This window comes from Falco rusticolus, chromosome 4, assembly GCF_015220075.1.
Source record: "Falco rusticolus isolate bFalRus1 chromosome 4, bFalRus1.pri, whole genome shotgun sequence".
NCBI lineage: Eukaryota > Metazoa > Chordata > Aves > Falconiformes > Falconidae > Falco > Falco rusticolus.
This window is the reverse complement of record NC_051190.1, coordinates 91134432-91186526: the sequence shown is the minus strand read 5'-3', so window position 1 is coordinate 91186526 and position 52095 is coordinate 91134432. Positions and strand designations below refer to the sequence as shown.

Here is a 52095-nt window from a genome sequence, read left to right as displayed (position 1 = left end):
TTTGCCTGTAATTGTCATACCTTTCTTAGAACTCTTGTGATTTGCACTCGTTACTTAAATGTTACTCTTGGGCTTATAGAAAACAACACGCTCAGCCCCAGAAACCAGTTTTTCCTCTTATAACATTAACACAGGGAAATAAAAAGCAAATAAGCAATGCATCGTCACAGAAGTACTTAGTCTTAAAAACAATTATAACATACCTGTGAGCCTCTGTATCTCTTCAATACTGGATAAGGACATAGGAATAGGCTGGTAAAACTTCAACACAAAAAAAGCTGGCAAATCTGTGCTCAGTTCATCAGTCAGTGGCAAAAAAGCAAGTTTGCTGGAAAAAAAGAAGTCAGAATGAAAGCTTGTTACAGAAATTGATGTAACAAGGACTCAGTGCAAGGCAGCTATCAGGTTCCTAGAAGTTTACTACATTACATACTTTTTCTGTCTTGAGAATAGTTTTGCTCTATAAACACAACCATAGCCTTTAATGTTTTAAAATAAGGTTAACGTGAAGGCTGGCAGAAAGGAAAATTGACCCACCAGAAACAGAGGAACAGTGCACAAGTATGTTTGCTATAAATCATTCTATAGTGATTTGTTTTGGAGAGTAACTTCAGACTTTCCCTCCACCCTAGCACCGAAGCAGGGAGACATAAGGTGTCAATATCCTTGGTGGGATGACAAACTGTTTTGTATAGTTAAAGCATAATATCCCTCAATATACGCTTTTGTTTATGCTGAAACTATGCAGGAGCTGCTTGTTGGAATACTAGGAAGTTAAGTAATATTGTTTCAGTGGCTCCTACTGGCTTCGTATCTGAATAAATCCATAGTTCAATGCAATTGACACTTAAATATGAACACAATAACTTTAAAGTCTATTTGGCAAAACTGTAAAAGCTACAGGTTATAGGGGGTGTAGCTGTGGAGCATAAGCCATCGATAAAACAGAGCCTCCTGTTCTAGCAGAGGCTAAATGTATGTTACGCTGAGGTTATTGCCGATGACTTGTAAATCCGTTTCTGTATTGGGAAGCGTCCAGAGTCTCACCCGTCCTCTCTAGCCTGAGTATCTACAAGCAGCGGGGAAAGAGGAAGTTTGTGTAGTGTATCTGTGGCTTCAACAGTTACGACTGTTTTTGTTCCACATACCTGGGAACCTGAGGGAGAAAGAGAACTGCATTATTTTCCTCGTGTCACTATAGATTAATCTTATGCATATAAAAACATGCAAGGGTAAGGTCTTTTAAAGGTCAGGTCCAACTGACAGCCACAATGGCCTGGGGAGCAGGGACAGGCCTGCCCAGACCACACCCAAAACACCAGTGTTGCCCAATGGTGCAGCAGCAATAGCTGCTTTTGGGACGTGCCAGGAAACACATCAAGCAACCATCAGTAATTTTCATGCTGGCTAGGCAGTTACTTTGTTTGATATTGCTTGCATTTCAATTTGGGTCAACAGCCAAGAAATGGGAGTTTCCTGATGTACGTTACAATTGTGCTAAAGTGCATCCGATAAATCGTTCTGCTAATCTAGAATTTTAATGCTGTTTTCTGAGTTTCATTAATTAACTTTGCTTAATGAAACAGGTAGTGCTGAAAAAGTTATCACATTAGTTAGTTCTGTTTTTCTAGCTTTACCGGGATCTAGTTCTGCTTCCAGAACTTGATAGGGAGAAATGTAAAATTCAATGTTCATAGGAGATCCTGAGGAATAATAATAATAAAAAAAAATGTTACTATACATGTCAATAGAGGAAAGGTGTTAGGCATCTTGACACAAAGGGGGAAAAAAACCCAAGAACAGTGTAGGCAGGCAGAAGGGAATTCCTCATAAGAGTACATCTCTAATTACAGTGTATGTTTAAATCACAGCATTTTCTTAGTCAGCATTTAACAGCTAAACCCTCAGTATATAAAGTCATCAGACATCCTTGAAAAGATGAGGTTAAGTTTCTACCTCTTGCACAATAACCTGTTGTTCAGCCTTAAAAATACTAGTTGAACTGCAGCTTTCAGAGACTAGTCTGAAATAGAAGGGAAAGTTGTGATACTTGCATAAGGGACACTAACATCAAGCTGTGCAACAGGATAGCGGCACTATGTATTAGCAAGTATAACACATAAATGGGTAAAGCTCGCTTCTGACAGTGTAGGTGAGCCAAAAATCTTACCAACTGACTGTATTTGCCTTTTACGCAACCTGAGTGTTATCTAAGCTACTACTGCTATCATCTCACGGTTACTCCCAAACTGTGGCTTCCCACATAACCTCAGAATATTGCTGGCTTTGCTTTTAGGCTGCTGCAAAGTCGATGTTGCAGTAGCTGATAAACCACCTTGCATCTGTATTTTTTCCTTCTGTATGTCTGTACGCTGTCTGTGAACACAGACACGGTAAGGCCATACAGCATGTTTTACTTCTAATAGACGATCCTTATTACAAACAAAGAACAATTTAGCAGGGATTTTTTTTTAAATTACAATTCTTTGAATCCATGTAGAAAGAAATGTAAAAAAAAAAACCCAAAACAAAACACCCAAAAACCTCACCTCCAGTTCTTGGCACCAGGTGTCCTACTTTTCCATGAAGTACTTCAGTAATTCTGTTTACATCCTGTGCTCTAATTCAAAACACATCTTGATTAGTGTTTCCTGAGTTGCAGTGCTAGCTAGGCTAATGTAAAGGATAATTTGCACCCTTAATCAAAGGGAGATGATGCTTCTATGGAAGTAGATTGTGTCTCCATTTGTTATGATACCTTCCCATACATTACTCCTAGGACTTGGGCTCCCAGTTTCAACCCTGTATCTGAGCTGTTTCAGGTTGCACTTTGATGTGTGATTTTCCATAAATGAAGGGGGACAAAAATATTGGAGTGGCAGGCTGAGCAAAGAGTGAGGAAATAACCTGGATAAACTAACTCAGCACCAGTCTCTAGCCTGAAATGTGATTGTACAGCTGAATATGTACAGCCATACAATTACATAGCTGTGTATTAAAACTCCGCAGTGCATTAATTTATATCATAGATGGGACAAATAATCTATTTAACTCATAAATGATGTTTACTGAGGTACCAGTGATCAGAAAGGATATTGTATATTTGTTCATGGAGTTACTATGCTTCATAAGGGAACACTGTACAAAAATAAGCCAAGAGTGTGTTTCAAATTACAAAAGGCCATGCTTGCCAAGAGTACTTAATAGGCAAGATATCAGAAAAGGTGCTTCAAAAATCCAGAAGGAGAGCACTGTCCTCAACTCTGATTTTCTAAAAGGAATTAAGATCATTGTACAATTACCTGAGGGTTTAGGAAAATCTGTTCTACATCTGTCTGTAATCCTCCTCTTCGAAAGGAGAAATGTGAAAAGGAAGTTTAGGAGGAAAGCTAGCATCCACTACTCCTGATCTAAAACCTGAGCACAAAACAAGCTACCCAAACAGCAGGACTGTGAAAGGTATGTTTTACTTCTGCCACAGGAAGATCTAGACAGCAACCGCTGTATTTCAGGTGCACTGTTTGCTCCTAAGGGGTGGTCACATGCATACACCCCCAAGCTCTGCAACCAGTTTCCCAGCAAGTCTCACGTATGAAGCACAGGAAGGAGTTCAGCAGATGGTCTTGTTTAGTGTGCCTGGGGTAAGCAAACTGCAAAAACCTTTCCAGTGGGAGAAAACTCATTAGCTTTCCACATCCTGCTCTATAATTAGATCGGTTAACTCATTTTTTAATGAAGTGAAGGGGTGGGGGTGGAGGGAAAGGGAGGAAGAGGTAGGCTTCAAGTTACCTGTCTAGAAGAAACATTGAATAAAGATCTTTTTCAAGGGCCTGCAAAGCAAGGTATCCCTTAGCTTTCATTTCACTAGGAGAGAAAGAAGGCAAATTTATTGGTTTTGTAAGTAAACAAAAACTAGGCTATGGATTTTAGAAATTTTTCAAGTGAAAACAAGTTGCAACCTGTTTCCTGGAATCTGATACAGATTTGACAGGTCTTCTAGAATCTGTCCAAAGGCATCATAGTTCTTCATCCTACCAAAAAGAAACAATTGCAATTGCTATACTAAATGAGATGGATAATGTGTTTTATATCTAGCGTGCCAGAAAAAGCACTCTTGCAGAGTGGCATAGGCCCCCTCCTTATCAGATCTGGCAAGTAGCAGTGCTGCTTTGAAATTTTCTTAGAAGATACCAGGAAATGTGAATCCTTGGCTCTGTTGCAAAAAGCAATGTAATTATAGCTGACACTGGTTAAATATGCACTACTGAAAGCAAGAGACGTGCACGACACACAAACTTGACATCAGCTGCAAAGCACTTTTCCTGATCTTCCAATAAAGCTAGTTGTGTAGTAACACCACCTTAATGCAATGCACTCGTACATTGTTCTTTTCCTCAAAATATCAAGAATTGCATTAATATTGTACTTCACAGCACCCTGTGAGAGAAATCTTAAACACAACCAGTAGATACATCAACCAAAAAAAAAAAAAAAAAAAGAAAGAAACAGGACAAGTGGCTTGCATAAATAAGTTTGTGAAGGAAGAGTTCAGACTGCTCAAAACCCAGAATTCCTGCATATTCTGACTAGCTGTGATAGACTAGAGCTCAGCTTGCACTAACCCACCAGGTATATCCTCACCTGCTTACGTGGATTTTAAGTGGATTTTACAAGCCTTACTAAACTCTCTAGCGCTGCAGTCACACAGAGCTGTGCTTGAGAAGACACACATTCCCTTTCTGTGCAGATGTGGCTGCAACTTGTCTCAGGAGAAAGACCAAATAAGCCTGCCTTGACTTTCACATTGGGCATAATCCTTTCCAAACAGAAACCTAAACAAGTCACTCAGCAGTTGAATGACTTTCCAACTGGACTAGTGGGGAAGCAGGGAAAAGGGAGTGAAGCAGGCACGCAGGTACAGGCACAGACACAGCACCAGCCTATGCATTAGCTGGCTGGTTCATCGTGATTTTATAGTTACTTTGAGACACACACAAGACATTACACGTGTAACAAACTACCTTATGACCAAATAAAATACTACACCAAAAGGTGTAGAAGGGATACTTGCACTTCATGCCAAATCCTAACAGAAACAGGAAGGCAGACAAGCAGTACCCACAGTGCTAATGGCCATTGCTCAGAGCCAAACTGCTGGCGGTTAACAACAGTGGGAGTTAAAAACCCAGGAAAATACAAGTTAAACCTTTAAAGCAGGGGTCCCCAAACTTTTTAACCAGGGGGCCGGCGCGCGGATGAAGTGGCAGGCAGCCATCTGCGGCTGCTTGGTTTCCCCCCCAACACCTGGCAGGGGGGTGTCTGTAAATACCGGAGGCTGGATTGAGGACCCTGGGGGGCCGTGTCCGGCCCGCAGGCCATAGTTTGAGGACCCCTGATTTAAGGCATAGCTGTTTACACCCATAAAGCTAATATAACTTCATTTCTGAGGAAAGAGAGGGCTGGGAAAACTGATGGTGCATTACAGGACCACATAGAAGAGAGATGAAATATGCAATGTCAGTGATTACTCTTTCTCTCTTTGCCTTCCCTTTCAACTGTTCTGCCGAGGTATTTAAATAAGAACCCAATTTCTTAAATATACTCATTATTAGTAAAACCTGAAACCTTGATCATATTGGCTGGAGGACTTCTAAATGGACTTTTAAGATTGTGACCTGTCCTGGAACAGCCAAGTATTCAGACAGAACAAAATGTGGTATTTCAAAACAAAACAAAAAAATATGCATATAGTGCCCTACTGCTACATGAGAAAAATTAAAGTAACAGCTCCTCCTATGCGTTTGCAAAGAAAAACAGGCCATGTGATATCACCTTGCTTCCATTGCTGTGACAGAAGCCTGAAGGACAGGTAGTTAAGATATTTGCATAAGGACAAGTCTTTGATGGAAAAAGGGGAAAAGTAGTATCTGGTTTGGATCTGTAAATCTGCCAGTTCTGAGCTGTCATCATCAGTCCACTTTCAAAATTATGGGTCCAAGTAGTTCTATAATTCTTGTAATCAACACAAATGCCAGTATTCAAAGGCTGTGTTCAACTGGCAGCTACAGCCAATGTATTGGATGTTACTCTTTCCCCTTGCTCCACTGAAGCAGATGCAATTTAGCTGTTTTCAATGGAATTACTTGAGAAAAAACTGATGCCTGGAGTATCTTTTAAAAATTATATTTGCTGCAGTTTTAGCCTTGAATTTACAAATTGCAAGTAGGTAATAACAGTCACAACCACCAGCTTCCCACATAAAATCTCAAAAGGTGTCAGCTCTTCTGTTGTTTTCTGGATTCATATTATTGCTTCCTGATTCTTGCTTTTTCCTTTTTTCTTTTCTGCAGTTCTTACACTGAAACCATTCCAGCCTTGACTTCTCCACCACATTCAGAGAAACACAAGCCTCAGGAATTCCTTTCCATTCAACAAGAGACTGCACATGATTCTTTACCTTAGATGCTGCACCAAGTCATCACAAACCTACAGGAATAAGAGAGGAGTTTCATGTTTCTTACCATCCTTTGTGAAACATCTCTTAAAAACATTTAATTGGTAATGATGAGATTGTTCCCCCTTGCTTTTAAATAACTGGATGCTTAGCTTAAAAAAAAAACCACCACAACACCCCACACACCCCCTCAGCCAGCAAAAACCAGACTAACATTACAATAGTTACAAGATAATATTAATACAATAACTAAAAGAACAAAGGCTCTGTGGAAGAGGATAAAATTAACAGAAACAGTTTGTTGATAAATCCTTTCCAGGGAAAAAATTGCATCTTTGCTAGTTTTTCTTTTATTGGCAGTTACTATGCTAAAAGTCTCTGGATATGGATTTCCATCCTAATAATATTGTCCAGCACTCACTGATCAACAGCCCTGAGCTGGATAAAGAGAACAACTTGAAATCCCTGGGCTGACTCAACTGAAAAAAAGGGACTAAACTAACTCCAAATGAATGTAGCAATTTGGATACTTAATGATAAAAATCCGAGTCTATGTTCCCCGCCCCACCACAACAGCTTGTTGTTGCATCTTTGACCTGAAGGATTGTCTGTAACAGTGAACAACTGAAGAACTTGATATGTGAACTGCAGAGTGATATTTTGCCAATATTTTAATGAGAAAGTTTGCAAGAAAAATATCCCCATTAGTAGAAATGTACATACTCCTAAAGAAGCCAGAAGGAAAAACAGAACTGGTAACAGCTCCAAGACATCCATTGGGAATATACCTTGCAGTATACTTTGGTAGGAAAATATTTTAAGACCATGTTATTTACTTATATTGATAACATGGAAGTACAAGAATACAAATATTTACACAAAGTACTACAAAATTCTTGAAAGGTGAGCATGTCAGCTGAGATTTAGCTTAATATTTAGTGGTACAGTACTTAACATCTGTAATCGAGTTGTAAGTTTAGGGGAGAGTTTCAGACACCTAAAGAGGTAGCTAGTGTCATGCACAGGCTGGCAGGTGTGACAAGACCAAAAGGAAGCCAAAGACTTTCTGACATAGCTGGAGGCCAGGTGGGAGACTACAGGGAGGTGAGAGGCAGAGAAAATTAACTTTACCACAGGTTCTTCTCCAAGGTGAGCCAACTTTACATCCACCACCTTTCCATCCTTCTCCAGCTGAACTTCTATATAAAACATGTTTGATGTTATGTAGCAGGCAGTCCCACTGGGGCTAACATGGGCGCTAAGCCTGAGGAGAGGGGAAAGAAAAAAAAGGAAAAAATAAAAAGGCTTGTATCTCTAAAAATTCTGCCATATGATGAAAGGAAATGAGCGTAGTTTATTTGCTCGTGGGAAGAAATGCCAGGGATGCTTCAAAAATAACTCTTCCTTGGCTCAGCTTCTGAAAACTGTGCAGCCAGGCAATATATTTTTGCTCTGCTCTTTGCATTATCATGTTGGTTTGCTGAAAACTGTTTACCTGAGTTTGTAGCTTTGGGACCTAGGCATGTAACCGCTCTCTTCACCCAACAACCTCCTCCACAAAGGGCTAATCAAAATAGGCAGTTATACCTGTTCCAAGTAATGCACTCCATGAGAACACCAAGCTAAAAAAAAATGTTGCTGACAAGCCATCTAGATGGTATTCCTCACTGGACTTTGGGCCATGCTTGCTCATTTGCATTTATTCATGAATAAACTCACCCTCTTTGCTTCGATAAAGATTCCAATCTGCTCATCACCGAAAACAAAGATTTAGCTGCAAAAAACAGAAATATTATTTAATCAGGCTGCATTGATCAGGAAGTAGAACCAGTATTGTCCTGCCTTTGAGGGTATGATTTAGATAATGAGAAAATAGTATCTCTTGCATGATTTCTGTTATTAATGACAACTGTTACCCTATGATTAATGAATGCTGTGCTGGGTAGAGCTTATTCTCAGTCTTTGAGAATAGATGTAGCCTGAAGGCTTAGCCCAAAGATGAATCACAAGTCTCTTGTGTCATATCCACCTCTGTGTTTGTACATTTGACCCCTCTATGCAGAACATCACCTATAGAGAAGGATGGGTAGTTTTCATAGAATATTAAAAAAAATACAGTTTGAGTTATCTGGCAGCTCATTACCATTTAACGTCGTCTGTATCTTCTCCATGCAAGAGCGCAATGGACCATCCAGAGCACTACTGCCAGGCCGAAGCGGCTTACCCTAGCACATTTGTGAAAACAAGAGACAGAGAAATCCTCCTTAAATTACTAGCCAAAGAGGAATATCAGTGCATGCAAAACACAAAACACCAAAGTCCAGTACAGCAAAACACTATAAACACTATTTCTTTTTGTCAGACATAGAGATGACCTATGATTGCAGCCATCTCTGAAGTGGCAGCAGTGAATGGATTTGTGAAGACCCTATTGTGCAGTAATTGTGTATCAGAGGCCTTTGAAGCAGGGAGCGTCTTTCCATTCCCTTTTCTTTTAAGCTGAATACAAGTTAAGTCAGCTAATTTCACTGTGATACTAGAGATCAACTAAGAAAATACTTAGATTTTTATTTTAGGAGGAATTTGCCTGAGTAAAAAGGAGAGATTACTAAGCACCATGGATATACTTGGTTAGACTCAGGGTGCAAGTTCCATCAGAAGATACTACTTTAAGTAGCAAGCAAACAGTCCCAGCTTCTCTTCTTGCTCTTGTCCAAAAACTTCTCATGCTTCACGCTTCAATCCATAAAGAACGTTCACTGCTGAAAAGTTTTCACTATGTTCAAATTCAGGACATTGTTTTCAGAGTAAGGCTTTAGTTAAGCAGATAAATAAAAAGAAGCATGGAAACAAACAGGATTTTTTTTATACTAAGCTCACAGCAGTGCTAATCTACTTTTTATAAAGATGATTCTTAAATATAATTGGCTACTGGAAAGGTGGGAATCATTAAATGACTTAAGGTATATCACAGCAGGAGGGAGTCTAGATAGGTTTCAGGCCAGTTCCTGAAAAAGTCTTTTCTCCCAGTCCTATGGGCAAGAAATTGTCTTTACACACCATGAATGTGCTAATGATAATCAATGGAAAATAACCTAAATTATTAGACAATCACTGCTAATACCTGAAGGGTTAAAATAATGCAGGAATGCTGGAATATTTTTTTTTTATCCACTGTTGTAAGGAAAATCATGACCCAGGCTATAATATACACCAGGTTTTTTATTTTTGGGTTTTGTTTGTTTGTTTTTTGTAAAGTCAGGCAGCTTTTTAACCCTCTTGGCAACCTGCTCTTACACCACATATCCTCCTCTCACCTAATCTGCTATTCTTACCATGCAAAAATGGACAAGTTTCATAGTTTCAGCCCATGGTTTTTGTTGGTATTTTAAACGCAACTGTTCCATTAAAGCATTTGTAGAAACAGCATCTGAAAAACATGTCAAAATATTCTAAATATAATGGCATGTATTTACATTGGCAACCAGAAATGTTGGAGGAGGAAAAATATAAAATCTTGCTAAGGTTATAGGTGTCATGCTTCATAGGTGTTATGCTTCAAAAGAGGAGGCAGAAAAAATTGTTTTAGTTTAATTTTGCAGACAAATATCTAATTTTTGTAAGACTTCTGACAGAAAAAGGGTGGGGAGAGATTTAGTATAGGCAAGTATTCTCAATATTAAATACGGACATGCAGCCCAGTCTTCAGCTTGTTAAACAACTAGGCTTTCTTGGTAGATGCACAGTCTCGTATGTTTATTCTTAAAAAATACCAAGGCCTTGCTATGGGTTTCAGGCATCAAGATTTCTACACCCACCTAAAGCTCATTAGAGCTCATTTTGATAAGAGAAAATTTTTTACAATGAGGATGGTGAAGCACTAGAACAGGTTGCCCAGAGAGGCGGTAGGTGCCCCATCCCTGGGAAACATTCAAGGCCAGACTGGACGGGGCTCTGAGCAACCTGATCTAGTTGGAGATGTCCCTGCTTATTGCAGGGGGGGTGGGCTAGATGGCCTTTAAAGGTCCTTTTGAAACCAAATTATTCTACGGTTTTGCAGAGGAACAATCTCAGCGCAGAGCTGCAACTCCTTTTTCCTCATTGGGATGGCAAAGAAGGAGAATGGGGTCAGGAGAAGGAACATTTTCAGCCCATCAGCACTCTCCCTATAAATATTCTTTCTGGCCTTATACAGAATCCGAGGCTCAAAGAAATATTCTTGCTGAGATGTGGTGCATCCATAACCACTAACTCCATCAGGAATAAACCTGAGGCGAACTTCCTAATATATCAGCCTGAGACAGGCAGGAAGACTCCAGACTAATGAGTAAGAGGAAACTGAGTCCCTGCAACATGCCACCCGCTCTGCTCTGCCCCTTAACACCAGAAGAGACATTGCAAAGTGCTTCTTTGACCTAGAAGGACCAACAACCACAGAGAATTGTGCCCTCTGACCTAGCGGCACTGCAGCGGGGAGGGAGACAGACTAGGAGAAGGGACCTCTACACCCTTTGCATACACCAAGCAGGGACAGTGAGTGAGGGCTGGCAGGACCTTCCTCCTGCTGGATGAGAAAGCAGAAACCACAGTTCCCTATAAAGCAGGCCATCTCAACCAGCTGGAGAAAGGAGAAGCAGTGGACTCCCAACCAGCTCTTGCAAGCACCCCTGCTGTGGAACATGCCCACACTAATGTTCCCACTCACCCATGCCTCGATGCCTACAGGAGGTCTACAGCCCATCGTGTACCTCCATCTCCATCCACACAAGAAACCAGGGTTCCTATTTGTACCACCTGCACCACGGCACCCACAGGTGCTGTACAGGGCAGGAGGCTTGCTCCCTCACAAAACTGGTCCCCAGGGGCTCAGTTTCAACTTGAGAAGCTTGAGAAGCACAGCAACATCACCTCTCAACACTGCTAATTTTTAGAAGGGGCAAGGCACCCTGTCATGTTTTTCAACATCTAAGTCCTAAGCAGAAGGTATAGTGCCCCTCCTCATCTTTTCAGAAGGTGTAGCAGTTTCAAGAAAAGGATGAATTTAAGTGCAGAAAGGCAGGGAGAGGTATGATAGCAGCAATCGCTCAGCAAAACAGAGAAGCAGTCCATAAGGGAGCTTTTAGTCTAGCTCAGGGGTGGGAGGGAAGGGGGGAGTGGGGGGATAGATACTATAGCTACCTATAACGTTTGCATTGTATTTGTGCATTCTTTTGTAGCCACCTCATGTTGCTAGTCTCCTTATACATAGGAATCAGTGCACAATGTCAGTGTGAGGTTCAGGGTTTAATCCTGAATCTTTGCATAGGCACTAGCTTGAAATTTGGTCACGGGGGAATGCCAGGTCTACAGCGAGAAGAGCATGTCTCCTACACAAACACCGTGTGGCAGTGTTTCAGGGTGTCTTACAGCATACTTTCTGTTTTCAGTTATCATCAGTCACACTGCAGTACCTGAAATAGTCTCATAACACATAAAGCTGATGATCTTGGACTTGTATGTTGATACCTGAGTAGAAAGTAAATAGTCTGGTGGCCTCACTAAGATTACAGAGAAAACAATGTATGGATCTAGGAATCCCAGGAGAAGTATAAGGTATGTGCCAAAAAGTGGTATTTGCTCCAAACAGACAGGTATCAAGCATGTTACTTAGGGAAAGTCAATGTAGCTGAAAGTGTTAAGTATGTTGCATTTCAGTTTTACAAAGGAGGTGAAAGGTGATCAAGTAAATTGTGATATAATTCCACACTTGTGATAGGTCACGCTTCCCTAAGATTATTACTTGGTTTATGCTATTAAATATTCTTTTATTTTTAAAGCTGACATTAGAAGTGACTATAGGTATAAGCATGAGCTTTACCTGTGACTTGGTGCAACCACTTGAAAACATGGTTTCAGCATTTCTAGGGAGGTGTTTTAGTTTAGATTTGCTTGAACAATGTATTGAAATGGTTTCTGCTGGGCAAGAACATGTACTATAGCTCATATAAAGTAAGTTGGTTGCCTTCCAGATCATGTGAACGGATGTGTGCACACATGACATACTACAACTTGGTAGTGTTTAATATTTTTGTGGTAATTTTCATAAATGTTTGCCCTGATCCAGAGCTCATTGGAGCTCTGTGATCTTGATACTGACTCCAGTGGCTTGATCACATCCTGAATAAGCAGAAAAATAAATTGCTTGCTGACCCTCTGGAACAGAACACTTCCAAAATAATGGAGAGAAACATGCTACTGCTTGCTTTGTCTGTACAATAGCTGTTCTGCAAATAAACACAAGACTAAAAGTTTAAGTAGTCACAGTCCAGCATGGCTGATAAGCCTAAAATTCACTTTAATTTTTAAACACAAAATAGCCTTTTCCACTGTGATCAAATGTGTGTATTAGGTAGGTGAATTTGCATCATTTTTCCAGGATAGGGATAGTGTCAGATTTTCATAACAGAACAAATATTCCAATACAAGTAGGAGCCTTCATGCCTATGTTAAATTGTGATTTTGTCTAAGATCATACATGAGAAACAGAAGCTTAAGCATTGTCAGAAAGCTCCATGGATCAAGGTGTTGTTCCGGTATTCAGAACTGTCATCAAATTACCACACTCAAGAGAAGAGTTAAGAGTGATGAATAAATAAAAATGTTCTAATTATAGCATCTCAGGCATATTTGATACACAAATGTTTAAGTGGGCCAGTTCATGAAAAAGAAAAAAAAAAGCAACTGGCCAAGCATTCTCAGCAGTAGAGAAGATAATAGGAATTACCTCATGAATCCTGCCTGCCCACCTGCTCTAGATACCCTCTCTTTGTGTGTTCAGCAGAAACTGCTGCTGAAAGAAACTTCCATGTGTGCAATTACGAAATAAGTTGTCCCTGGAGAAAATCTGCTCTTACTCTCAAATAATTAATTGGAGGTTATCTTATCCCCTTTTAAAGGGTTAAAATTGGTATGCTTCTTTAAGGACCCTTTGAGAAATTCATTATTGTTACTACTTTATTTTTTGTCACAGTTTTCTGCACCTTACTGAATTCCTGACTCTGTAATATGCTTCACAATGCATGCCCTGGGAACATTGTGATTCATATGAAAGTAACACTTCGTGATTCTATAGTTCTTCCATTTCTGATGATTTTTCCATTTCATTGAACGGTAATTTGTTTTTCTGAGAAAGGATCAATGTATTTTCCATTCATATTCTTGCATGAATTCAAGTAAACTATTTGTTTCAGTGAAGATACTCTAGACTTAACACATAACAAGGGAAAACTTCACATACTGTTCATATGTTGTAATGTTAGCAGTTTGGAAAAGATTCCAGGAATTCCATATTCATTGCAACATTGGTGTGGGTTTTTTTGTTTCTGGTTTCTTTTCAGGGGCTGGGGGTTGCTTTTTTTCCTATTAATCTTACATGCAGTTTTGATTTTTCCTTCATCTAAAGAAGGAAAATCAAAATAAATCACCAGCAGTATGACTGGCCTGCTTCCAGCACTTTCTTGGAGTTGCATCTTTCTAAAAGGCCTCAGCTGAACTGTTGATCAGAGAAAACAGCAGCTATGTAACAGCCCACAGTAAGTCTAAATACAAACTGGGGCCTGGGCCATCAGTGAAAACCAGTGGTTCCAGTTAGAACTGCAGGATCTATAAGAGGTGTCACTGTGACTATCTGAATTGATATTTCAGGAGATCAGAGGTCATCTTGTGTTCTTTCACAAAGCACCATGGGATTTTAGAGTGATCAGCCGTGAAAGAGCTATAAAATGGGTATATAACCGAAACATGAAGCAGCATTTATCAAAAATGGTGAGCATTCAAAGAATACCTGGGTCTGTCCTAGGCACTCTTCCATCTAAGGCAGGCTAAACTCAGTGCTGCTTAGATTTTACAAACCATAGCTTAGCCTGATACGGACTTTAGTTTATGGCTTTACAACCCGTAAATACTGTAATATGTTTTGTCATCTTCCCTTCACTCTCTACATCACCTCCACAGTTATGCAGTGCAAATTTTTTTCCCGGAGAGTAACGTCAGAATGCTGGTGTCTGCATTTTATTTCACAACAGCCATACAGACTGAACCAGTTTTACTTTACAACTTACTGAATAGCACTTCTAGCATTGCAGTCTGAGGCACTTAACACTGGCAAGCTTTGACTGTTTTCTACTCCTTCACTGAAAGTTATTAATAACCTTCAAAGCCGAACACTGTATAGACAGACATAAAAAAAATAATAGTTTGTAGGAAATAGCCGTGGATGTAGAAATGCATTGACATTGACATGGCATGTCTTTTCCTTGGAGCATACTCAAGATATAGCTAACATTTGATTTCTGCTTGATATTAGCATTATAATCTCCAAGTAGTTCTTGTCTAAGTCTTTTCCCAAAAGTACTGGGGACCTGCAATCATGATTTAAATAACCTCATGAATGAACACGGGAGGGCTGGCTTCACATGCGCACATTTTCCTTCTACAAGGTTTCACAGGATACTGTAACTGGTGTTCATAACTGAGTATTTGTTGCTTATCCCACATCTATCATCTTTCTAAGACTTCTCTGATCATTCTTATAACTAAAATAAGGTGTTGCACCACCATTCATATTCTTTACTGACATCAGTCAGCTGAAATCAATGAAACTCATCACTTAAGAGCTGCAGCAGCTCTCCTTCAAGGTAGAGATAAAGTGAATGCAGCTGGCATGTTATCTGGCAGAACATGGCAGAATTAGTCATAACCATAATATGTTGAAGGTCCACATTGAAAATGTTGCTGTTAGAAGCTGGGGAAGAATGGGAGTTAAGAGTTAGATGAGGAGCCAAAAATCATGACCATTGAGGAGGTAACTGAGGTAGGGAAGAGGTGAAATACAGAAACAGAGTAATTGTGCGTAAAGGAGCTTTCAACTAGTATGTTTCAAAGCTAACCACACAGGAGGCCAGTTTAATTATCTTGTTTTTCCAGGGTGGGAAAAGTGACTACTGAAGCCGGCCACGGCTGCAGAACTAGAAACCAAACTGCAGTTTACTTGACTCCACTACACCACATCCCCATTGGAAGAAAGGAAAAAACTTTCAGAAAGAGAGAGAGATGGGGAAAGAGACCAGAGAAACTGAAGACAAAAGGCTGTAAACAGACACGTAAAAACCATGATGTAAGCATGAAACCATATCATGTATGAAAAACAGGAGCAATAGAAAAGGATGTGGAAAGCAGAAAAGATATAAAACCGAAAAGATGAGAGAAATAATTACATAGACAACTCTAAGATTAGAAAAACATTTCTACAATATTTCCTTGTGTTACTTTCATGACAGAAAAGTGAAATGACTTTAGGTCTTTTTGAGCTATTTTAAAACAATATTGGTTTGGAGATGATTGTTAGGCTTAAGTGTTCTGATCTAATATATATCATGATATAGGTCATATAACATGCAAACTAAAAAAGAAACAGCATGCTGTGGCACATACTGTTATAAGTAAAATAGTATGTGGGGAAGACATATTTTTCAGGAAAGACAATACCATAAAGGAGCTCAGTGCCAAGAAATGCCAGTTAAAAGTGTTACACCAGTGCCACGTAGACAGGTACTCCATATAAACCACATATTTTACATCACTCTATATCGGTTAAGCAATACTTACGGCTTTTCATATCTTATGTTTTGAAACCAAAATTAATGAAACTATGAAGACTTGTTATAAATACATGCAATAAACACTGTATTATACATTTTAGTGCCTGTATAGTTTTAGACTTTTGGTAATTCCTTAACTGTGTTCCTAATAGTGTTTTTGTCTGTTCTAATATCTCATAAACCAAATGTGCTGTAAGCCTCAAATCTCAGATTTCTAGCTTCCTAGTCACCTACTAGAATGATGCAATTTCTCCTAGCTCTGTTGAATGACAAGATGAATGACTGCAAAATTGTCATTACTCTTGGATTCGCTGTTATTCAAATCTTCACTGCTGCTTTCTCTATAGGCACAAAGCATTTGGGGATGGATTGTCTTTTCAAAATGCTAAGAAAGTTATGAGCTAAGCACCATGACTAGTTCAGATGAAGCACTGTGAATAATACCATTTGGACAGCTAATAGAGCTAATCAAATGCAAATACCTCATTACCCAACAGTTTATTACAGTAATCCCACTATCTTGTTTTTATGGAGTATGTATCTGTTTGCAAGTGTTGGGAGATCCGTGTGACAGGTTTGGAGGCAGTCACAGGTGATGGGAAGCTCCTCTGCCAGCTGACAGATTAAGATGTCTTTACATTGAGCAAGACCAGTAGGAACAACTGCCCACACAACCTCTGTGTGTGTGTGTGTTGATTTGTAGTGTTCAGAACCTGGACTGGATTGCTTAATTTTGAGAATAGTTGATGTTTATCTGTATGCATCACAAAAATATTCCCTGGGTTGTATGTGCTGCAAAAGCATAGAGAAAGAAAGACTATTCCTACCTTGTAGAGCTTAATCTTTAAATATAAAAAGCAGATGAAAGCTGGGTGGGAAGTGAACTGACAGTGGACTGGCCAAGACCAGAGCAGATCAGTGGCACTGTGAAAGCATGTCATGATTTAACCCCAGCCGGCAGCTAAGCACCACACAGCCACTCACTCGCTCCCTCCCGGTGGGATGGGGGAGAGAATCAGAAAGGTAAAAGTGAGAAAATTCGTAGGTTCAGATAAAGACAGTTTAATAGGTAAAGCAAAAGCTGCGCGCACAAGCAAAGCAAAACAAAGAATTCGTTCACCACTTCCCATCAGCAGGCAGGTGTCCAGCCATCCCCAGGAAGGCAGGGCTCCACCACGTGTAATGGCTACTTGGGAAGGCAAACGCTGCAACTCCAAACGTCCCCCCTTCCTTCTTCTTCTCCCAGTTTTATATACTGATCATGACATCATATGGTATGGAATATCCCTTTGGTCAGTTGGGGTCAGCTGTCCCAGCTCTGTCCCCTCCCAACTTCTTGCGCACCTCCAGCCTGCTCACTGGTGAGGTGGTGTGAGAAGCAGAAAAGGCCTTGAGTCTGTGTAAGCACCGCTCAGCAATAACTAAAACATCCCTGCATTATCAACACTGTTTTCAGCACAAATTCAAAACATAGCCTCAGAACAGCTACTGTGAAGAAAATTAACTCTATCCCAGCCAAAACCAGCACAGAGTAGAATTAAGATTACCTGAATCCCAATCCAGTAGGTTGTCCCCTAAAACCTGTAGCTGTACTGCCTACAGCAGGCACCAAATTAATCTGTCGCATCAGATTCTCCTGCTAGTTTTTGGGAACGAACAGGCATGCTCAGAGGGAGATTCAACCCTCCAGTACATATATCACCCTCTCGAGACAGCCATTCTCTCTGTTGCGTAAAGTGGGAGCTATGTACTAAGCCTGCACTTGGGCATGCCAGTTATACACCTCAAGCGCAGTATGACCCTAAAACCTGACTATCCCTTGCAAAAGCACACAGACTTATAAATTTGGGAAGTATGAGTATGTTGATAATTAGCCAACCAGTAGTTTACTATATTCTTCACCCATTGTTACTTATGATTTCTCAGTTTGTACAAACTGGGGGTAGATGAAAGCTTCTAGCTCTTCCCTTTTGTTGGGGGTGTGTGAGCATGGTGATTCTTCCCAGAATACGTGGTGGATTTGAACTGAGTGGTTTCTGTCCTTCAGTCCTGCTACTTAGAAACTCCATTAAATCACAAATACATTTCATGTGTCCTTATGCATTGATAATGAAATGTTGTCTAATAAATTCTATTACAGTTGTGCCACCAGCATAAAAGAGAAGAAATTAGCTGTAATACCAGGTAATGCTGCCTCCCACTATTGATTTCAGTTCAGCAATATTTCACAACACAAAGGCACATACACACACAGATCCAGCAGATGCCAGGCTAGTCGATTCTGGGCTGAAATCAGAGGATGCCCTCAAAAACAGTAAGAGGTGTTTTGTTCCCTTTCTGTTTTGTCCCTTAGAAAAAAAGAGTCTTTCTCAACCTGAAAGATTTATTGAGATCTTGAAGGAAGAATAGATGTTTTATGCCTGATGAGGTGGTTTTCCAAAGAACATGGTTCACTCATTCATGTCAACAGAAATGATAAAATTACAGTGTTAAATTATGCATATTTTAGATATATATTATGTGCTCTAAAATGTATGCTAAAGTAAAGGGAATGAGTATTTTTTGCTCCTGGGAAAGGAAGCTGCACATCAATATTTTTCCAAAAGATTCAGACATGTTTTGTCTGACATATCCACCCTATCTTTAGCTTCTTAAAATAAATGAGACTCTTGTCAGCATCAGTTGATTTCTTAGCTGTGCTACGGTACATAATGCAAATAGTACTAGCACACGATTAATTACATCCCTGCCTAATTACACTGTGTAATGTTTCCCTGTGAATATATTCTGTGCAGAGTTGTACTGGCATGTATGCTGATATATAACAAAGGTCAATAAATTGCAAATGTCTGCTACACTGTCTACGTGGTTTTAGGTGCCCTCTGTAACATTTAAACCCCAGAGAGCACGTCAAACTTGCTGCTACCTTGGGCTGCCCAACCCTAAGCCCTTATGCAGTCAGTGGAGTGGAATAGTTGCAATACCTACTCTTCTCTGACCAGTTGCTGTCTTACACTGAGGAGCCAGATTCACACCCTAAAATGTCACGGGTACTGCATAAATGCTCTTGCTGCAGTCACTTGCTAGCAACTGAATAGGAATTATTGGTGTAATGCATTTTCATGGAAATATTTCTGTTAGTTTGGGGTCAAAGAGCTTTTTTTTTCCCACTCAGTTTAAGCAAGGTACCAGGGGATGTTTCACAAACAGGGGATGAGGGGTATACTATGAACTGGTTTTTATTGTGTTAGGATATGCAGCTTGGGCCACACGACAAAAATTCAAAATAAAATGACATTTGTTGTCTTAAACAAGATAGTTCTAAAGGGAGATCAGAAGGACAAAGGCCGTGTCCAGTAACAAGCAGCATGGTACAAAAGGGGCATTTCCACAGAGTGAAAACAGTTGGTATCAAGGTCCTGGCAATCACACTATATGTATTACAGGGGGGAGGTTATTTGGGACTAGCTCTAGTCTGGTCCCGGACAGGATGCCCAGTAGCAGTGGAAGGGCCTGAGACGAAGTCCTGCAGTGCATCTCGGTCCCACCCTACACAAATCCAGTTTGCCTGTTCCAAGACCACTCTACAATGCAAATCAAAGCAGAGTAAATCGGGAGAATAGAGAGCTCTTTTCAGAGGTATGCTCCTGATCTGTACCATAACTCTAATGACCAAAATAGTGTCTTTGATACTTTTTAGGCATGATCCAAACTGTTATTAAAATCAATATATATGCCGGGTTTACATCAGCAATGGAGCTTCCCTTCCACATTTGAAGGGAAGGGTTATGATTCCTGGCCAAGAAAAGACGAAGGGAACAAGAGAGGAACTGCACGTGTGTTTTGCCAACCACCAGTGACACCGTTTTTGCAAGTAATGATTTTTAAAACTGTGTGTTTCCAGGGCATGACTGAATGCAGGTGTTGAAGACAGGGAATAATCATTCTTGGCTTCCCTGTGCACTAGGAAGTATTGAATGGCTGCAGACCACGGTATTAATGATATCTTGACTATGACTCAGGCACTCTTCTGACAGAAGGGTCCTGGAATACCTATCAAGAAGTAATACAGTACATAGATACTCAAAGGGCTGCAGAAGTTGGGCCAGGATTTCTTGAAGACCACTATATCAATATGTGTACAGGGTCATGCTAAGACTCTTCCCACATTTTCATGGTCTCATGGAAAGGCTAATCATAGCTAGCATGCAAATTTTTCCTGTCATGAAATATCCAAAATGTTTTGTGTCTTATTTTGGCTGTTCTGTTAACTCCGTATTACCAGCTTGACTTCCTCCCCCCCCCACCCCCCCCTTAAAAGAATCCAGCATTTGTTTGTGTAAATGAACATACTTTGGTATTTTAATCAGAACGAACTGCATCTGGATTGCTCCTTTATTGCTATCAGTTTCTCAGACTGTGGAATATGCAAAAATTAGCTCATACTGAAATGTGAGGACAACAAAACTAAATCCTACAGGGAGATGGACTAAACACTGGCTAAATGTCCAAGATGTCAAAAACTGCAGAACACTGAGCACAGACAACAACGAAGATTTTAAAGTGTGCCCACTTTGCAAATAGAGTGCAACAGCTACATGGTGTGAACACTGAGGTCTAAGATATCCAGCTGAGGTGATAACTTGAATTTCCAAACTTAGAAACTCCCTTCAGCCAAGCAATTGTGAGGAGGAGTGGAGGGGTCAGAACAATTTGTGTTGTCCCTGAACAGTTACAGCCTGATAAAACGAAACCACATACTGAGAAGGCAATTTTTATATTATGCTTAGGTTCTATTACATACTTAGGAGTTTAAATTGTGCAGTATTTACACAAAGCTCCCACTGAAGTTTACGATTTCACAGTTAAAAATGCAGTTATTAAGGCATCGTTATTATTATTTGAATTATTGTTATTAACTTGGAAACTCTCCACTTGTATATCCCATTTTGTTTGGCATCTATAAAACCCTTCATGTGTGGAATGGTCCATGACTATAAAAAAACCCCAACAATCTCAGTGCTTCGCTGTTCCCTCCTGCCAGCGATAATTCTTCTTAAACTCAACATATTAAACGTTTCCTCTGCTTGTCCTCATCCCTTGAGGAAAGCTCTCGTTCCGTTTTCACTACTAAAAATAATTGTGTTTATAAATCTAGTGACAGATGTCAGGAATTTATCTCCTTACCATGGCAGAACATGCCTCATCTACTTGCCAGCTCAGGGATTAGCTGGGGGGAAGGAGGAGCGGGCATGAGGCTGCGGGGTTTGTCTCACTGTCTGGCTTAACACAGCCGGCTGAGGGCAGGGCGAGGCAGGCGCTCCCGCCACCACCAGCCTCCCCAGGTAACGCGCCACTGGGCCGAGCCGCGGCACCGAGCTGACAGGCCCGGCCACCGCCGAGCAGCACGGCTGTGCTAGGCGCAGGCCCCGGGCGGCTCTCTGAGGCGGACCCCGCGGAGGACGGGTAGCCCACGGCCGCAACGGCCCCACCCCCAGCCGCCCTGCCCCGCCCCGCCCCGCCCCGCCCCTCCTCGCCCCTCCTCGCCCCTCCTCGCCCCGCCTCTCCTGTGCAGTGCCCCGCCCCACCGGAAGCAGGTGCCTCGGGCCTGCCCCCGGAAGCAGGTTCCGCCCGCGCGCACCGGCCGCCCTGGTGCCCCCGCCCCGCCGCTCCCCGCCCCGCCCCGCCCCGCCCCGCCGCTCCCCGCCCCGCCGCGCCAGCACTGCGCCTGCGCGCTCCGCCGCCTGACTGGCCCCTCCCAGCGCGCGGGGCTCGGGGCGGGGCCCAGCCCGGTGACGCTCCCGCCTCTGCGGCGGCCGCTACCGCCCGCCCCGCCCCGCCCTCCGCCGCGGGCCGCGCGCGCCGCCGGCTCTGCGCGCGGGGGCGGCGCCAAGGGCTCCCCCCGCCGCCCCGCCCTCTCCGCTCGCTCCTCCAGCGAGCAGCGGAGCTCGCCCCGCCGCCGCCGCAGGTGAGTCGGGGCAACGCGTGGGGCACGGGCCGGGCCGCGCCGCCTCGCCGCCGGTGCCGGGGAGGGGGAGAGCGCGGGGGCCCCATCCCGCCCGCCGCCGCCGCGCAGGGACCGTTCTGGTGGCGGGGAGCGAGGGGGGGAGCTGGCGGGCGGCGGCCCCGCGCCCGCCGTTTTCCACCGCCCCGGGGTCGGCGCTGGGGCGCGGGCGCCGCCCCGCAGTCCCCGGTCGGTGGCTCGCGCCGTGCGGCAGCACCCCGGGTGTGAGGAGGCGGCGGGCGCGGCCGCGGGAGGGGCGCGGAGCCTCCCGCGGGGGCCCGGCGGCCGCCGCTCCCTGAAGGTTACGGGCGTCGACCTTGGGGGGGGGCTTCCCCCCCCCGGGCCAGCGGCCGCCCGCCGGGCGCTGAGGTGAGCGGGGCAGGTGTGGGCGTCCGCGGGGCGCGGGGTGACGGCGGCGCCGCCCGCACCTGCGGAGGGCGGAGGGCGGCAGCGCCCTTGCCCCGAACAAAGGGGCCGCGCCCCGGTGAAGGGGCCGGGGCTGCCGGAGCCTCCGTGCGTGTGTGCGCCCTGCGGCCGGGGGTGGGTGCGAGCCGCCCTGCTGGAGCGTGGGAGCCGCCGCTGGCTGCCGTGCGCCGCGCTCCTCCAGCCGTGCACGGTGACCGGCGCCGCCGGTGACTGTCGCTGGTCTGTGCCGGCGACAAAAGGAAGCAGCGCGAGGTCTGCTTGTTAAGTTCCCTAAATAAAACAGCCTTTCGATGTTCACCTGTTAAGTAATTCGGTGTTTGCTTTTGGGTTTCTCTTAAATGGAAGCTCATCACTTCATCCCCTTCCCCATAATTGAGTCTCTTAAAAAAAGGTGTTAATTGGGCCCTATGTATCCCAAGCCTCCCAAACCTGGAGAGGGATTTTCAGGTATGATCTGCGTGCCTGCTTTGTAGCATCGCTGAACTGTCCTGGCAGAAAGACTGCCAAAACGCTTATTTGCAGACCCCAAATGACCGTAACATTTTGTGTCAAGCTTGCGCTTCTGCTCCTCGTTGGAAAGAGACTTTGCATTCTGCAGTGCAAACCATTACACTGCCATGAGTGGAAGCGATATTTGCCGCTGCTGGCATCTCAGTGTCTGGAGACAGGTTATGGAGAGGTCTGCACAACAAGCTTTCAGTTGTTCTTTGTCTCTTCCAAGGAAAGTTAAAAGAGAGGAGCTCCTGGGAAGGGGGCTGCATGGACTGGGAGAAGATAGGGCATTTGATTAGTTATCAGCATAATGTATAGCGATTATAACTGGATTCTTAGTTAAAAATCCTCTTGTTGACAGATTTATTCATCTAGTAGCATGTGCCTCGACATTTAAATCCTGGGAAATTGTAAGCGTTCTTAATGGAATGAAGAACAACTGTGTGATATGTAAATCGCTGATGTAGATTTAAACCCTTCAGTCTATGCTTGTGAGACAGCGTGTCAAACGTTTTTTGTGGAAGCCTCCAAATGGTAGAAGTTATGTTAGGGATTGTCAGTGCTAGTGATGCTTACCTTTCTTTTTTTTTCCTTTTCTGTGAAAATGTGGCATACTGTTGCACAAAAAGATCAAAAAAAGCTTTCAGCCCTCTTCATGAGAGGTCAACTGTGGGGTTAAATAAGCTGTCATACTAAATAGCGAATGTACTCCTTTACTATCATGTGTTCCTTGATCTCAGTCTCCTCTATGTCATGCTCTTCTGAATTTGAGGAAGGGAAGAAGTATAACCATTTTAAGGTGAAGTATTTTGAGTTGCATGTACTTTGGCAAGGTTGTAATAATGTCATCTTTAATTTTTTTTAGACCTGAAGGAGAGGATCTTTAGCCATGAAAGGGAAAACTAGAATGTCTTCTAGCTGTGCTTTTGTTGTAATCTGTGTCACCTGTGGGCATGCACTCTTTACATAAACAATTCATAGAAGCAGAACAAGGCGGTCCTGGCTAAAAGCAACCAAGGAGGATCACGAGACTGTTAATTAAGTGTTGTCGGAGACCTTGCAGTGGTCCACAAGTCTTCTGTATTCAGAAAGACTTCCATGAGAACAGTTGTGTTCTTAACGTCAGTTAAGTCATGCACTGGCACCCCCGTGTATATTTTTCAAAGGGATTACCCTGAAACAGGGGTGGTCTGTCTAACATGAGCTTTTACTCCCTTTAAATGTCAAGTGCATCTGACTTGGAAGAAAATAATTCCCGAGGCAAAGGATGTTGCAGTCTTAGAAACTGATATACCGCAGTCTCTGGTGTCAAAGAATACTGTAGGTACAGTGTCTTGGTATGTAAAAAGTTGTTTAGGCAACTGTGTTTTGACTAATTGACCTCAGTGTTATTTTCCCTGTAGTTTCACAGTCGAAGAAGAAATTATATGAGGAAAAGCTTTTAGCTTTATGGTTAGATTTGCTTTATTTACCACCTATGCTGTAGGATATATAGTGGTCCTGGGAATAAGTCACTGGTCACACGTGTTCTGGACAGGGAACTCCCCACCTCCTTGAAAGTGCTTACAGCCACCTTCCGATAAACTTCTAATAGCTTCGAGCTATTGTAATTACTTTGCATGAAAATTGAAATCTATTTTAAGTGAACAAGGTAGTTTAGTAGGCTAGTGACAGCATTCTTGTGAACATATTATAGCCTGCCTACATCACACACGCAGTGATGGGACAAATGTTTTAAGTCTCCTTCCTACCTTATGAAGAATTGATGTAAGGAACCAAGAAATTAGAACAGTTGGTATTATTACTGTACATCCACTGAATGTTCTGCAAAATGTTTTACATCTTATAAATCACTAATTAGGGAAGAAATGGTTATATGTTACCAGTCTGTTGCAGTACTTAAAATCATCTCTTAGGGTAGTTCTAAAATGTTATTGGTAAGTCTTAATGTCTGTAGAATCTGAAAATATTTATAGTCCTTGTGGATGTAAAGAACTTAAGAGTCACTTTATAGCAAATGCGCCTTGCAGACAGACCACGGAGTTATTAAATCCTGTTTTACTTCTTGTCATGTTTTCTTAACTCTTGTTGAGTCAAAGTGAGTACCTACCAACCAAGGATTTGTCAGTGGGCACACCTGATTGTCAAATCTCTTTAGTAGATGTGCAACTCACAGCCATCAAGTTGGGCTTATACTCAGAGTCTTAGGAACTCTATACACAGCAGGAAAAAAAAAAAAAAAAGAAAATATCCAAAATTGCTACAGAAAAGAAGTCCTAGATTTAGGGGTAGGAACAAGCTGGGAAGAAACGGAGTGTAGGCTAATTAATGCTGACTTAGAATGACCTGATGAGAGAACTGGTTGCCTTTGCCTAGAGGGTGGCTTAGTCTTCACTTACTAGTATTTGTTTAGTATTAGTCTTGTGTCTATCAAAATTCCCAGCACCTTTGGGGCAATAGATTGGTAACACTGAATTATCCAGGCTGTGCATGGGGGGGGGGGGGGGGGGGGGGGGGGGGGAAGGAGAAAGAGGTCTGTAGGAGAGGTTAGACGACATAAAGAGGGGAGATGTAATGAAAAAGGCAGCTACTATAGAGAATTCAAAATAAGCTATGCTGTGATAAGTTTATAATGCTAATATGGAGAGGAGCCAAGAATGCAAAGAAGGTAGCACAAATAAGATATAAAGAGAGTTGGTTGCATAGTAACTGTGATCGTTACTTTAGTGGAATTGATGATGCTTATTTTGTGATATTGGCTCCTTAGTTCAAGCAGTTGCAATATACGTTGAAATCCTGGAAGTACAGTTAATGTATTGTAGTGAAATTACAGTTACAGAGAAAAATACATATCATTTGATGATGCAAGAGTGTGGGAGTGTCTGGTGCAGTGGCCCACAAGGTTTCATTAAAAAATGGTATATAAATACACTGTATGACCAAACAAGTATTTCTGCAAATCATGGAGAATGTGATTTTTGCGAAGGAGCTTGGCACCTGTGCTTAGCAGATGGGTAACAGGGATCAGCCATGCATTCAGGCCTTGGTACCTGTTTCATTTTACTCTCTGAAATGCTAACTTAATACCCTTCTGTGCCGCTCTTAGACTTGATCTTTAAGTCTGATCCTTGTCTCCAGCAGTCTGAGAACACGTGTAACATGCAGGCAGAAATCCTTCCATCAACTTTAAACAGAATGCAGAAAACGTGGAAGTTTTCCAGACATGAAACTTCTGTGAAGAATGTTGAAAGCCAGCTATGTGTGGTATAGTCCTTCTCTTTGCTAGTACTTGCATTCAAGCCCATCAGACAGCGCAGGGCGAAGCCAATCTGTCATTTCAAGGCTGTGCCATTTCCGCAATGGGCTTTCAGTATGGAAGTAGTTAATTCCAGCAATGATTTGCCCAATGGGATTAATTTCAGACCTCAAAATAAAAGAAACTATACAGACAGGAAAACAATGTTAATGTGTCAGACTTCTGCAGGCATGCTGTGTCAGTCATAGAACCCGCCCTTGACAGGTGAGATCACACCATGGAAGATGTTTGAGTAGATGGACCTGAAGGCTTTTCTCAAAGCAAGGCTGGTGGAAGCTTATCTTTAACCATCTGTCACTGTTACCCATGGAGATCAAAGTAAGCAAAATCAGATACCTCAATTAAAGTGGTGGTTGTGTGGAAGAGCTATTTTGGTATGATACCACTAAATTACAAAGTTTTTACATATCTAAATTAATTTCATCGTTGTAGTGTAACATGCAAATAAAAGTTCTTCCAGTCCTCAAACTCTTGTATTTAAAAAAATTACACTTTAAGTTGCACACCCTTAACTGGTTTCTGTAAGGTCAAAATTTATATTTAACAATATCCAAATTAAGAGTTCGTTGGGATTCTTCAGTGACTGCTCCAGTATGGTCATGACTGATGGCTTAGTACACCTTATTGTTAACTTGAATTCTCTTTCTTGTATGTTTACATTTTTTAAGTTGTTACTGATTTGAGAATGAATATGAGATTTGTTTTACACTGACAATTCACATTGTGAAGTCAGTGATGCAGCACTGGTCTGTATGAGTATGATTTATCTTTCAGTCATGCTCCAGGTTGTGTATTATTTTTTTTGGTCTGCTGTTGACCAGGCATAGTGGCTTTGAGATTCCAGTTCATTCATATGCAGTGGAAGTAAGGTATATAATAAATGAGGAAAATTTAACCTAGAAAGAAAACATTGCACTCTGGACTCCTCCTCTATACAGTCCAGTGTTATCATTCAGAATTTAAAGGACAGATGCATTAGGCTAAATACCAGAAACTGCTTTCTGTTAAGCAAGCTCACCCTCTGAAATGTTATTAAGTGGTTAGTGTTGCAAGGCAAAAAAGATGGCTATATGTAACTTTCATAATGAAATGCAGACTGGTGTACAACATGTTGGAGTATCCCAGTAGGAAGATACCCAGTAACTTGCGATGCATAAAATGCTAGTACTTGATTGTTTTTCCCTGTTTAATGTAGACTGTGATAAAAACAATAACAAAAAATTAAGACTGTGATAAAGAACAATAAGAAAGCTGCTAGTCTGAATTAAGAATTTGGTTTGTCATACTTGTTTTAGTGTATAGTGTAACACAAAGGACTGGTTTTAGAGTAGTTAAAAAAAGTACAGATGCATTTGTTTCAGAAATATTAAAAAGAGTGAAGTTCACCAAGTGGTTTTTCTGGGTGCAGTGTTCTTTCTGGGAAGAACTTCTCAGGTGTAGCTGTGTAACAACAGTTAAGCAGGACCTGTTGCTGCCTTTTGGACTTCGGAGTTAAACTCTAAACCTTAATCCAAGCTATGTCTCAGGCCTCTTTCTTGCATGTTTTTTTGATAATAACTTGGATTTTAAGTCATGATCTTAACTTTTTACCCTTCTGCTACTGCTGTGAGGAGAAAATACTTTTAACCAATATATATTGCACATCTTTAATGTCTCTATGCTTTGTTAAGGAATCCTGTTGGAGGCACTGCCAGCCGGTATATCTTGTGTTCAGAGCTGGGGAGGTTATAATTTGTAGATTGATGGTGTTCTTCAAGAGGCCAGTAGCTGATCCACAGAATATTTTAGGGAAGTCTGTATGTGTACTCCCATGCAGCTGGCTCCCTATCAATCACTAACTTTGAGCATGTAGTCATTAGTTTCAGTGATGGGTTTACAGTTACAATTACGCTTAAAAGAAAGGTTTTATAGTGCAGCTGCCTGCCAAAACGCTAGAATATCTCGGCTCCTCTTTGCCCAAGAACCAAAGAGTGAGATATGAAATGTTTGGGTTTGGAACCTTAGAAGGTCCTGATTTTTATTTTGAGAAATCTGCTGTCCTGTCTCTTTAAAGATTTTCATTGGATCTTCTTGGGGAAGTTGATCTTTTTGGGTAACTTGGTTTGGCATATGTTGAACTTTTCTAATAGAACACCTTCTTAAAATTAAATGAAGGTTAGCCATCATCTGTTGTATTTTCTGTCTCTCAAAGGTTGAACTTTATAGTTCTTGCAGTCAAAACGGATAGAAGTATGAAATAGCTAAGAAAGGCGTTCTTCTCTGCAAGAGGTAGAGCTAGAACTGAGACCACGTGTATAACATGCATAGTTTGAGTTTCTTCAGGCTGGAGTATTTTGAAGAGCATTAGAAAAACAAATGAGTTCTAGTGATCTTAAGTATAGTTTGGTAAAATTGAAGAAAACCATCCACTGCTTGAGGAGCGAAGTTTTATATTCTAATCTTTCTAATAGGTTTCAGCACAACTTTAGGAGGTAATTATTTTTTTTTACAGATATGGGGGAAAAAATAATTCTGTGAGGAGAAACTGCAGCAGAAACAGTCTTATAACCAAATACCAGGATTTTTTTTTTTTAAATATGAACAGTGAAATACAGTATGACACAACACTGAAATGGTCATAACTAACCCAATCAGGGTGGTGTGGTTATTCTTTGATTGTCAGTAGCTTGAAGGAGAGTTTTTCAGGAACATAATTTCTTTTCCTCAACAGATTAAGGTCTTTCATGTTGACCATTATCTGTGAACAACAGGAATGGGTTTTAACAGCGCTAACTTTTTCAGACTTCATGCAGGACTCGGACTGTATGTATTAAGGTAAAAGAAATGAACTGCTCAAGGGAAAAAAGCTGTAAAATTACCTTCTGACTCTGTGGAGAAGTGATGCTATTAGAAGTACTGTAGCTGAATTAAAAGCACACAAGTGGCCAGCTGGAAATAACATGTTTTGATAAGTCAGCAGTAGTGAAGGTTTTGTAGGCCAGAGGAAATCCTATGTTACGCCATGCAATGTTGAAAAGGTATTAGATTACATACTTCTCACTGGAATTTAAAAGTTCGCATGTACAGAAAGGAATACAGCTCACACTTGGTAGCTGCAACATGTGTAGAATTAAATCAATTAAATGTTGATAAAGATACCAGATTTCACCACAGACTCTTATAGTAGTTCTTCCCTGGGGAGACAGACCTTTAAAATAAACCAGATTTGGTCTGTGACCACTGCTGGAATGCCTTTAGCTTTAGGATCAAAAAACAGTTTTTTACTACTTCACAATTTGAGAATATATAACTTGGAAGTATCTTCTGTGATACTGCAAGAAAAGTCTGGTCAGTATTTTGAGAAAGGCAAGATCAAAATCACTGTGCACTGGCACTTGATATGGAAATTGATAAATTGACCTGAATATTAGTAGTTCCATACTAAGTCCACGAACTGAATGCCATCCGTTTCTAGCCACTGCATATTTTATGCCCGTAATACCTGAAATAGCTGTGAATCTCTACCATTGTATCACATGATTGGCAGGCATACATTGACCCACAAGACTATTAATTGCCTGATTGGGTCTTTTGGGTCTACTAGATCGACTCTACCAATTTTTCAAATCATAGATCTAATAGTTTTAGAACAAATAACATCTAGAAAAGGGGAGGGATCAGACTAAACAGTGTTTCAACTTCACAAATGATGTATTACCATCCAGCATCAGGCTTATAACCGCTTGTATCCTTGAATCACCTACTCAAAAGGTTAATTACAGTTTTCTGTGTATTTGCAAACTAGTCTCGTTCAGCAAGTCATGGATATGAAATCTCTTCCTCTGAATAAAAGACAAAAAAAATTTAGGATTTTAGGAGGAGCAGTTTGCCTGCATAGAATGTAAACAGGAGGAAAAGTTACTGGAACAAAATATGGCTACAAAAGTAACGCTCTTGCAATAATACTGCAAAAGAATACTTACACATTTGTAATTGGGTGGTAAAACAGATGGCAAAGTCATAAAATGAATGAAGTAGCTTACCATGCCAAGTCAGATTTCACTAATGAAATTTATTTGTTACAGCTGGATGATTCCTTAGAGGAATAAAAGGAATTTTTTGAAATGCAAAATCCCAACATGCTCCTATTTCATTAGGTTCCATTTGGGTGGTGTATTGATGCAGTCTGCCTGTGGGGAGTGAGAACACTTGCCTGTATTTGTGAAGAGGAGACAGAGAAATCAGTGGTACCTGCTTCTTGGTGTCTCTTGCTAATGACCTGTGTTTGGTCCTGTGTGTTTGCACCATTTGTGCTATGGCCTTTGATATAAATGGTCTTGGATTCGCTGGAGCAATTGTTCCCTGCGTCCTCCTCTGCCAGAAGCCAATTAATAGAATGTGAAGGATAGTATTTTGGTGTTCCTACTCTGCTTTTATTGAAACTTCATCCAGCTAGGCACTGACCGCACAGAAGGCATTGCCTGCCTCAAAAACATTTTATTTGACAGCTTAAACTTTTCTATGTTAAGAATTTAATGGGAGCATTATTTAAACAAGGCTTCTGTGTTCATTCTGTCTGTGCTAATACCTTGAAAGAATTTAAGGGTGTTCGTGTGAGTTTTCACCATAATACTATATGACTGGCTAATGAGGCAAAATAAGTTGTTTTGAGCAGGATAAACTCCCTGAGCTATCCGCATCTGAACTTGTCTCACTGTGAAGCGAGATGCCTGCAACACAATGAGGCTGCTTCTACCAGCCAGTAAACCTGACCTATAGAAAGGATGCAGATGGCATCCCTTCTAAGGATTTTGCAGGTGTTGAGCACAGCCTTCCGTAAGGCCAGTGGATGCTTGTTTTTTCTTTACAGATACCATTTGTTTCTAGATTTCTGTTACAAGTTAACTTCCCTGAAACTCTTTGGGTGGAGTTTTGGATTTAGTGAGTGTGGATCTTAAGTCATTCTTTCTGGCTGTAAAAATGACCATATGGATATTTGCTTTTTCTAGAAAACACATATCTGACATTCTGAACCTCTAACTGAAGGGTTGCTAACAATTAATGAGATTGTGTTAGAGGAAAATCTGATTTGTGGATGCACATATTCTGGTACACCTGTATTTTTCCAAGTATGTCGTTTGGAAGCCTTCTTCAGAACTTATATCATCAAGCCAAGTAAAAATGCTTGCATTTAAATCATCCTTACATTTCTTTAGTGAGTACTGAAGTCTAAGTATACAGAGGCAAAAAGGACACAGTGATGTGGCTGAGATTTGAAGTACGGTTGATAAAAAAAAAAATTGGGTTTATGATACAGAGTATGCTGTAAGCAATTTCTTGAATGCAGAGTTCTTCAGCTGCCTTTGAAAGTGAACTGCTGAGGCTCACACTGCAAGCTCTGCCCTAGTGCCTTCGAGGGAACTCCATTTTTGTTGCTTTCCAGAACAGCTGGAAGCAGCAGCTCAGTGTGAGTGTGACACCTGACTTATCAGTCAAATGTTAGCTTCCAAATGTGCTTTCTTGCACTTGAAACACAGGGTGAAAATGGCTGTAGGTAGCATGTCTTGGGTGATGTTGGCTCAAACATGTCCTTGAAGTGCTTCCCTCAGTCCTTGGTTGAGTAGCACTAACTTAAGACCCCAAGTTGTTGATCCTGTATTACTTGCAGGCTATGTTTACCTCTTATATTTTTCTGAATGGGGGAGAAGTGTCTTTGTTCTATATCAAATGCTGAATAAAATTTGGTACTCGCAGCTGCTTTACGTAGTGTCTCCCATGAATGTAACCTGACTTCTGTCAGGAGACTTGATTATGGGTATTTGGTATGGGAGACTCTTCTGCAGATGTGCCCCTCTTCTGTTTCAGCCTTTCATTCCTCCTTAGCTTTGGTTATGTTAGAAAATTGGCTGTAGTACCTGTTTGTCTTGCTTCTGAATCCATGCAAGTCTCATGTGTGGGTAGCTTTGATAGGCTAGTGATGTAATTGTTCATTCTTCTACCATGACTGCTTTTACTGTTAATTCTCTCCTCATGGTATGTAATGTTAAATCAATACAAAATGAATGTCTTCTGTTAATATTCTACATTACAGACCTCCACATTTAGAAATTTAATCTAAGAGAAGACATGGCTCTTACATTTCATGTTAAAGCAACATTTCAACACTGTCAACCTCAGAAAGCTGTTCACTCAGTGATTAGAATAGACTGAGATAGGGAGCAGTCATGCAGTGAACTTGAGGAAGCAGAAACAGTATTATAGACTCATGTAAATGTGTGTATTACCAAAATTGTTTCACAGTAACTTCAGTCAATTGAACTATGAAAACAAGCTTGCTGTTGTTAACCTGGGTGCTGTGCTTCAGCTTGCTGTTTTTCCCACTCGCCTCTGGATCAGTCCTGATAAACCATTGCAAGTATCTAGACTTCTTCCAAATGTCCCATGATAGCTATCACATAGCTTACAAAAAGCAAGGAACCTTCAACAGGTGCTTCAACAAATTAGGGTTGAAGAACCTTGCAACACTTGCCTTGGTTTTCCACAGTGTTTATAGGCTGCGGTTCAGCTTTCCCCATGCTCAGCTATGTGCTTTTCTGGTCGGTCTGTTGTGCTAGCAAGCTCGTTTAGGCAGTTCATCTGTGCAAAAACTAGTATAGGCTGATTTTTGTCTAGAGCAACTTCTGAGCTGCTTTGCCACTTAGTTGTTGCAAACAGCAGTGCTATTGGAAGGAAGGGTGTGGGAATATCGGTCAGACTGTGGCAGGTTCAGTTTATAATCAGCCTTGCAGACACACACAGTTGGACTCAAGTGTTGTGTGTTTTGTGAGCTCTTTATGTGGACAGTGATGTAGCTGCTTAATTTTCTTTTCAGTATGCTGCAAGGATTAAAATCTTTAGACCTTCATTTTGTTCCAGTCTATTTCTGCTGTTCAGTTTTCCAGGGTTTTCTTGTGCTGTTCCATATGGGTTTCAAGAATATTTTTTTCATGGAAGTTCCTCCCCAGCAGTTGTTTTGCATGGTGCCAAAGAGCGTTTTTGGTAACAAAATGCTGAAACAATGGCTTAAAACATATGCAATAGATATCTCTTCTCACTTCAGAAGCTGCTGCGTAGTTTGCGGCTATGCCCAGAAACTGTTGCTAAGGCCCTGCGGAGCCTCGGGGTGACTGCTGGAGGACTCTGAACTTGTTTACTGTTAGCTAGTGGTTTAGTGACTTCTTCTTGGAGGACAATTCTTGTGATGATGTCTTAAGACTACAGAGCTGCGGGCATGTGGAGACCACTGTTCTTTATAGCAGCATGATGTAATTTATAGGATGGATGGGGCTGCAGTAACTTGGTGAAGAGTTCAAGGGCTGCCTCTTCCAGTTTCAGTGCCTGGATATGCTTACAGTTGAAAGTACCTGTCTCAAGAAGCTGGAAGATGTAGGTCTTTTGCCTGAGGAGATTTGCTGCTACTCAGAGATAGAACTGATGTCAGTTTTCTACCCTTTTCTTAGCAGATGTGTAGTCACCTTAATAAATTTGTTTTGTGGGTGTGGGAGAGACAAGCACCTCTTTATGGTATGTACTAGAAAGCTCTGGAGAGAAGGGTTCTTACCAACCTGGAATGTGCTTTAACTGCTTGTTATAATCATGGCAAGCTGTGAATCCTAATTCCCAGTTAAACAGGTTGATGTGAAAGGATTTTTTTCAGCAGGAAAGGACTTGTTGTGAAAGCACTTCCAACTTGTTCTGAGACTGAGGTTCAGGCAGCCTATTTCATTCTCTAATGAGGCTAGCCATTTCTAAGATTGGTTTGAATATTTGGGTTGTGTTTCCTCTTTAGGCTACTTAGAATTTGTAGTGGTTATTTAGTATTTGTAATTTTTATTCTACCGTAACAAAATGATGATGTTACTTTCTGCAGAGCTTAACAGATGTAGCGTGTTTAAACTGTAATAAAAACACCAGTGAAACTTGAGGCATGGAGTGACACTTATTACAATAATGCTGATCTAATATAAAAAAACTTCCTTACTCTCTCCAGTTCTTAAAACAGCTGGCATCATGTAACCCATCCTATGTCCTCACATATTCTGTCTAATTCTGGGTCATGGGGTGTTTCTGCTGATCTGGTTTGAATATTGTAATTGGAAGCAGCTGTTGGGAGGGTTAGACTCTGCTTGCCTCCCTCCATTTCCAGGAACATTTTTGTTGCAGGAATATCTGAGTAATTCCTGAGGTGTATTCCAGATATTTCGCATCTAGTATGCTAGTCTGTGCTGATCATTTTCAAACAATACATTCTCAAGTGTCATTTTGCTGCTGTTAACCAAACTGAAACTACTGGACTCAATGAAGTAACTGGATGAAACTGTAATCTTTTAGTAACGGATAAGATTCATGGTCTCCCTGGGGACGTGAAATACGTTGACCCTTTATAAAATTCCTTGTCCTGTGCTTTTTCTCAGAAAGCTGAACTTGTAATTTGTAGGTCACACCAGGCAACAGAGTTGTTAATCACTTTGTGAGACTTAAGAAACTTTGGAGAATATTCAAATTCACTATAGAAGATGGAGTTAGTGTCAAATAATTACATAAATTTTCACTTCAGAATGAGTTTAAAAGTTGCAGCTAATGTTTCTGGAGGTGGTAGATTATACTAAGTGTGAAGTACAGAGTAATGCAGGTATTAGTTTCTTCAATTAAAAAAAAATCCAAGTTATTTTAGAAGAATGAGTCTCCATTACTATTTTTTTTTAATTGTTCAGTAAGTGATTAAAATATTTTGCCTTTCTGGAAGTTTTCTGGTCAAAGCATACTAACTGTAGTTCTTTATATTGTGCAGGTAGTACATAATTTCAATTATGTTATTCTTGTTTTTCCAAATGGATCAAATTCTAACTCATTTAAAAAAAAAAGTAAAAGCGGGTGCTGTGCTGTATCAGCTTATATAAAACAGGAAGAAAGTTCCTTATCATAAAAGTGAGCGGGTAATGAGGTCAATATGACAGTCTTGCAAATCTTTATGTAATCTTCTCTTAAAGGAAAGGAAGCAAAAGAACTGGAATTCAGTTTTGATGTCATAGTTCTATGAAGGCTATAAAAATAACAATATAAGAAATTGTTTTGTAATTGAAGAAAGGCACAACTATCTCTACTTATTAACTAGAATCTACTATACTAACTGTACCAACTATCTTTAAACACAAAGCTATGTTTAACTAGTCCCCTTCAAACAAATGCTTACAGCAAATCAAAGTCCTCCTGTTAAGGACAACCGCATTTTCACAAAGCCTGCATTCAGCTTTATGTATAGCACTGCAGAAGATGCCAGCTGAATTTGTGCCTGTAATGATGTGACCGGTGTAATGCTTCTCTTTCCCTGGGCTGCTCTCATTGACACTGCATTTATGAGAGAGACTCCAGGGGATTGGAATGGGCTGAGTAGCTGCTCGACCTCTTTTAGTCATATTCTCTAAGAAAATGAGTGCTCTGTTCTTTGTTAATTCTTGGCCTATTGGCCAGTTTTAGGGTATTTTTGACAAGAGCTTTGGGTGTCTGGGGTGTGATCGTTCCTGTAAATTTCCTCAATACGTGCTGCTGGCTAGAGGGAGAAATCTCTACCAGTACTCCCCGTAAAGGAAAGGGGGTAATCTGAGCAGGATGTCTGTTGTTCTCTTTGGGCTGTACGCAGCTACTCCAGCCACATTTTTGCTCCCTTTTATTGTATGAACATTGGTGGTATTGCATTGAGGAGGGATGTAGATGACAAGTGACGCGTATGTAAGGAAGCGTGCTCTAGAGCATTAATTGTTTTGGAGCAAGTTATTCTTTTAAGAAAAAAACATCTCAGGAATAGGACAACTTAAGAAGAGTCTTCTGAATTTGATCAGGTGAGCAAGATAAGTGAGGGGGTAAAAAAACCATAGTTTTTTCCCACCCATAAGCATTTTTTCAGATGTCAATATGTTGGACTGAAGAAGTAGATGGGAAGACAAAGACTAATAGAGAGCAATCGGGGATTCCTGCTGCGCTTTTTTTTTTTCTTTCCATTCCTCCCTACCATGTATTTGCAGAGATATCTTCCCTGAAAAGATTGCCGCTGGAGATGAAAACCTTCCTTTGTGCTGGCACCTGATCATCTTTCTTACTCTTGTGAATCTGGATAACCACTCTGTGCTCCAAGATTTTATGCAGAAATTAACATGATGCTTACTGTGTCCAAGTCCTGTTCCAGGAACTCTTCCCAGCTGCCTCCTCTGGTGGGTGGAGGTGAATGTTGTACTTCAATCCATGGGGCACTAAAGATAACATTGTATTTCTTGCACTGAGGACCTTTATGTAATGCGTGAAGCTCTGGAGAAGTCAGTATTGATACAGGTAGAAGCCAGTCACTCAAGATGGGCAACAATTTTACAAGTCCCGCTACAAGTTCCTGTTTTTACATGATCTTAATCATGCAGGAAGATACTAAGTTATTTGGCTACCTTCTGTCCCTTGACCAGATTTCTAGACTGCTGGCTAAGAAGCCATTGCTAATGCTAAAACGAATTATAATTCCTATTCCTACAGTTCTTATTTAATCTAATCACTCCCTAACTTGGCTCTACAGAAATGGTCCTGGCTCTAACTGGAAGGCTGCCATTAAATAGCACACAGAATTGGGGTGGTTATCTGCAGGCAGGCAATAGGCAGCTGTAGGAGCTTTGAGAACTGTTTGCTTTGGCTGAGCAGCCTCTGAGATTCGTTTGTTTGTGCCCTTATCTGCTCAAGCATGTTGGAAAAGGGCAGTTTCCTGGGACTTTATCTGCAGCTGGAGGTGAGGACTGATCCATAGCTTGGTGGTTACACAATGCTGTCATCCTTTGAGTAAACGCACGGCAGTGCATTATTGAGTCAGTTAAGCTTTCGCTTCCTTTCTAGCTTGTTGGACTACACAAGAACTCTTTAAAAACAAACTTTCACATATGTCATCGGCTGTATTGCTGCGATGGGGATTACCAATGGGTGTGGTCAAATGCTGACCTGTATAAATGAGTAATACATCTACTGACCAACACCCTGCTTAGTTCTGTGTGAACCTCTCTCTGCTGTAGGGTGGCGTAGGATTCTGCTGCAGGACAAGCCTGTGTATATCTTTGGACCCTCAAACAGTTTTGCTGTGAAGATTTAAAAAAAAAAAATAAACCAACACAGTACACATAATATGAAAGTGTGCTTTTTAGAGCTTCATACAACAGGGTTCTTGCTACAGTCTCTGCCAGTTTTATCATAATTATGAAGTAGGACAATTTAGAAACTAGGTATGACCCCAATTAATACTACTTAGAAAAACAAGTCAGGCTACAGAAATTAAGGGTAGAAAAACTTACTCTGCATGAAACTTCATCTCAGGTGCCTTACGGTTAAAACTGGAATCTGTTCCTCTTTGCTTTTGAAAGCAGACTGAAACAGGCAGAAGTATGTGGCAGTAGCTTAAAACTTACTGCTTTCAAGGTCTTTCTCCTCTTTGGCAGAACACTTACTCTGAAGCAGTCTGTCTGGATTGAGTGTCATTTGCACAGCACCAGACTACTTACTTTGTACCTTACTTCTCTCTTTTTTCACATTGTCTACCATTCAGCAGACCTGAATTTTGCTAGCATGATATCTTTATTATGGTAGTGGAGCCCTTCAGAGCCAATTGACCTCCCCGAGCCTCCTTCCACTACAAAATGTGGCAGCGTATTTATGACAAGCTTATCTTTAAGATTTTGAAGTTTGTAGTAGTGTGAAGTTTTGCTGTCTTCAGTATCTTACTGGAATGTTGTTCGCTGACAGTTATTGATGACTTGATGATTTAGGATACTGCTTTGACTGGTTGGGTCAGGTTCTTTTAATTCCAAGTTCCTTTCTTTGACTTAGTCTCTTGTGCTTCTTTGAAAGGATCTTGTCAAGGCTTCTGAAAATGACTGGCTGCCATAAAATCTTTCTGGTTAAAGAATTTCAGTGAGAAGGAGAATTGTCACTAACTTCATTATTTATAAGGATCTTATTGGTTGGACATCATTGTTCTGGCTTCTCAAGTGTGTGTCAACTGTTGCACAAAGTACGGAAAGTGGCAGCTTCTTTTTGTCACACTGGAACACTACTTGTTGAATTGCAGCTTCTAGTGGAATACGAATTTTCACATTGCTCAATCTACTTAAAGGCTATATGTTTATTTACAACAAATATTACAGTGAAACACTATGATTGTGTATTTGAATTTTTTTCAGACTGTAGTATTGATTTTGCACAAACTTACCTGTCAGAGGTCCTGCTGAATACATTTGGACTTGTCCCAGCACTGAAGTGCTTATAGAAGAATAGTCTTGTTTCATTACTTAGTAAAGCTAGTATAGGCTGTATCCAGGTATACTAATACTTCTGAGAGTATGTGTTGTAATCTAAACTTGGCAAACTAAGCTGTTGTGAGTTGATGACTGGAATTCAGAGCAATTTCATTTATATTACTTGTCTGAAATACATACTAAAAACAAGTAAGCATGACTTTCAGGATGTTTTTCCTTTTAAGAGAAAAGTGCAAAGACAAAACAGCATGCTCAAAATGCAATCTAGTAGGTTAAAAATGTACACATGGCTTGGAGCTTTTTCATGTTCTCATACTCCCTCTTGAGTAAAAAGAAAGCAATGGTTCTTTTAAAGCCACAATGGCCAAAACGAAAATGTGTTTTTGTTTTCAACCATCTCCTTTTTAAAAGAACTTGTAACATAGATTTAGTTGTATTTCTCTGATATATCTCTATAGTTAGTACAGCGGCTTACTCATGCTTATTTCACTTATTTCTGGGGAAAACCATTTAAGCAACTTAATTTTCAGTTGCTTTTTCAGAATTCTTTGAGAGCAGAATGGGCAGTGGTACCGATGTAATTCAGAGAGCTTTTCACATCAGTTGTGGTTAGCCTTGGTAGGCCACTAAGCACCACACAGCTGCATGCTCGTTTCCCCCCCTGCCAGTGGGATGGCAAGAGAATCAGAAAGGCTTTTGCCACGAGGCAGTTCGTGGATTGAGGTAATGACAATTTAATAAGCTTAAAAATAAAACAAAAAACAATGGAGGTGGGGGGGGAAAGGGAATTGCTTGCCACTACTTGACCAGTGCCCAGCCAGTCCCTGAGTGATGGTAGCCCTGGCAAACTTCCCTGCCAGCTTTTGTTGTGAAGCTATGGTATGGGGTATCGCTTTGGTCAGCTGTCCTAGCAGTGTCCCTCCCAATTGCTTGCCCACCCCCAGCCTGCTTGCTGGCAGGGCAGCGTGAGAACCAGCAAGGGCGCTGACACTGTGTAAGCACTGTCAGTAATAGCTAAAACATCTGCGTTATCACTGTGTTCATCACAAATCCAAAACGTGGCACTCTACAAGCTATTCTGAAGAAAACTAGATCCCAGTACACCTTTTTAATATTTTAATTCCAGGAAGGATTGGCTTAATCTCTAATGAAGCTTTAGGCAGCATGCTTCTACACTTAACTGCCTCACTGCTAACAAAACCTTAGTGTGTGTCCTCAACTAGGGATTTGATGTAAGTTTTAAGAAAACTGTCATGCTTCACGTTCTGATTAAGCTGCACACAAGGCTGATTCATTATGCAAGAGGATGTAATTTTAGTGTGATATTGTCAAATGGTTATGAAGGGTAAAGGTAATGGGGTAATGGTGTCTTGCTATTACGTTGTATTATCTGATAGTTCTGTGTATAACTAAACTGTTGCCATGTGAATATGCTCTTTGACCTTTCAAATTAACAAAATCTAAGTTATATTTGGTTCTAAGTTGCTACTACAGATGTCTCTTGTATTTATATCTACTGTAATGTAGATGTCACTGTGATTTTTGGACATCAGACCTTGTTTTGAACTTAAGTCTCTGGAGGAGGGTACATTCTGTGGCTGCACAGGGACTTTTCCCATGTCTTAAGAACTGTGCAAGCAGACAAAATATGCTATCTTCATATAATGCAAATACATTATTTTACTGTAGGGATAGGTAGGGAGTGAAACAAGGGTGTGGGAAGATAGCAGTTGGAGATCTGGTAAAAGTGCAGCATGATTTAAAAAAAAAATTGATGCGATTGTTACTTTTCATACATGTGGACATGCGTATTAGACTGTATGTGAATTAACTGTCATAGAACCTTTTGGTATTGGTGAGGTGCAGAGATCTGTGTTTGAGCAAGCATTTGTGGGACTGAGATGACTATTCCAAATATATGGAATAACTGCATTTGTCACGTAGGAAGGCACATTGAATCTTTCTGCTCTGTGTAATCTAGGTTATTCTTTCAGTTCCCGATTGACTTATTGAAACTGGTTATTCTTAGATTTTAGGAGACACACTTGCTTTTCTCTGAAAAAGTACACTAGCTAATCGTTGCTGCTGCTGCTGTCTCTTAGCACTTGCTGTTTAAGCTGGAAATTCCTTCAAATGTCTGTTTTCTTTCCCCTGCAGCTATCATATCTCATGTGTTCTTGTATGGTGTTGACTCACTGTGGCTTCCTTTTTCAATTCTTAGTAAACTAACAAGAATCCTTGACAAATGCTGTGTCTCTAAAAAAACGCCACTACATAATAAAATGTAAATATTTTCCCTTAATTGCTCTTGGATGCTGTGCCCTTTCCAAATGGTGAAGGGTGTCTTTGCTCATGCTACAAAAAAGATGAGCTCAGTATAATTTGTGGAACAGCTTCCAGTGAAAAAGCAGATAGCTTTCACTGAACATAGCAGAACTGAAATAGTCCTTAGATACATAGGGATTTAAATCAAATCTACTTTAAACACTGCATGTGAGAGAAGGAAAAGAAAACTAATGAAGCAATATTTTTCTTTCAGATTTTTTCGTTTTATACCTGTGAATTTTCTGCAATCCAAAGATGGCAGCAAATAAGCCTAAAGGACAGAATTCATTGGCTTTACACAAAGTTATCATGGTGGGAAGTGGTGGTGTAGGAAAATCTGCTTTAACACTACAGTTTATGTATGATGAGGTAAGAATCCGCACTAGAAATTATCTCGGGAGATGTCTGCTATGTAGTGTTATTTAAGTATTCATTAGTACCATTACTTCCTGAAAGGGTCTATATGTATATGATGTGGTATGAAAGTCAGCAATTAAATCGGAGAAAAATATTTTTTGAGATTAGTGATTTGCCCTCTAGAGATACCTGTGAAGGTATAATTTGGCACTTTTCAGACTACTAAGCAATTAGATGCTCTGTCATCAGCATACTTTGTCATTGTTCACTAGACCTGTTAGAATTTATTTAGGTATTATAGCTCAAAGCTTCTTTGCTTAGGCGAGTTGCATGATGCCTGAAATGATGACCAATTTTTTCAATGTTTTTTTATGCTGCTGTTGAAGAGAGGAAAGAAAATCTGTTTCTTGTTTCCTTGCTTTTTTCCAATGTCAGTGATTATTTTTAATTAAAAGGCAGAAGCTCCAGGACTGCCTGATAATGTAATAGAAACACAGCCAGGTGTTGTGCGTGACCAGAAGCAGAGGCTTGGGTAGTGCACGGACATTGCTGTTTTGCAGTTACATCTAAAATTTCCATATAACTGCTAAAGAAAGCAAAAACCTACAAACTGGGCTGATGAAGAGCCTGTTTTAACTATGAGTAATCTGAGTACTTCACATAGCATAAATACATATGCTTACTTAGTTCCTGTAACCGTATGTTTGTTATATCCTTATATGCAAATGTAAGCATTTGTCATGTACAGGTATGATTTTATATCATGAAGTTCTTTATTCTAGTTTGTCGAAGATTATGAGCCCACCAAAGCAGACAGCTACAGGAAAAAGGTGGTTCTGGATGGGGAAGAAGTTCAAATTGATATATTGGACACAGCAGGACAGGAGGACTATGCTGCAATCAGAGACAACTACTTCCGAAGTGGAGAAGGATTTCTTTGTGTCTTCTCTATTACAGAGCTGGAATCCTTTGCAGCGACTGCAGACTTCAGGTAGGTTACAAGGCAAGATAATTCTAATTACAGTGAGATAATTACAACTGGTTTTTGATTTGTTTGTTTTGTAATATCCTTGTAATAGTCCAGACTGGATGGCAGCTCTTATTGTAGTCACGTAATGCTTTGAACAGATGCCTAGCCATGCTTTTGCTTTCTGTACCACTTCAGATATCTTTGCTGCGGTGTTTCTGCATACCAAAAAGGCTATTGCCACAGAGCAAATACATAGCAATATTCAGAAGACTTCTGCCCTTTGTAAATAGTGTTGCTTGGCGCTTATGCGAAGGAGCAGTATTTGTGAGTAGGCGTGCTGCTATCCACACTAATGGATGTGAGAAAAATCACTCTTAGACTGTATGGTTGCATGTAATGTATGTACAATACCACATACTCCCCAGAATTGCCTATTTCAGCTCTTGCTTCACATAGAGGATTTTGTTGTGTTTCACTTAACCTGTGAAACGCCATCTGGAACAAAAGGGCAACTGTAGCATGTCCAGCTGCTTTATACTAGAATAATTCATAGTTATAAAGATGACGTGACAGAGTTCCAGTTGAAAACTGTGCAGCAGAACCACATTTGGTGATGTCTGTCTGCAGAGTCTTAGACGATGTAAACTATGCATGTTGGATTTTGGGAGAGTGAAATGCATAGCATCAACACAAATCTTTCTACCTCTTAAAGGTGATTTTATTAGCAGCGATGAGAAGTACCTTTGAATAGTCTGTAGTAGCTATGCATGTTGTGTAAAGGCCTGCTGTAAATCTGTCCCGTCAGTTTTGCTTGGATGGAATTTTTCTATGTAAAAGATACTGATGTAAATTTTTGAACTTACAAGACTGAAGTTCTGCATAGAATTCACCCTTCCCATCAAAGTCAGTATTTTACTTAATAGAGAGCAATGTGGTTAATAACAAAATTTGGAATTGGATCTTTCTGGTGTAATAAAGGCTTCACAGGACAGGGGGGTTAAGATGCTTTTCAAGCACGCAGCATATTAACACCCTTCTAATAGTAAGATACTATTAAACAGGCAGCAGTATATTACAGGTGTTTAATTTTGCTTGAGAGAGAAAGCCTATTTAAATCACTCATCAGTATATTAAAGAAAGGACAGAAGAGACCAGGGAATCTTTTCAAAGCTTATCAAAGCAAGAGAGGAGATAACCTTTGAGAGAAAAGTAAGGAAACAACTATAAAAAGAAATTAGCTGCATCCCACTGAACTAAGGTTTCTCAGAGATACTGTTACAGTTCAACTTAATTAGCACTAAGTAACAACGTGTTTAATCTAAGGGAGAAGGAAGAGGTATGGAGCTGGGAGAAAGTGAGTTTTTCCTTTTCTGGTGTTTGGCTTTTTTTATTTGTGTCTCTGTGTGTGTGTGTATATATTTTGAGAGCCTTGATTGGTTTGCTGGCTTATGCCAGGTACTGTCAGTCGTGGAGGACTATTTGGTATAGTTGAGCTCCTCTACAGTGCAAAATGACCTATTCAAATGATTTAAAATCCTGTTTATGCTTCAAAGTACATGATCTTCTATGGCTCTAGAAAAAATCCTGCTTTTCCAGCAAAGGTGTGTTGACAGTATACATGCTAATACAGCAAAAATGAAAGAAAAAAATCCCTTCAATGGAGAGATTAGAACTCTCCCCAGTCTTGAGTCTGAAAGTGCCTTTCAGGTTGCCTTTGAAACTGTAGAAGCCTAAATGCTAAAATGTAACTAAAAAAATTGCATCCTTCTCTGTGTAAAAGTAACCTGCATCCCTTGAGGGTACAGTTAAAATACCTTCTGGCATCCTTAAGCAGCCTGAGGGAATACTAATTAAGAGATAGATATGAAAGAAAGTGACAAGAATAATTTAGATGTTTGTTTCCATGGAATTTTGTCCATCAGGAATGGCAGAACTCCAACAGGAGTGCTGTTAAGTGCTATGCAATGTTTTCGGTGGGGTTCAGGTGTGCTCTGAAATGCCATTGTTCCAAATCGTTTATTTTTTTTTTGCCCAAGAGAAAGCAGACCTGCAACAATTAAACTTTTTAAATATTTTTAAAGGCAAATTGAAAAAATGTGCTTTGAGTAGAATTGGTCTGGCTCTAATGATTTATTTTTTTTATTTTAAGTTCTAGATTTCAAGCTGTTAAATCATTAACTACTTCTTGTTTAGAAGGTATCAGTCTTCAGAGAGGGCTCAAAGTAGAATATTATTGTCTGGATTGCTGTTGATTAACTCTTTACATGGTGAAATTGTTTGGCATTGCCTGAACAATTGCTGTTGAAAACTACTAGTTTTTAACAGAAGTCTTATTTACACAGATATGGCAGTGATGCACCAGAGTTTTCTTCCTAAACCACATTCAAACTACTTGTGGATAGCTGCAGACCCTGTTAAAACATTTGCACTGATATTTGTGGGGGAGAGAAGGAATGTTGCTTTAATTACACCTCAGATATGAATGTGGTAATACCAGCTGTCTCAAATAAGTATTTGTTGTTGGAAAAAAAAATAATTATGGGCTGTCTGCAGTTCTCAGCCCTGTGAGTAGGCTTCCTCCATAAGACTGAATGCTATTCAGGGCTTTTTATGGATCCTGCCATACACAATCAAGGCCCTTTAGAATATCAAGTGATTGACGCTCTTCAGCTTCTCTCCATTCAGCTTTAAATCTGGCAATAGGTTTCACCTCAGCCAGCAAAAGGAATTTGTTTCTCTGTGCTTTTTGTTGATCTTTCAGAAATTGCTCTGCAATAAAGGGGAACATTTCACTACTAACTTTATTCTCATTTCTGAGGCAAAATAGAGAATATCCCTGTTCTGAGAAAACAGTTCTTCCTGGTACTTCTAATGCATTTCAAATGACAACAAAACTTTACTTAAACTGTTGAAGACTTATGTACCCAACCATTTGTACTACTGAGTTTTATTTACCACTTCAAACCCTTCATCCTAGCAGTTCAAACAGTAGAAGGGTCTGTCCTTAAAAATCTGGTGCATGTACAACTCGTATCTGTACACTGGCTTACAACTGAATGAAGATCTCTGCAGAGACTGAATGTAATAGACTTGAGAAAGATTTCTGAAAGAAAGAGATGTTCTCTTGGTATGCTGTAGACCATTTTATCAGTTTTAAAGATGGCACATGCATTTTATTAAGAAGAAATTAAGTGTAGAACTGAAGTTTGGGTAGCTTAAAAATGGCAATCACGAGTAGTAATATAAAGACAATGGTAAATGCTCTCAAGTAACATTTTTCTTAAAAGGAATTACTTGTTTATATAAATGCCTATCTAAACGAATCCTGGTTTACTCTTAGTTTCTTACTGACTCACCTACTTCCTTGCTGGAGGACTAGTTGTCTGTCTTCTCCTTGTGATGTTATACAGAATGGTTTAAGATTTTTACTGTTATGTAAGCTTCATAAAAGGAATAAGTGGGTTTTCACTGTAAATTGGAAAAGTATTTAGTCCAAGTTCTTCTTTTTGTGTTCTAAGAATAGTACTCCATGCAAAGCTTAGTTTTCTTTTTCCTATATTTTTTTTTCCCTCTTTTTCTCCAGGGAACAGATCTTAAGAGTAAAAGAAGATGAGAATGTTCCTTTTTTGCTAGTTGGTAACAAATCAGATTTGGAAGACAAAAGACAAGTTTCTGTAGAGGAAGCAAAAAACAGAGCTGATCAGTGGAATGTTAACTATGTGGAAACTTCTGCAAAAACACGAGCTAATGTTGACAAGGTAATAATGGCCTCTATACAAAGAATCTCTCCATCAGTTTTTACTTTATACCTCTTTTCTGTGGGTTTTACTCTAAATGTTCATTATTTTAGCAACTGTTTATGTGAAATTTGAATCAAATGCTTTTCTCCCTTTAGCTTATGGGGGGTGCATGACTAGGTGACTTCATGTAGAACAGTGAAAACGTTAGGTGTAACAAGAGTATCCCATCCTAAACTGCAAGGAGTCATCATACGAGACATTATACAAGACTTTAATTAAAAATTTCTTGAGACAGATATTTTGGCCTAGACTTCTTACTGTGTTTTCTATTAACTAGAAGTCAGTCTGCTTCTGAACAGTAAGAAATGCTGTCTGATCCTCAGCCAGAATAAAACAGCTTACAAAAGCCAGGTAAGGGAGGGACTGGAGCCCCCTCTACCCTCATTCAACCAGGTGCCTGGCTGTTATGTTGCTTCAATGAAGAATGGATGAACCCTTTTAAGCTTTGAACAGCCTCATGAGTTTTTAGGGGTAAAACCTGGTTCAGAAGGTCTTGAGATAAGAGATGAAGAATCTTTGTCTCAAGATAAATCATTGATTAGTTATAAGTATTTCAGCTGTAATTCTAAAAGGCAGGAGTTCTTGGAATACAAAACTCTCAGCCTTGTAGACTGCAAGAGTAACAACTGTGTGGCAAAAGAAATAAGTAGTTTAACTCAATGTGTCAACCTTACCTTTCAAAGCTATTGACAGACTTGATCACAAAATTGTTATGTAAATCCTTATGTTTGAGCTGTCAATTGCAGCATGACAGCTGTAATGTGAGTTCTGTCCTGCAGTAACCTGTTGTCTCCTGTCAGCTGTCTACCTGAAGAAATTGATTGTTCAGTACTACAGTAAGAACTTCTTGCTATTCTGTAGGGGAAAATTAAGTCAATTAAATGCAGCAGAACTCAGTCTCGTTGCTGAATACAGCTCTGATTTTTACTTGTGTTTTTTATTATAAAAACTAGTACACCTTTTAGTTTTAGTGTGTGACTGCAGTTAAGATCCATCTACTACAGTCATGTAGAAATTCCCAGCCCTTCAAAAGCTACTTCACTATCATTTAGCAGCTGGGAAAAAATTGTGTGTGTGTGTGTATATATATATTATTATTATTTTTTAAATAGTTCTCTAATCAATAGGCTTTGCACACGCATGGTAGGCTACTACAGAGTTTCTTTTTGGAGCTGGTGACATTAAGGATCCAGACTGGCATGTATCATAGAATTAAGGTTTGACAGGACATAAGTGAGGCTTTGTTGGCACTAGTAAATACTAGGTTTTCTTAGTTGGAGCATCTGAAGTTATGGGGTTTGTTATGCAAACTTAAGTTACTATTGCATAAGAAATCTGGCTTCTCTGAATTCCAGAATAGTGGGGTTTACTCAGTTGAGGAAGACAACCAGTTGCCACTCACTTCGGTAAAGGTGACTCACTAAGCATCTTCTCAGAAGGTGATGTACCCTAGACAGCTAAATTCTGTAGTACAGGATCAGTGCTTAAGCAAGCTGACAGTTGCATCTTAGCATTAGCACAGTTTTACGTACAAGTAAGCAACTTAGTGCAAGTTTAGAAATACAAACACGATCTTATTTCTTAAGGGAAATGCTGAGTTACATTGATTTTCTTCAGATCCTGTGTAATGAAGGTGGCTGCTTTTGCTGCAGTCAATATGGGATTAGTGTCATTGCAAATAAAAAAATACTGAGCTCTGTAGAGGAGCTTTTCAGCTCCTGCACAGTCCATGTTTCACAGAAAGGGATCAAGTGCCCTGCCAGTTCTAGAGAACATCTCCCGAGAGAGAAAAGTCTTAATTGGTCAGCTGATTTCCTACAATGAAATTATAAAGATGAAATGATTATTTGCTGTGGCCTCCTGAAAGTCAGGATCTGCTTTTCAAATTAATAAAGTAGCTTTAAACAATCCAATCATACAGCCTTAACTGACAGTAGGATCTCTCTTAAAGTCATTGGTGTATCTCCAGCTTTGTCATTTTTGTTTCCTACTAAACCACTTGATGAAAATGAAGCTCATGTGTACTTTGAGATTGTAATATGGCAGTTGAGGTTACCTCGTCTAAAAAATCATTTATGTAGTTGTATGATTGGTAACTTTGCTTTAAAGAAAATGCTGATTTTTATTTTTTTCCTAGTGTTTAGGCTTGCATCACGGGACATACTGACCATGAAATGTTCAGTGTATGCTACTGTTCCAGTAATACGTTTCTAGAATTGGATGTCCTGCTCTTTCAGCCTTTAAGCTCATCACTGAAAATACTCGAAACGTAAACTGATTTGCTTGAGTCTTCTCAGCAAGGTGTAGATAATACTTAAAAAAACTTGGCTGGTGATGAGACTTGTTTCAATCCTTCTGAAAAATTGTCTGACAGGATTCATAAGCAAGTGTCAGAAGACAGGGGAACATTATGGTGCCATGAAAGAAGCAGGATTGCATCCTATCAACTTGGCCTTCAAAGCCAGTGAAGGATTTGTTGGATAGATATTTGGTCAAACTGGGTGCATGTGATTGACTTTATCCATTTCAGTTGTTTAGAATATCATCAGTGATCACTTAAATTGACTCATAAGTCTGTGTCTGTTTTTGCGTTTATGTTCTTATGTCTTTTTTTAGGTGTTTTTCGATTTAATGAGAGAAATTAGAGCCAGAAAAATGGAGGACAGCAAAGAAAAGAATGGGAAGAAGAAAAGAAAAAGCCTAGCCAAGAGGATCAGAGAAAGATGTTGCATTTTATAATCAAAACCCTGAATTCCTTTCCTACCCTGACCATACTAATAAAACCCATAATTTATAAGCATGCCATCGAAGGCTCAAGTGACTGAAATTACTCTAACATGTTGGAAATCTTAATGTACCACTAAAAGCATGAATTGGAGCTGCACTGAAAGTCAAATTCACTGAAAAAAAAAATTATGTGGCTTCGAGAGAAGCAAAGTTCAGTCCATTTCATAATTGCCTACCTTCTCACTTTACTTCTGAATGTAGTGTTTCATAGGCAGTCTTTTCTTTAATAGTGAACAGAGGGGGAAGTATTACTTTGTGGGTTCTTGTAAAGCATACTTTTTTATCACTGGTAGTTGTCAATTCATCCTGTCTTTTTGTTGCCTTGAAAATTACAGTTGTGAACATGATACCTAACAAAGTGGTATGCAGTTGTTTTGCCATGGAGTTATGCAAATTAGAAAAGAATAATGTATATGCGAACAGTTATGTTGGGGAAAATTATATGTGGTTCTGCATTACCTGATTAACCTAGAAGAGTGATGTAATCTTTTACATTGAAACATTTGAATATGCCTTAATTTTAAAACCTAAACATAGCAGGTTGCTTAATCAAGGGTGTGTTTTCAACTTTGTTGCATGGAGACTGTCCCAGCGCAGCTGTGTGAGACTGCCCTCTCTGTGGGGCGCAGTGACATGAATGATTTCGCTAACTAGCTGTCTGCTAGCAGTGTCTGTTCTTTAAATGTGTGCCATACTCTGGTATTGTGAATAATACAGAGCATATTCTGTCATCTGTAACTGGGTAAATAATAGGGTATCTTAAAACTAAAAGGTCAGAATACACATAAGACTGAAGTCATAAGCCTATGGCACATCTAAGCCTGGAATGGTTGTTTAAAATTTAACGTGCTGATACCTTGAAACTTTCCTTTTGCGAGTAGATTTCTGTCTAGATGTTCCTTGGGTTTTAACTCCCTGGAGTTGGGTAGAGTGGAGCTAATTCAGTAGCACAAATGTGTTTTGAGTTAAGATGTTGTCTGGGAAATTCTTGTGTCATCAGTTAATTTCTTCTGTGTTCCTAATACTCAGCTGTGGGAACATGGTGCGTTATGCTGATGCTATTCGCAGGTTTTGTACTGTTTAGTTTATGTTGATTTTCAAATGGGGAACATTGTAGCTACTTTTTCTAGTTAATGTTGATATTAAACAATCAAATATGCTTTGCAATACAGAAACATTTACCATGTGCATCCAAAATCCTCAAACAAAACATACTGCCTCAGTTGCTTCAGAACAGCAAGAATACTAGCACATGGTTAGTATGCTGCATCTTAACTAAAAATATACCAGAATGTTTGAGGGTTTTGGACTCCTCTGGGGTAAGACAGGCTAGATCAATTCCACAAACTGTTATACTTTTTATACATGTGTAAGCCTATAACTGACAGTTTAAAATGTGCTCAAGCAAACTAGGTAACCAATATTTAACTTTCATGCTAACAGACATTTTAGGGACTCAAGTCTTAGAAGTTATATTTGTCATGTTAAATATTTATCAATAAGAATTTTGTATGTGCATTTAGTAGACTGCCAAGTGCAGAATTAAAGTTACTCACGTAACTATGGCAAATAAGCCGGTCTTCATCTTACTGTGTACTTATTTGGGTCTATTTAGCCAGGGAGTCTAACCACTAACATTGTGACTTTGCTTTGGAACCTGTATACTGGGAACTGAGGTGTTATGAAGCCAGTGGACACGTGAAATTTGTCTTGGCTGATGCCTTACCCTGTTCTTTTATTTGCTATTTGAGCCATTGAAAGATGAATAAACTTCAATTTTTTTTAAATATTTGTGCAGTGTTGATAACTATATTATTGATAAACTTTGCTATAGCTGATAATAGTTGTCAAGCAGTTAAAACTGAAATATTCCAGAAGCTGCCTTCATGTGTGTGAACAAAAGTTTAGATTAACCCTAATTAGTCTGATTATAAAGCCACTTCGTAAAAGCTGAACTTTTACTACGCATGTGCTACTTTTTATGCAAAGCTAATTTATCCCTATTACTATAACAAAGAATACCAGAAAACAGGCAGAGGTAAGCTTGTTCCTGAAGTATTTTTCCATAGGAATAGAAAGTGAGATCATTTTTTTTAAAAAAAAAAAAGGCAAACAAAACCAACCAACTGATGTAGATTTTAATAACAAAATCAAAATGCATTTTAAGTAATTTTATTTTAGCACACGGGGAACACGGGTGCTCCTCAGCCTGCAGGGAATATAGCTTGAACTGCGTATACAGAATCTGAGTACAGCTTGAGTCATCCACATAGACACATTTACATCAGAGGAGTGTTTGGTTTAGCCTGCTCCTGTGTCTGAAAGTCCTAGGCCCACCTGATCAGTGTGCTTCTGTGCCTGAGAGTGCTTTTCTTCCCCTGTTTTTCCTCCAAGAAGTTTGAGATACTTTTTTACATTGGCAGGTTCGAAGGGATCAAAGCCTTCCATGGTATTTCTCTCCAGGTTAGCTCGACACTGGCAGTACTGTTGCTACCTTTTGTGAAATGCATTGCCTATTAAAACCACCAACCAGGGAGAGATTACTCAATTCGTAACAAGCTACAAAATTGTCTTCCATTATGTATGAAACTAATGTTGAACCCTTACACTAACTCCATGTTTTCTGTAGCTTTTCATAGCTTTAAAAGCTCAATTGACTTTTGAAAATGCTAGCTAAGAAATCTGGGATCTATTTGATAGTTTTGGTAGCCTCCTGATGAGTGTACAATAGATTAACAAGAGTAGTGTCCAGAAGTTTTCTTTATTATTCTGCAACAGATCATGGTGTGCAGGAAGTGCTTTTCCATGTAGAGACCTTGTTACCATCAGAGCAGTGTGCAGAATGACCCCCCTGGCCATTTCAGTGGCAAGCATAATGCCGTGAAATACAGTCCATACCTAAGCCTTATGCTCACTATATTCATCTGCAGGAGCCAAATATTTTATCTTTTCATATGTAAAATGAGCTTACTGAAGATCTTGGGTTCATTTTTAGGACAGCAAGCTTTGCAGTGATTCCCTGGTTCCAGAGTCTGAGCGGGCAGGTGTTCTCTGCATGGTTATAGTCCAATGCAAAATGCAGAGCAGCAGAAAGATGGATGCATGTAATATATCTGGCTGTACCAGAACTGGATCAGAAGGTAAGACCGAGCATACAACAATTGAGAATTCAATATGGGAAAGCTAATGGTGCACTTTAATTCCTAAACTTTCTCCCATTAGTGTCAGAC

The 52095-nt window shown here is 40.2% G+C and overlaps 1 protein-coding gene across 1 annotated transcript; it reads left to right on the top strand.

Annotated features, from left to right (window-relative positions):
* The first annotated feature begins 21937 nt into the window (after positions 1 to 21937).
* Positions 21938 to 50656, top strand: RALA (RAS like proto-oncogene A). The gene is made up of 5 exons (XM_037385616.1): positions 21938 to 22060; positions 41166 to 41320; positions 42091 to 42299; positions 45862 to 46036; positions 48695 to 50656. The coding sequence occupies exons 2-5, from the start codon at positions 41207 to 41209 to the stop codon at positions 48815 to 48817; spliced, it is 621 nt and encodes a 206-aa protein (XP_037241513.1). The 5' UTR covers positions 21938 to 22060; positions 41166 to 41206; the 3' UTR covers positions 48818 to 50656.
* Positions 50657 to 52095: the final 1439 nt, after the last annotated feature.

Excerpts from the sequence above, each read along its gene's own strand:
- RALA (XM_037385616.1), top strand. The coding sequence starts at position 41,207 with ATGGCAGCAAATAAGCCTAAAGGACAGAATTCATTGGCTTTACACAAA. Across the intron at positions 41,321-42,090 it reads TACAGTTTATGTATGATGAG|TTTGTCGAAGATTATGAGCC; the intron begins GTAAGAATCCGC and ends TCTTTATTCTAG. Across the intron at positions 42,300-45,861 it reads GCAGCGACTGCAGACTTCAG|GGAACAGATCTTAAGAGTAA; the intron begins GTAGGTTACAAG and ends CTTTTTCTCCAG.